At 35.9% G+C, this 66,116-nt stretch overlaps 2 protein-coding genes across 4 annotated transcripts; one reads left to right on the forward strand and one right to left on the reverse strand.

The window, feature by feature from the left end:
- Positions 1 to 2,377: 2,377 nt before the first annotated feature.
- LOC128212105 (condensin complex subunit 3-like) lies at positions 2,378 to 24,765 on the reverse strand. 3 transcript variants are annotated; one of them, XM_052917368.1, is made up of 26 exons: positions 24,699 to 24,765; positions 24,395 to 24,503; positions 23,206 to 23,427; positions 22,754 to 22,982; positions 21,361 to 21,591; positions 20,913 to 21,105; positions 18,697 to 18,846; positions 18,344 to 18,460; positions 16,141 to 16,354; positions 15,061 to 15,237; positions 14,551 to 14,778; positions 13,847 to 14,080; positions 13,330 to 13,511; positions 12,719 to 12,893; positions 12,563 to 12,577; positions 12,016 to 12,186; positions 10,866 to 11,007; positions 10,577 to 10,624; positions 9,249 to 9,461; positions 6,977 to 8,047; positions 6,551 to 6,690; positions 5,868 to 6,165; positions 4,820 to 4,936; positions 3,530 to 3,712; positions 3,104 to 3,275; positions 2,378 to 2,771 (listed from the first exon to the last, which is right to left on the reverse strand). In XM_052917368.1, exons 2-26 carry the CDS (start codon positions 24,494 to 24,496, stop codon positions 2,753 to 2,755), a joined length of 5,043 nt encoding a protein of 1,680 aa, XP_052773328.1. In that variant the 5' UTR covers positions 24,497 to 24,503; positions 24,699 to 24,765; the 3' UTR covers positions 2,378 to 2,752. The 3 variants fall into 3 exon arrangements, with proteins under 3 accessions (XP_052773328.1, XP_052773327.1, XP_052773329.1); XM_052917367.1 differs by having other exon boundaries at positions 24,695 to 24,765; XM_052917369.1 differs by lacking the exon at positions 12,563 to 12,577 and having other exon boundaries at positions 24,695 to 24,765.
- A 61-nt stretch (positions 24,766 to 24,826) lies between these two features.
- On the forward strand, positions 24,827 to 40,698 carry LOC128212114 (uncharacterized). The gene is made up of 6 exons (XM_052917397.1): positions 24,827 to 24,974; positions 26,828 to 26,999; positions 27,640 to 27,666; positions 28,575 to 28,769; positions 36,771 to 36,950; positions 40,239 to 40,698. Exons 2-6 carry the CDS (start codon positions 26,842 to 26,844, stop codon positions 40,318 to 40,320), a joined length of 642 nt encoding a protein of 213 aa, XP_052773357.1. The 5' UTR covers positions 24,827 to 24,974; positions 26,828 to 26,841; the 3' UTR covers positions 40,321 to 40,698.
- The last annotated feature ends 25,418 nt before the right edge of the window (positions 40,699 to 66,116 follow it).

Consider the following 66,116-nt stretch of genomic DNA (forward strand, 5'->3'; position numbering starts at 1 on the left):
TTCTGGGTCCATACCATTGTCAACTATAACTTGTACCCCCCTGTTCTTGGTCTATACCATTGTCAACTATAACTTGTACCCACTGTTCTGGGTCCATAACATTGTCAACTATAACTTGTACCTTCTGTTCTGGGTCCATACCATTGTCAACTATAACTTGTACCCCCCTGTTCTGGGTCCATACCATTGTCAACTATTACTTGTACCCCCCTGTTCTGGGTCTATACCATTGTCAACTATAACTTGTACCTTCTGTTCTGGGTCCATACCATTGTCAACTATAACTTGTACCCTCCTGTTCTTGGTCTATACCATTGTTAACTATAACTTGTATCTTCTGTTCTGGGTCCATACCATTGTCAACTATAACTTGTACCCCCCTGTTCTTGGTCTATACCATTGTCAACTATAACTTGTACCCACTGTTCTGGGTCCATAACATTGTCAACTATAACTTGTACCTTCTGTTCTGGGTCCATACCATTGTCAACTATAACTTGTACCCCCCTGTTCTGGGTCCATACCATTGTCAACTATTACTTGTACCCCCCTGTTCTGGGTCTATACCATTGTCAACTATAACTTGTATCTTCTGTTCTGGGTCCATACCATTGTCAACTATTACTTGTACCCCCCTGTTCTGGGTCTATACCATTGTTAACTATAACTTGTATCTTCTGTTCTGGGTCTATACCATTGTCAACTATAACTTGTATCTTCTATTCTGGGTCCATACCATTGTCAACTATAACTTGTACCTTCTGTTCTGGGTCCATACCATTGTCAACTATAACTTGTATCTTCTGTTCTGGGTCTATACCATTGTCAACTATAACTTGTACCCCCCTGTTCTGGGTCTATACCATTGTCAACTATAACTTGTACCCCCCTGTTCTTGGTCTTTACCATTGTCAACTATAACTTGTATCTTCTGTTCTGGGTCCATACCATTGTCAACTATAAATTGTACCCCCCTGTTCTGGGTCTATACCATTGTCAACTATAACTTGTTCCTTCTGTTCCGGGTCCATAACATTGTCAACTATAACTTGTATCTTCTGTTCTGGGTCCATACCATTGTCAACTATAACTTGTACCCCACTGTTCTGGGTCTATACCATTGTCAACTATAACTTGTACCTTCTGTTCTGGGTCCATAACATTGTCAACTATAACTTGTACCCCCCTGTTCTGGGCCTATACCATTGTCAACTATAACTTGTATCTTCTGTTCTGGGTCCATACCATTGTCAACTATAACTTGTACCCCCCTGTTCTGGGTCTATACCATTGTCAACTATAACTTGTACCTTCTGTTCTGGGTCCATACCATTGTCAACTATAACTTGTACCTTCTGTTCTGGGTCCATACCATTGTCAACTATAACTTGTACCTTCTGTTCTGGGTCCATAACATTGTCAACTATAACTTGTACCTTCTGTTCTGGGTCCATACCATTGTCAACTATAACTTGTATCTTCTGTTCTGGGTCCATAACATTGTCAACTATACCTTGTACCTTCTGTTCTGGGTCCATACCATTGTCAACTATAACTTGTATCTTCTGTTCTGGGTCCATACCATTGTCAACTATAACTTGTATCTTCTGTTCGGGTCTATAACATTGTCAGCTATAACTTGTACCCACTGTTCTGGGTCTTTATCATTATCAACTATAATTTGAACCTATAAGAGCAACAAATTTTATTTGATAGAAAATGGAAAAAAATAAAACATTTTGATGTCAGTCTGAAATTTGCTTTTCGTTTGTATTTATAATTTTATATATTTACAATTTCTTAGTTGGCGAATTATTAGTACAGTTCACCGTCATCTTTGTAGATTTTAGTATGTTTGGTACATAAACTCGTTCATTAGCATACTTGAATTAACCTTATCATACTGATGTTTGAAACAGGGGCCTTACTTTTTCCCTGTAATATTTGATTTGGAAATATTCAATATTTTTCGAGTTATTCAAGAAACACCTCCATTTCCGGGTGCAAAGGAGTCCCTAACAAGTACATAAACAAAATAACTTGTTTATAAGAAGCAATCATACAGTAGCAATCTGTTGTCATAATTATTGTATCCAATAGATCACTGAATTTTTTTATTCATGTATATGGTGATATTCTTTGCAAAAGTAAATTGCGCTGACGCAGGAATCATTATGTTGACCTTCAGTCTCTAGTATGACCTCGATCTAGACTCTGCAGACTGGATCATGCACAGTACACGTCATATAGATATGGTGTACATATGTGCCAAGTTATTTCAAAACCCACCAATGCATGTACATACTACAGCGCACCGAGGACAAGACGGAGGGAACAGAGGGGACTATCCTACTGGCAGCATAGTAACAGAATGGAATAGATATCATGAATGTTGTTTTTATTTCAGCAGGCTCCACAAATAGTATGGCTTTCTTAAAACGAATAATACAGCTTGTTAAATTCAAATTTATTAGAATGAATTATAGAATTAGAAAAAGGTAAATTACATCACATGACAATAAAACTAAACTAAGTTTATTGACCTGAATCACTTGCATAGAAGAGTTTTAATAATTTATCCCAGCACCAAAACACTTACAGAAACACATTTATACAGTAAGAAAACATCTGATAGAAACATACAATGTACATTATAGATGGTTCACAAAGTCTATATTAAGTAGATATCATAGATATCCCAGTCCGGGTGATTTCTCAGTGGCTGCTCACTTTGTTTTCTGTAGATGTTCTTCTACTTGGCACCAGATTTACTGCAGTATAGAAATAGAACAGGATAAATATTTCATGCATGTGTATGTTTAAATTATTATTTGATAAAGGCATCAATTAATTAAAAAATTATTTTAAGATATAATTCCTTTAACACAGAGATAAATTTGAAGGCTGCTGGAGACTGATCAGAAAATAATGTTCCTCTGACAAGATACACTAAAGATGATGAAACATTTGCTAAATGTGTTATCTTTGATATTTTTTTAACAATTCTTAGTAAATTGTACATCCATACTAAGGTAAGTCTTGCTGCTCTGTCTTATTAGGTTCTCTTTCATAAAGATATAAATTAGAGTGCACATTTTTGTACCTTGCATTTTTTGCCTTTCTCAGAGCTGAAGATCTTGTCTCAGACGGAGCGACCACCTTCTTGCCAACAGCTGACCTTGACCCTGCCCTTGCACTGACCTCTGACCTTGTGGATCGAGAACTGCCTGGGCTTGGGATTTTGGAACTAGCCTGGGAGCTTGCATCACCATCACCTAAAAAATTTGTAAACATTGAAGGGATTCTTTCAATAGTACTTTGGTCAATGTTTGTTCCAATTTGAATGTATAGTCTGTGTTCATTTGGAAAATATGCACACACACAAAAGAACAATAATAAAATAGGAAGAATGAAACAGCAATTCAATCACTCTACTCCTAAGTGTAAGATTTAATGTTGATACATGCATGTTCATGTAATTAAAGTCAAAGCAACACCTTTTATTTTCAATTCCATACTACGAACTCACCTCTAGTACTTCTGCGAGTGGCTGAACTATCCTGACCTCTGCTAGCAGACCTTGAACTATTCACTACATTTCCTGTGTCCTTGACCTTGCCTGAAGTGCCAGGAGATTCTACAGAACTCTGTGACAGCGAGGCCCGAGTTCTACGTGCAGAGGATGGTGGTGTCATTGTCATGGAGACTGAAACTGAAAGAGATCAATGAAGACATAACTTCTTTTAATTCAATAGTGAAGCCAGAAACTGATATAATTAAGATCATACCCAAATCATGAATGAAAGGATTTTATGTGTCTTTTTTGTGGCTCAAACCAGACCCCATGACGGTTGAAATCAAGTGAGCGGGAGTGATGGAGAAAGAGGTAGGGAAATGGGTCTTGCATGGGACAACAAGACCTTCTATACATGTGCATTAGGCATTCCATAATGATTTAACTCTTACTGCGGTAGTCTGACCTTGAAGTAGGCTCCAGGGCCATGCACACGCCACATTGTCTTTATGTACTTAACAAATGAGTCAATTTATTTCCTTCTGTGCATGATTAAATTACAGCGCGGACTTCATATATATACATATATGCAGCCTTCCATGATAGACCTGTAAGGGTGACCTTGACTTTTGTGGAAGAGATGTGGGTTTGGCACACACCATGTCATCTAAATGTCAACACATGTGCCAATTATATTTAAAATCTCACCCTGCATGACAAAGTAACATCCTTTCCACAGAAAAAAAATGATGGGACACGGTGCAATTTTAATATGCCCACCTTTTTGGGCATCAAAAATGATATTTATAAGGCTTTGTACCCTTAATTAAAGCAAACCTATATATTTTGTAATAGCAAAGGTCATACCAACCTTATAGAATTATTGGACATCTTTGTTCATGGCAAAGAACACAAAACAACAGTGTCACAAAAAAATTACTCACAGGGATTCCCCCACAGATATCATGTGGAATTGTTTTTGATTTTCAAAATCTCTTCCTATTTAATTATTTCATGAACAAAAACCAATTTGAACTTACTTGAACAGAAATTTGATACTTATACAGCGTCACTTATGATTTTTGAATAAATCAAGTATTTTCTAACATTTTTCCCCTAAGTATTTATGAACAGAAGATATACCAAGATTTTTTTTAAATGTCTTAACTTCTTAAAATGTGTTATTACTTTAAAATTGGTACACATTTCACCAACTTGTTAGTGGTTTGGTCCAACATAACATAATAGAGACCTTTTAAGTCCAACAAAAACGAACATCCCACACAGAAAATAATAAAAACATACTGTTTGCACTACGGCGAGAAGGTCTGGCCTTGCGCTTGATTTTATCTTCTTCATCATCAGTTGTCTGGGACGAGGCTTTATTGAAGAGACGCTCCACCGGGGCTTTTTGGTTTGGGGCTGCAGGAAAAATATATTCATCTAAGGTTGGAATGCATAGTTCTTATACATCTACCGTTATAGGCACCATCACAGTATTACCGTATAATTCTGATGGATAGCTCAAGTAAATGTGCTTTTTTTCACCATTAGCACCCTGTCCTTTTTTTGCAGCGCGCTTAATTTTTTAATACCTGGCTTAATCCCTATATTTGAAACTCCCATTTATTTTTCAGTATTCGAAGCTCAAGTCATGGTACAAACTCATCTTGATAGACATTAAATGATCCATTTTTAATGAAAATAAACTGCAGTTATTAGCCATTTTATATGATTAATAAATAACACAACAAAACAAAAAAGATTGAATTAATCTCCAGTTTAGACAATATTCCTAGAACTTCTCCAGAAAACTACAATTTTGCATACTAGCAGACATGTGTATATTTCAAGGTGCAAGGAGTATTATGTAATATTAAAATATTTTCTTCACAAATACAGGCTGTCAAGTGAACTTCTTTTAAAAAGTAGGAGAAAAGTAGGAATAAAATTTACCAAAAAGTAGGAGTTTTACATACATTTGGGCAGAACTTTGTATTACTAGTAGATATTAATTGCAAACTATAATACATCTTGACGAGACTGCATAGACTTGTCTTTTGTCAGATTTCACCTTGGTGTGATCATAAAGTAAGCAGCCATAGGCCCCCAGTCTGTACAGTCTCATCAAGATGATTTCAGTCTTCTATGCACTCCCAAATGAAAAGATCTTACAAATATACTACCATTTTCTAACTATTAATGTAAGGTAATTGTGTAATACACAACTTGAACCAAAAAAGTGGGAAATTTCAGGAGTTTTCAACCAAAAAGTAGGAAAAAGTAGGAAGGAATAAAAAAAAATAAGGACCGCTTGACGGCCTGCAAATAACATCTTACAAACAAATAGTACCTGATTTAGGCTTTGTAGTGACTTTGCTAGAATCTGACGAACTGGAATCCCCAGTGCTAGATGTTTTGCTTTTCGCCATACGGACTGACATTGACGCAGATTTATCAGATGAAGAGTCGGACTGCGAACCCTGAGAACTCTGGCTTGATAGTTGATTACGTCTTGTTGTACGCCTGCTTGAAGAAGCCTCAGGTGTTGAGGATGGCGTTGATGCTACGGCATTTGCTCTCTTTGCAGATCTTGTAGATGTCGGAGTTGGCGTTGGCACTGACCTCTGAGACGACCGTGTGCTAGATGCCTAAGAAAATGGTTACAAGTTGTTAGCAAAGTATATATATATATATGTAAAATTAACAAATAGTTATAACTTAAACCCTAACAATTTTTATTCTATACTTTAGAGAGCAATCCTTTTGTTGTTGAAGATTTGACCTAGCCTATGATAATACAAAACAGTGTAGAGTTTTGAAAGTGAACAGTTAATAAGATATACCAGTTATTATTAGTTTCGATATCCAGATAACTCGTACTTTCCAAGGAATCTTTTATTCAAGAAAGAAATGAATTTTCAATTCCCACAATCAAACGGTTCTGCAAAGTACCCGTTCTGGCATTGTTTTTTCATCGGGCACCTGCAAGTTCTTTTTTATGGAACAATACAGCTTCACAATATCAAGTCCTACCTGAGATGACCTAGGGGTGGACTTTTCTGCATTCTTGCTGCCTTCTGATGGACCATTTGAGGGGGCGGGGCTGTTAGCAACTCCCCTTGCGGACGCTCGCCGCACTGAGCTGGGCTTATCAGTAGCCTTAGTCTTTGTAGCTATAAGTTGTAATTTTATGTTATTTTACCAAAAATTGACATTCATAATGTAAATTACTAAGGGTCAAACAAGACTATACATCCTATTCATTCCAGTCAAGTATGCTCTGATTTCAATTTTTGTTTATCTATTAATCAAGCATAAAAAGGAACCCTAAATAAATTATTAAAAGTGGGAATAGGGTATGCAGCATTATACCCTAATCTACATTATAACAATGGCGTTTTTTCAATAGGACGTATGGTTGGTGGGATTGCATTAGAAAAACCTATGAAAATTTCTAACCTGTCTTGGCAGTCCGAGGTTCTGGCGTCTCTGCCACAGATTCCTCAATTCCCGCTCTGCGTGTTTTTCTCGGAGAAGGCATTTCAGGTGTATCAGCCACAATCCTAGCAGATGATCGTTTCCCTGTAGCTGATCCAGGAGTTCCAACCGCAGCTCGGGTAGCCACACTTCTTCCTTTAGCAACTTCTGGAGTTTCAGTACCAGAGGACTTTTTGCCAGTCGATCTTCCTGAAGTCCTAGGTGACTGTGTTGCATTCAAAGATCTGTCAGCAGCTTTTTTCTCATTGGCTTGTATCTGTACCGTCACTGTTTTAGCCCTAGCAGTGCTTGGTGTATCAATAGTAACTGGCTTCACAGCTGCCTTTCGGGTATTCTGTGTCTCCTTCTTTTTAGGTGACTTATCTTCCTTGTTTTCACCTTTATTCTTCTCTTCCTTATCACTTCTGGCTGATGTGGGTTTCTTCTTGCTTTCCCCAGCTTTTTTAGCTGGTGATTTGCTTGGAGATAAAGGCCTTTCCACACGAGGGGATTTACTCTTGCTGCCTTTTTCTGAAGTTTCCTTGATGGGAGATTTTGGCAGTTTCCTCTTTTCAGGACTCCTCGAATTGGTTTTCTTTGCCCCTTTGTTAACAGGAGACTTTGACATTCTTTTCCTCTCTCTGCCAGGTGACTGGGAGGCTTTCCTTTTCTGCTGTGTTTGTCTTGCAGGTGATGCAGACACAATACGTTTTCCTGGTGAAGTTTTGTCTGGCGACTTTGAAGCTTTACGTTTTTCCGGCTGCTTCTTTTGAGGGGATTTGCTTCTTCCCACTTTCTCTGGTGATTTGCTGGAACCAGATTTCACTGGTGACTTACTTTTGCTTTCTTTTCTGGGTGATCCTTGCTTCTTTGACAAGTTTCTTCCAGATTTTTCTGTAGCTCTCCCTCTTCTGCTTGGCGACTTGTCTTTAGTAGCAGGTTCAGCACCCTCATCTTCGCTGTCATCATCAGTGGATTTCCCAGCCTCTTCATTGACTTCAGGAATTCCATTGATGCCCTTTGCTGTTGATTTCTTTTTAGATGCTTCTGGAGCTGTAAAATGTAAAAAAAAAAATATATTGAACATTTTAATGTTTATGGAAGAAATTATCAAAATTCTTTTGATACATCATGTTAAAAACTTTTTTTCATGAATTTTAAGACTGGAGTCCTCAACTAATATCTTTTTAAAGGCCTTTATAAAACATTTTTTTAAAACAATCGATTAAAACAACAATTGCATACACCATCATTGTGTTTGCATTTTTATATGCTTTGATTTATTTTAAATACGCTTCCTGTGAGTTGAATTATGTACAGTCGAAACTTGTTGGCTCGATATCTCATGGCTCGATATCCTCGTTGGCTCGAACCAAATTAAAAGGACCGATTTTTATTTACTCTTTGTTCATATAAATTTCGATCGGATGGCTCAATATCTTGAGGGTCGATATTTCTCCACGCTCGAAGTAGTTTTCGCGGTCCCAAACAAGAATTTCACACTTTGATTTGTTTGCATGGGTCGATGTCATTTTCGTGGGTTCAGTTAAGAATCTCACACCTTGATTTGTTTGATTGGCTTCATTTAGCACAAGGCGCTAATCGATTAAAATTGCTTGACTGATATTATAATTATTATCGAATTTAAATGGTTTAACAGTTTGAATAAACATGCCATCACTTTAAGTTCTGTCTCTAATTGTTATCCATCCCTAAATTACTATGCATTTTAATATAACTTAAAAGCTATGTTTGTGTTTACAATTGCTTGTTTTTGCATAAATGTATTTTTATTAGAAATAAAAAAATAAAATTATATTTTCTAATAATCGAATAAGTCATATTACGAAATTTAGGGTGCGTAACTTTGCCCAATAAATACTCTTGCGGGGATAGTGTAGCCAATAACAAACGAGGTAAATAAGACTTTATGTAACAAATGAAAAAATAACATTCTGTAAGCAATCCCGCTTGGCTCGATATTCTCGAGGCTAGAAGTACTTTGGCCGGTCCCTAGAATATCGCGCCATCGAGTTTCGACTGTAATAACAAAAATATGGTGCACATATGGTCATCTACCTTGAGGAATTATTATAGTATTGATCATCATGACCAAACACCATTTTAACCATTTAAAATTATGAAGTCGACATCGTAGGTAATAAGCTAGTTCCTTTAAGTAAAAATTCCGTCTTGAGTGGTTAATAATTTTAGGTTCTTGATATTCTACGGACACTGTACTCCAAAAACTCACCTTCCGGCACAGTAAACACCTCTTCCTCCGCAAGTTCTGTGGTCGTGTTAGAGCGAGGCCGTGGCCTAGACGGGGTCAAACTTTCTGACACACTAGAGTTAGTTCTCATAAGACACGAGGCATCCACAGGCTCGGGGGATTCAGCTGTTGTGTCTAGTTCCGACTCCATCTCTAGGCCGAGTGTCATGTTCTGCGAGTACAGTCCTCTCACTCCTATAACAGATTTTATAATAAACAGATGATTGCTAAAAAAAATTGACACTAATATTTCATAAAGTTCTATCAGACTGGAAAATTCACTCATACACATACAAATCAGTTGTTAAACTAATGCCATCATCTAACTCCGCAAAATTGACCAAAAACTTAAGAGGGAGAGCAATAAGGGGATCCCATAAAACTGAAACTCTCTACAGTTCAGTTTACCAAGGCCAATAATAACCACACTATGGCTATCACAGGTCTTAATTGGTTTTCTTTAAACAACAAGAGACCAGCAGCTTACAACCGATTATCAATTCAACAACAACACCAGTGTTTTTTTTCACTTTTAGGGGAATGGGGCCAGGGCCCGTCAGGAGGGGAAAATCGCGTCGTAAAAGGGCAAAAAGGGGAAAATGTATAAATGCAAAAATCATTAAAGCTTTGCCTTCCTCTTTAATAAACTGATCATATGCATATACATAACAAGATCAAAGTGAAAGTGAAAGCAATCTACAAAGCAATATCTCTTTGTTTCATATTGTAAAGGTTGATTATGTTGTCAATGTCCCCTGCTGACAGTTCTTTTGGCACTCTCATACATATTCTTATAAGACTGTCAAGATTTATCATCACTGAAAGTTTCAGAGCTGGTATAAGAAGTGCTACAAACGCTGGTGCTGCTGCTAGCAGGCGCAATAGACATACAAGATTGTTTAAATAAAACATCTATCTTCTTCGAGCCGGCAGCAGCCTTTTTGTCAATCTTTTTGGTGTAAAATTTCGCGTTGTGCGACATTTTGATTTTGAAGATTGACGGGACGCTTGTTTTTTCGTATAATCGTAATATAATTAATTTTCCGAGCGCTTGAACGATACCGATCAATCAAGGGAGACTAGCACGTATGATCACTACGTGTAAAATGCGGCGCCAAACTGCATTTACCGTATTGAAAAGTGCCGTAATTACGATCGGCAAAGTTATTTTAGAGGACGATTTTGACATCGTCGGGAGGGGAATTTTTTACTGAAATAGGGGAAAAATATATACTTTTTGGAGAGGGGAATGGGGCCGAATTTCGGCCCCAAATCAGGCCTAAAAAAAACACTGAACACTTAGATCTTACTTTTTCTCTTTGGAGTCTGAGTGGTATCTGCAGTTTCATCCGCTACATCTGAAACAAAACACAACAGATTAGGAATTCCCATATAAGATCTCCATCAGCATAAAATTATGAAATAATAGAACTTGTTAATGACAAATAATTTATGACCTGAATGCAAAGTAAATGATATGATACAACATCCGTTACGGCTAATACAAGTGGATGAAAATTGTTATAGTGATGTAATGCCACTGTATTTGATTTCCCTGTGAGCTCAAATCCGTATCAACTAAACTCATGATTGAAGTACCTTGTGTCTGGTCAGTTGGTGCAACTGGCTCAATCTCAATATTTTCCAGGTCGTCATCGTTGCTAACAAATTTGCTGGCCAGGCTGTTAATGGTCGCTTGAAACTTCTCCAGTCCTCGTAGGGAGATGCGATCCTTCACAGTCTGTTTAAAACACAATAGTAATAAAGATACAAGACATATACAATTGCAGCAAGCTTTCATTTAGACGGGCAATGAATATAAGGGACTGAGGCCTATTTCAATGAAGACTTTTGTCGTCAATTGAAATGATCTAATTGTCACATTTTTGTTATTATACGACATTATTGAGTGAAATAAACTTCAACCAGGTAAGATGAACTGAAAAATGTCAAAATCGGCAGCCATTTTGTTTTAACAAATTTTGTTGAATCACGAAAATGGCAAAGGTTATTCAATAGTACAACAATTTTAGATAAATGATAAAATATATTGAAATTACAATGGTACATAGCATATGTCATTGCAACAGTTTGTACTATTGTTAGTAAGGCAGCGGCCATAAGGTAGATTTAGGAGATTTTTACACCATCACACATTGAAAATGCACAATGAAACCACTTTGTAAACAAACATATTTCGGCTTGAAATGGACTTAGGAAAAAAATAGTCTGAAGCCTTATACTGTATACAAGACACGGGCATTTTATTTATAACAGTGGTGGAAAAAAGTGTCCTTTACTCAATGATTTACAGTAATGACTTAAATTTAAACATACTTCTATGATATAAAAGCATAAAGGAGCAAATGATGCAAATGATAACAATTGTCTGATGTTGTTTTTTTCAACCTAAGAAGGAGCATAATTCTACAATTAATACAGCCGCACTTGTGGCCCTTGTTATACATGAACATCTTGTGTCTGGAAACATGTGTACCAATCTAACAGTTTTTTAATTAAGTCCACAGTTTTTGCGTGCACCATAACAATGGAGACAACGCATTTGAAGGATTTTTCCTTTATAAGTTAATTTGAGCGCCCTGCCCTTTCCACCAAATTGTTTTTATTAAGATAATCCAAATAAGAATATGAAAAAGGTTTTTTTCCAAACCTTACTATATGCCACCACTTCACCCTGTATTCCCTCGATTTGTTCAATATTAAGGGATGCATTTAGCTTTTTTCATACCTTCACCATCTTGTATGCCAAAATCCGCAGATCTTTCAACAGAACTTCATTATCCGGAGACACTTCCATCTGATTGAGAATGCGCAGCCACAGTCGAACGTTCGGGGAGTCAGGGGCGGACAGAATCTCATTACACACGGTCTCAGTCAGGTTATCATGCCCTGGGTTGTCCTGTAATGAAAAAGGATCAATGAACATGATCTAGAGAATGGAAATATAAGAATGAAAGAAGGAAGTCTGACATACTTTTTTCACTGAAAGTTCCAGAATATGATTCTGAAACATTTGGACGCAAATATGGACAAACAACAACAATCAACTTAAGAAAATGTCAGATGTAAATTAATAATAAGCAATTTTTGTTTTCAATGGCAAAATCAAACTTCAATGTCCTTTCATAATTTCAATCTTAAAAAGTTGAAAAAACAATGTTGTTTAGTTTCTATCATAAGGGTTACAGCATCTCTGCTGAGTAAACTTGTAACGTAACTGAATTTTTTAACAAAAGCAAACATAATAAAAAAACATGTTAAACACTTAAACTTACCTGCATAACAAATGACTGAAACAGAATGAAAAACACTGACTTACTGTTGAACAAAGGAATAATATCAATCTCCACTTGTAATTATTTGAAATTGACATAAATAACCTGAAGCATGATTATTTGACAGTAAATTTATGCAACACAAACTGGCATTACCTGACTAATATCCTGCTGGTTCTGATTCACAGTGATCAGTTTGGAGTTAGTCAACTGCACGAGAAGTTCAGCCACGTTATTCACGTTCACATCGGCAAGCGGACTCGTGCTGGGGGCTCGGAGAAGTGTCTTCAGGGTAGGCAGAAAGGCATCCTCCACTACCTCTTGGTTAGACCTGTACAAAAATGACCAATAAACATCCAAGATTTGAACAGTGCACAAAACTGACCCATCAACATCCAAGGTTTTAACAGTGCTACAGAAAGAAGTGATGCATCAAGGGCAAGCAGACTCAGGATTGAGCCTCTTAGGGTAGCATCATCTTAAAACACTTGTTGAGTAACTTCATTCAAACAGCAGAAGACACACACAATGTCAGTCATCAAAATATGTCTATTGGATTAACATCCCGAAATCTTACATAAGTAGTGCCATATAAAATACAGAAAGTGAGTAAGCCTTGAAATCCTAAAACCATTGCAGGGCTATCAATAGCCTCACTTTGATCATTGATGCAAATAAAACAGAGTTTCAAATACAAGTTAATAATTGTACGATATTTCCTGTCCGAGTTGCATACACACACAAACATTTTTAATAACTGCACCTACCTTGATGCCAGTGCATACAGTGGAAAGAACGTCCCAAGGCAGTCTCGTAGATGAGTGTCATCCTCTGATAGTGGGTTGTACCACAGTAGAATCAGGTGAGAAAGAATCTTGGAGGAGACCACTCGCCCAGACAGTAGAAGCTTGGACAAGCCTTCTGCTGCACATGTTCTTAGTTCTACTACCTGAAGGCATGAAAGTACAAAAGTTAAGTCATATCCAGGGCCTTATCTCTCTTTCCTTAAAGTTGTCATATCTTGGCAAGATAATTGTTCAATAAACTAATCACCAACTGGGTATAGGTAAAGGTTGAGATTAACTTAAGCAAATGAAGCCATGAAAAGCACAGATCCTTGCCAATATCTCTCGATACACATCAGAAACAATGCTTCCAATTCACTATACTCGATAAAAACTTCTGAATTTAATAGTACTTTTTATCAGATATGTTTACTAACTACTATTTTTAACGTTATCTTTTGTTTTAACTCAGAAGACAATTCCCCAGACTTGAAATTACCTCTCCATCAAGGAAGGAACATATGATAGCGACAAGTTTGCTAGCTGTGCCGTTCCTATCCTCTGATGTCCTCTCAGTCGACAATGATCCCTCCCCCACGGTGCCGTTTTCCCCTGTCGATTCAGTGGACGAGGATTCGCTGGCATCTACGATGTCGAGACCATACAGGAGGAGAAGGTCAAACAGAACCTGAAGGGCGGTCACTCGTACCCCTTCTACATCTATCTGGGAGGCCTGGGAAGTGATAGATGAAACGTTTTATAAATTGTGAGCAACACCTAAAGACTGTAACCCCCACACACCAAGTCTATTTGAAATTCCTGAAAGAAGGTTTTATAGAATACATATTCAGGTATTGAACAATGTTGGAAAGAATCAAAATCAATCATCAACATTGTTTGAATTTAAAAAATACATCTGTGTGAATATATTCTTGTCCAAAGACAGATCCTGAGGGAAATGGGATTCAAAAGACTTATTTTTGACAAATAGAAGCCTGGATCACTAACTTGTGAACAAATTCAATGTTCATGTTCAAATGAGCGAATGAAAGCATGAATCTGAAATCATGGCAAAACTAGACCAAACACCAAAATCAAATAAACTGCAAAGACCACAAACCATCTAGTATCAAATTTCATTTTTTTTGTCATGAACTTTTTCTCCCTGTAAATGAAACTGCTTTCAAACCACATGCACCGTACCTGCATGAAGAGTGGAATATAGGTGACGAGGAGGTCTTTACTCAGGTAGCAACACAGTCCGAGGGCCCGCATCGCCATGTTGCGAACCTCTGCATCCTCATTTTGAATCCCTGGCACAATCTGAGACTCGATCATCATCTGCAGGGTTGGGCTTACAGCATTCATTTTCAGCAGTTGTAGCATCTCTGATATTATGGTCTGGCACTTCAGGATGGTGAGAGGGTCATTCTGTAGAAAGATTCATTTATATTAATCAGTGTGCCACTGTGCAATAAAAAGATAAGGTACTGACCAAGTTTTCTTTTACACTTTCAATATTTCACACAAAAAATATATGAAAAAAAAACACACTTAATAAAAGCAAATTAATTTCATACAAGCTCATGCATATTAACATGTTGCAGCCTGTATTTGTTGATTTTCACATAATTCCAATATAAATGAATAAGGACATGACATTATCCCTTTCGAGTGTCATGTAGATTAATGTGCTTAAGTCTTAAGCCTTACCCTTTCAGCCCGTATCTCTTCTCTGACAGGCTCTGAGGTCTCAAGCAAGGCATTTTTCTCCAGGTCCAGCTGTGCTATTTTCCCCTTTATCTCTGCTGCTCGTGTAAAGTCCTGGCCCCTTACAGCCTCGCCCAAATCTTCTCGTAGCTGGTTCAGTTCTACCCGGATACCAGCAATCTGAAATGAACACAATGAAAGAAGTTACAGGGACATGGCTGGCTGTCAAAACTTGGAACAGAAACATTTCTTAACACTTTGATATAATGCAGGGTTTTCAACTTTCATATCAAACTTGGACTTAACAGGAGTTTAGTGCCACTTAGCTCCAAAATACAAGGTTTAAGCATAGTCTCCAAAGCTGGGAAATCCCTCTTTATTACATATTGTACTTCGATGATCTGTAGATGCTTTCACAAGCTTCAGTCAAACTGATTTCTTTACTGAGGCAGCTCTTGCTACTCATAAACATCAAGCTCTGTTTGATTTCAGCCAGTATTCACGCAGGGTATTTCCTATTAGTGATTTGTGAATTGGGCCTGGGATCTTTGAGTGTGAACATAGTGACACAAAATATATGAACTAATACTGAAAAATTCCAACCATGTTTTTTATGAAAACTTACATAGTCAATGTACATTGGTCTTGTTTTTGTTTGTTTTTATCATAAAATTATGTAGAACTTTACATAGAAAATTGTGTTTTTGTATTTGTATGTATTTGGATGAGAGTTTTCAATGAAACTTGCAGCCAGAAAAGGTTATGGACAACGTCTCTGACTATGGTGTTTAATATGCAACAAGTGTTTTTGGCTAATTCTATCAAAATAAAAAAAGTCTGGAAAGCTTGTCAACTGCTTTCTTGTATGTTTTAGAAACAGTCTGTATCTACACATATATAATAACATCAGTAAAAGCAATAAAACCTTTTATAAGTAAAATGAGCATGTTCCAACTTTCCCATTTTTGGACTTATCACGCTTATTTTCCAAATTGAAAAGGCACAGGCAGTAAAATTATTTTGAAAAAAATTCACTGCTGCATTGTGTGGCCTTCCAGTCACTGCAGTCCAACAGATTCGTACCTTCAGGTTAATCTGTCTCTTCTGTTCCTCAGCTATGTCCTTCTCTACCATGGTGATTGGCTCACGAATCTCCGACACCACCTCAGCAAAGTAGTCCACCATGTTTTCGGCCATCCCTCTCAGTTCACACACACGAGAGACAACAGCTTTAACCAGCCGGTGAGAAATGTGCTCTGCCATTAACATGTTGTGCAGCAGAGTCTCCAGGGCTTTCCTGAAGGTACATGTAGTGACGAATATGAAACTTAATTTTTACTAGAGATTTAAAACAGATCAATAAAAAATGAAACTATAAACATTCCCCCCTAACTTGTATTTTTAGTTATATTATTCTTTATTATTATTACTTCCTACATACCAAATTCTTCTATGGTCAGCATTATACATGTTTTGACAATGGTTACAACCAGATCATTGCTAAATACACACATGAAGCATGTTTATACACAATAGCTTTCAAATAATAGAATCATATTGTAGTCTGAAAGTAGCAATAATGCAGTGTATTTTGATGTTTTATGCTAACAGCAATTTTAAGGTACAGGTTCAGGGTTCGAATTTAGACTTGCGTACTCGCAAAATTCGAGCAACATTTGCAAATTGCGAGCAACATTTGCAAATTGCTAGTGACTTTTATTCAAGCTTGCAAAATTCTGCGAGTGGCTTTTTCTAGACCACAAAATGTTAAAAGGAAGTAAAATAAACATGAACTTAACTCCACTATGTAGTCGAGTGTAAACAGCCTGTAATTTGCATGATTACACTACCAGTATAAAGAAGACAGTACGGAGTTACGCTCTAGCAAGTTTTTAAAAATAGAACAAATACAGAAAAGGCCGAGTTTTATCTCGAATCTTTCTGGAATGCTCAGAGGCGTGCATAATGCAAAGTTGAATACAAATGACGTAATAACCTAGCTCAATCAATGGCTAAATTTATCGCTTTCGCGCACTCATGTAAACCCCATCAACCTTCAAATATATTTCAACCCAACTGTCGAAGTGAATAGACTTCGTCGATCGATATATTTCATGGTCCAAAGCATCCATGCTTAATTTACGGTTGCTTTTATTTATCTTAAATTTATAATGTTATTGTTTTTAATACTTATAGACTTAATGAAATCTGTAGCGTTCTTGCCGAATGGGTATAACCCGATGGCGAGGGTAAATATACAAAGTGAACAATGTCAAATTATTGGACAGCTTTGTTATCAAAAAGCAGCCAGCATCTGATGAGTCTTTCCGTACCCCCAAAAAAGAATAAGCCATCTTTAAGTTCTAGTATTCGAGTCACTCAAGATTGATACTTTTTAATATTTATAATATGTCTTGGGTGTATTTTTAATTAGACAATATTATATGGAAATAAAGCAAATAATAAAATTGCAAGTTGATTTTTCATTTTGCGAGTTGCCTCAAAAAGCACTCGCAAAATTTTGTGAGTGCTGCTCAAAGTTAAATTCGAACCCTGAGGTTGGAATGATCAAAATTAAAGTTCTATCGACTGTCCCTATCAGCTTTTTCATTTAAACATTCAAGCCCTCCCAGGAAGGTAACATAAATCAATTCTATAGTGGGAGAATTATGTTCGCTTCTTGCTTCAATAAGTTTAAAAATTATTACCCACTAATGGGGTAGCATCTGAATTGAAAAAGTCTTCCTAAACAGTGTGTGTATACCACGTGATAAATTACGTCATAAATGCTACGTCCTAAGGCAACATTTCGCTTTGAATTAAGACTTAAAACAAGGATAACTTCACTATTTCTTCACCATTTAAAATGAAACATAGCGCAGTCTACGCCGCTTACGGAGCCCCGCCTTCAGTCTTCTACCCGATTTTGATTGAGAGTTTAGTTTCTTAAAACACTTCGACAAACCTTTTCACAATACGGCCGTCTGACAGTGCACTGTCAAAACATTATTTTGGAAACAGGTTTGTCGAAGTGTTTGAGGAAACTAATCACATTATCAAACTCAGGTAATAAAACCAATGCGCGCATAGACTGCCCTTTGTATTATTAAAAATTGTGAAGTAAAACAAAAGTAATCATTGTTTTTAGTCGTCATTTTAAGTAAAATGATGCCTTCCGACATAGCATATATGACGCAATTTATCACGTGGTATACACACACTGCTAAAGAGGGTTCAATGTTTACAAAGAATAGCCCTTTGCTGTACAGCTCTAGGTACTTTATACCTTGATGAGGCATCAGCCATGTCCATGAGTCCAGTGATCAGTAACATCTGTTCTATGATGAACTCGCGGCCAAGTTGGATCTCGGGGTCATGGATGTTCTTCAACTCATCCATATACCTGCAATAAACATGCACTAATGACAATTTGTATGAACTAGTCTGAATTCTAACATAACTTTTTTGCTAAAAATCATTGTAACATACTTGGCAATTTAAATATTAGATTTTGAATAACCCCTGGAGGCGATTTACCAGTGCCAAATTTGCAAAAGAATTACACAAAATTTCTACCAACATCTAAATCTCAAGTAAAATACATGTTTAAATTTTCAAATAGTAAGCAAATAATCTCACCTCTGCAAGAATGCGCAAAAGTCGACAACGACAGGCATGACTTTCTCCAAGTACTCGTCCCCTTCACTGCCCATCGCATGGAAGTGTTTACACACTGCTCGCCAGTACAGGGCGCTCTCACTTGTCAGCTGGTCTTCTGGGATCAGGAGACTAAAAAAATAAAAAACTCACTGAATAAAGACAACACATGTGACTTTTTCTTGGTAAAAGTCTCCTTCTGTTCCTATATCTGAAAAGCTTAAGCAGAAGATCCTCTCATTCATCTGTGTTTCTTCCGTAATAATATATAAAGACTGTTGGTATGAAATAATGTCTGACTTATAGAATTAAAACAACAGGCACAATGTTTTGAGGTCCATGTTTGCTGTCTGTGCCTGTGTCATGGAAGTTTACGCATTGGTCACTCTCAGTCTCACTCCTCAATAAGTACACTACATGCCTGGGTGAAAGTTAATTTTTTTGAAAATGATGATAAAAATGCTGGGGACCAGGAAACCAAGGGCCCCCATTGGGTCTAGGGCAAAGCTATGACTAGGGATTCCTGAGAATAAAGGATTTTTAAGGGTTAGAAATGCCTTTCCGTTACCTGACAATAAGTTGACTTTCAACTAAGAATCAAACCTGTCTTTGGTCATTTTTCAAGAAACACTATTACTGCCAAATAAGATTTACCACAATTCAAACAATTGTTTAAATGTATATATACAAGAAAGGATGAATAAATGTCGAAAACAATGGTTCTTATGAAGGATTCAGAGTTTAATTTGAAAGAAATGTGCAGAAAACACGGTATTTCTACCTCATGAGACGATAGTAGATCATTCAGCATTCACCCACCATTTAATATTTTTGCGTTTTCATCTATTAAATACAAGATTGCAATCAAGTTATCAGTAATTAATAATTTCCATAAATGCATTACTTAGTAAGCAGTCATCGAAATAAGACATTTGGATGAACAAGCCCGAATTCTTATCATATTGCATGGAATCATATTTTTAAACAAGCCCTGCTGTATAAAATTCAGAATTTGAGTAAGCCCGAAAGAAATTTTACCAGTGCAGGGCTTGCAGGCTTGTGCTAATTTTGACCACTGAGTAAGTAGTAAAGCAGTTATCACTTAAAATTTATGTTTGTATATGTATTAATTTTGAATTTATAAGAGTGTAACTTTGAGTGTGACTTTATTTTATTTGTACCCCAGTTTGAAATAAATCATTACAAGAAAGAAGATAAACAAATAAATATTACTCATGTTCCTTTAAGTAATACTTAATTCAACTGATTTATTTGTTAAGATATGCCACCAAAAGCAAAAAGTCTTAAGTAATTTGTGTACCATGTATTAAGTATATATGGTACACAAATTACAATTCAAGCAACCTTGCATTATTTTTTTTAAAGCAAATTTCCCCATTTATCAAAGTTTTTGTCAACCTCAGACAACCATTTCAACATCCACTTGTTGTTAGCTTCTTGTTCATGTGAGGCCTGCAGGTAAAAGCTTCATTTTCACATTTTTTTTGTGTTCTCATCTCATGATGATTTCAATTGTCAATTATAGTATTGGACATCTTTTAAAGCATTTAAATAAAAAGCATCGCATTTTCATTCCGCAGCAGAATCAAGCAAGCCAATCAAGTTTCATTTCAGAAGATTGAAAATGACGTGTACAGCTCATGACCTTATTTTATTTAACAGAATCAAACGATCAGCTTTCTGCATAAACAAAATAAAACATGCACATGCTAAAATGAGCATCTGCAAGATCTGAGAACATCTCACTAAAAATAGGTAGTAGAATCAATTTTTTGTTGGCTGCCATGAGTTGGTTCATACCCTCCCTCCCCCCTCTGAACATCTCAACAGATTTACACGTATTTGAAAAAACAACCCCTCGTGACCAGGAGAAAATGGACACTCCTGCATATGCCAAAACACTTTCATCCATGATACTCTAGGACTTTAAATCGTTTTAAAGGGCACTGTAATTCTTAAAAAGTCTGAACAAATTTACAGCACATTTAGTTAATGATCAAACATTCAGACAAACTTAAGGTTTGTCCTCTAACAAATACACTTATATTGGAAAAAAATACAAAAGTCAATTAACTAACAAGGCATTTGTTGTTGTTATTTAAAAACAAATAAAATACAGATTTTCTTTACAGAATACAACTTATTGGTCAAGGTGGAAGTTTTGCATTCTATAGTACCTCTCATTCAGAATATCGAATCTCTCCAGAAGGTCGTGGGTTGTCGTAGCCTTGAACAGCGTGTCCAGTACCTGTAGGCAGATGTCTGTCGAATCTTCCACATCCAGACTTCGCAGTAGATCGAGGAAATTCCCCTGGAATGTCCGCATCCAAGCCTGCAGCAGCTTACCTGAACAGGCTCCACGCACAAGATCTTGAAAAACAAAAATAGAATTGATGAATATTTATTCATTTATTTTACACAAGAATAATTGGAAGTAAATAATATACAAGATGAGTTAACTTAATTATTTATATAAAATATCTGTGAAATTTAACATGTAAAGGTTAGTATTAATTTAACTTTCAAGGCATCAAACAAATTGACTTGTCCTGATCAGTCATATTTGATGACAGAAATCACACAGAAGAATATACATTAACCTAAAACACATGGCAAAGCACCAACCTGATCTGTCTTTGAGTCCCTCACTAACTATCTGCAGCCTCAGGGCAATGGAAAGAGCCTTTATGTGGATTTTCTCAGAGATAACCTCGTACGCAGTTTTCCTGACCATTTCCTTCACATCGCGTGTTCTACCCACCACACTAGAGAGGGTTTTAGTGGATGGAGCTATTGATGTCAACACAGCCCTGCGTACATCGTGGCTTGGGTCACAGTTGAGTAGAAACAGGTATGCTGAGAAAGAGAAAAACAATATACTTGAATCGAAACGGAGTCAGGCTAAATACCAACTAAAAACAAAAGCTGTCACTATTTCACTTTTAATGAATTCATATAATGACGGGTCATAATTTGCAGAACATGCAAGATTATTATTATTTAACTTGATTAATGAAGGTTACATGGTCTAGAACACTTTCCTGAAGTTTCATCATAGCAATACATGATGTCTTTGCTGAGATATTTACTTAAATGTACTGACATGCAAATCCTTAACCAAGAAGTCCAAGATGTGACGCCAAAAACCAGGGTGAGTAGTATAGCTCAATATTCTTTGAATATTCCACACAAAAGGATATATGATAGACAAAAGAATAAGTAATGAATAATACTTTAAACATTTTTGTTATAAAACTTATTCATTACTTATTCTTTTGTATATCACATTCTTGTGTGTGGAATATTCTAAGAATATGAGAGCTATATAGAATAATAGCGACGTTAGTTCAATTTAATTAACTAATTAAATCTAAATATACAGTGCTATCAAGCATGCCTCATATTGACAGTGTCTTTTATAGGACGGGTGACTGATGGATTCACAAGATTTTTTTCAAGATCGCACATTTTGGTAGCGTGTGAGTGAAAACCCCACATATTAATGATTACCTCAATTGTTAAATTTTCATTTCAAAATATTTGTGTACATAAAACCAGATGCTATCTTGAGTATACGACATAAATTAAAAGATAAAAAGTACTTGTTCAGAATTGGGATTTGCAAGAATAGCAACGGAATGCAACTTCTATAACAGCAATAATTTCATTGAAGAATTTCGACTAGTATGGTGTACATGTGAACAAAGCAGACAACAAAATCCTGTTATGTCATAGAAAAGAATAACATATTTTATTTTTTTGAAAAAGCCATGCTAATAAAGCACAGTCTGTAGGGCTCTCATGGAATTCAAAACAAAGAAGCAGAGATGAATATTGCAAAAAACTGTCCATTGACAAATGCATGTAAAGGGTCTGTTACAATTAAAACATAAAATAATTGAAAAGGTGATTGATATTAGCCCCCAAATTTATGAAATCCCTCCCTGGTCTTGAGATTTGAGATACCCTTTTTTTAATTTCTAGAACCAACACAAGATGATGCTTGTAAGAACCCAACCTCTTATGACGGGACAGTTCTCATCAGTTGGATCCTGCAGACGAGCCATTGCGAGCACAGCATGATAACGAACAACAGGGCACTTGTCCTTCAGCCTGTCTAGCATGCACTCGTACAGTCGATCGTAAAGCTCATCATCTATTTGGGCGTCCTCTCCCAGGTTCGTCAGCAGCTTGTTTATCAGCTGGCAGCATCGGAATCTGACACCCCTGTCACGTGCACTGTGGAACTGAAAGAATGCAGGTTATTAAAGTTGAAATAATTCTAAAACATGCAATTTTATCATTTCTAATACTTATAAAACATAATTTATTTGATAAATAAATGATACATTTTATCTAATTACTCAATAGTTACGCTATTCATAGCTACTACTTTATCTATTTCTGTAACTGCTATCTACCAACTGTAACTAAAACTGTTGAACTTTGAGAAGTGATTAAGTTACTCACAGAGAGCAGAAAATCAAACATTTCTTGAAGCAGGCGGTTGTCGCCGACACTGTCTGTTTCATCATCCTCTTCATCACCGTCTATTGGACCACCTTTGCTGAGACTTGGGGCAAACTTTGCAACAAAGTCAATCACCCTCTCCACCGCTGGTTCTCTCTTGAAAATTACCATGGCATACTTCAAGCAGTGGGAAAATTCAGACCAAAATTCCCCAAAATCAGTCTGAAAAAAGACAAGAATGAACCTTTGAACACATGCATTCATTATGTCACGTGAAAAATATTCTGACAGTGTTTGAAGATATTCTCTGATTTCAAAAAAGTACATATAATTACCATTACTACAAATAATTTTTTATAGTTAATTCATATATCCAAATTTTTTATCCGTTAGATTTCTTATTATTCAAAATAGATAAATAACAGTAAAATAAACACTACATTTGTGAGGTCAAATGTCGGTCACATGGGTATTTTCTGAAAATCTTATTATCACATGATTAAATTTGACCACAACTATGACCTAGTTAAGTGTGTATAATGAGTTTTGTTATATAAATAAAACAACTATCTATTCAGTGTTTTGGGGTTTTGAACATGTGTTTATGAACTACATTTGACTTTATTTACCTGAGAATATAGTTATTTTGTCAGTACAATGCATTAATTTATGCACAAAAGTGAAATAACAGTGTGACATAAAATGTCACAAATTCTGGTTGAGTTTAGATTCAATGTTTTCTTCAGTGAACATGTCCTAAAGGGTTATATATAACATATTCGCTGAAGGTCTTTAGCCACTGTCAACACAAACAGCAGCCTGTGAGATTTACAATACAGTATACAGGGTTCTCAATAAGTTTCGGTTGAACTCTCTCAAATAGTAAAGTAACTGAGCAGCTTCTACTTATTCTACTGAAAATTCATTTCGTTTTCCAAATTTGAACCAGCCCTATTGCCATTTGAACCGTCCATTTTGGCCGGCAGCCGGTTTTTATGGAGAACACTTGAGTATACTTGTGTCAGAAGCAAAGGTATGAACTTGGGTCATCATGGGAGGTGTAAAGTTTGTTTGTTAGTGCCTGCTGCTGCAGCTCAAATGAGTTAAGTTGGTTAGATGCAGTGCTTGTGTTATGGATTCATCACACCCGTCAAAACATTCGTTGAAAAATTGATCAAACGTAATATACCTTCTCATAAACTTTGCTTAAAGTCTTCATGAGCTTTCCATGGCCCTGAAGACCTGTTTGGCATTGAGTAAAAACCTCTTTTATCCTGGTCCGGTCGCCCATTGTGGCCCTAAAACGGCAAAAAAACAATCAATTTTAAAATAAGACATATATTTTCGCGATACAAAATGTATTTTGCTTTCTATCATCCAAAGAGTTCAGTCATATCGAATTTAACACTTGTGAAAAAATATACTGTTTATATTATTTCGTTTATTGTTAATTTTCAAATTTAAATTCTTGAAATCAAATCGTTCTCACCTACTTTTCTGAACGGCCTCCCCTGTTTTGAAGTTTCCGCTCCTGGTACGTCACGTGACTTTACATTTCGGATTTTTCGGAAGACATCCACAGTACTTTCGTTTTATGACCGGAATTTAACGATTAGTTTTACCGTTCTTTGATTGGCTTCACAAACGAGAATATCTTCTCGGATTATTCCGGCTTATCACGACATTTCACGATTTTGACCGAAAATGGGATGCTGAAGCTGAAAGTTAGCCAAGTTTTTTTGAAATTGGATCAAGTTTATAATTACGTGGTAAGCTTCCAATTGAGCTCATTATCACTTGGTAACTTTTATTATGTGAATTTATCTCATTATATGAATGGAATTTTTATTGTTGTTTATAAGTTTTGGAAGAAAGACATTTAAGCGAATTAACTAAATTGTACAATAACAGCTGAAAAATGACACCTTCTCATTCTCAACCTCTGTGTTAAACTTTCAGTGTAACATCGCAATATGTAGCGAGTACATAAAAAGCTGTATTTACAAGTAGCCACAAGTGTTATAACTACTTTTCATACCCATCACTGGATGGGGTGAAATTCCTTGCCATTTTAACTGGAAACAACCAATTTGTCTTTTTATTTTGTGCTTTAAAAGGATATAAAATGAAAGTTGTCATGTATTTAAACGCCACAGATACATGATTTTTTTTGAGAACTTTGTGTGCCATTTAAGGAATGAATTGCGGGGTTGATGTCATTATCGGGGATATGAACGCAATTGGGTTGGTCAATGTGTGTACTTTGACCAACCCAATTGCGTTCATATCCCCGATAATGACATCAACCCCGCAATTCATTCCTTATATTTACACCAATAGTTCATTATTTCATTCAAGATTTGTTTAAAAAATACTTCATTTCATTTAAGAAAACCTTTCAGTAATCCGTTCTTACCCATTCTGTAAATAGAACGACCTGACTATAACCGGAAACATTTTTTTTCAAATGACATCACAATAACGCGGGAAAAGATCAACCACTTGAAATCACATTAAAACGTAAAATTGAAACACTTCTGGTACCAATATATTTAATATATAATAAACTAACACTTTTAAAAATGTTGATCTATATTTTACGGGACCTGCAGACACAATACAACCAATAACAAGATCAATAGCTTTCATGTATATTGTTATGCAATGAATTACGATCCGAATATAACCGAAGATGAACGCAATTACTGAAAGGCAGTTCATTTAAGGAATGAAAGTTGAGGTGTAAATATAGTGTAATGTGCCCACCTTATGTTTAATTTGCAAAATTGAACTTATATGGATAGCTTTTATACCTAATTTTCCTCAGGCTTTATTGCCTTATATTTGGAACCAGTGATAAGAAAATTATTTAATAGCCAATTACTGGTTATCATGTTCATTAAGGCCTCATTGTAGATTGAAGCTTAAAGAAACTCTGGGTTTCTATCACACACATGTACCACACTCCTTGACTCAGTCTCCTTGACTTGTCAGAGCATAGGCCAACTTAAGTACAAAGATTCAAACATTTGTTGTCTTAAGGCCTACTGTAATACTCTTATACAAACTCAAAAAAAATATTAAGTTATGCAGGATTCAGGTATTCAGTACACAAGGGGCAGGGTGTTTACACTCATGTTGATGGGAGTCAGAATTCGCCTTATTTGGTTAGTAGTACATGTAAGTCGAGAGCTTTTATGGAGTACTCTGGACACCCTCAGGATTTTGTATGCAAAAGATTTGAAGTATGATATTGGGACTTAACTGTTATAGCTTAAAGCTGCACTCTCACAGATTGAACGTTTTGACAACATTTTTATTTTTTGTCTTGGAACTAGCCAATTTTTGCGAAAATCCATGGAAACCATTTAAGTAAGACTGCTGACAAAAATAGACTGAAGATTTTTATATTTTTCTTAAACTGTAAGTAAAGGCTTAGGCCAATTAAATCAACCATTTTCGTACGGAAATATTAAAATCTACGATCTGATTTTTTGTCAGCAATCTTATATCATTGGTTTGCAGATATATACATAAAAATTGCTCTTTCCAAGACAAAAAATTAAAAAGTTATAAAAATGGTAAATCTGTGAGAGTGCATGCTACAAATGATTTTTTCCAGTAACACAGAAAGAAATGGAGTACAGTACATATTCTGAGATGGATTGTGATCTGGATGGGCGATGTCGAGACATGTTCTGGGAGTTTGTCTACATCGTGGTCATCCCTGGGGCCGTCCTCTTCACTATTGTATTCATTACAAGCATTCTCATGTGCTGTAATACATGTAAAAGGTACTGAGTACTTAGAAATGTCTGCTCAATAGATACGACAATAAAAAATATTAGTTTCTTCAGCACATCATCATTCACATCCATAATCTTTGCTCCACTTCTTTGATAGGCTTAAATAGAAAGTTTTGAGAAGAAATGTTTTTAAGAAAATGTTTGCATTGTAATATTAAAATCTGTTAGTATTATTTTGTTCAAAAACTTATTTCATGTTTCACACATTTTAAGTGCATAAATGGCTTCAGTGTTGAAAGAAAAAAATACAACTGATTCTTTTAAGTGGGCCATAGAAACTGATGATTAGTTTTTCTTGGCCTAAGACTGATTAGTTTTTCTTGGCCTAAGACTGAGCGTTCAATATATTGAACCATGGTCTGTAAGTCAGATTGAGATACTGTATGGTGGTACTGGTATGAATCAATTAATGATAGTGTGTTACAATTTTTACATTGATTCCAATAACCCTGGTATCAATCCCTAATCAAGGTGATTATAGAAAAGTCATGTTTGATGAAATATATGAAATATTATTGGAAAATCTATTTGCTACATCCTCTTTATAGAGGTTTTCGACACGAATAATATACATGTACAAAGTAATGGCAGAGATCATGTTCACATACATATTTATATTTATTTCCAGGAAGAAAAGTGATATTCTGACAGATGAGTAAGTATCTATAATTTTTGTGAAAATTTAAAGAAATACAAATAAGAGCCATAATCTGGACATTTTAGGCCAAGTTCCTGCCCTATTTAGCCCCACTCCCCTCCAGTAAAAGTTTTGTTTTTTTCCCTACCCAGGTAAAAAAATCACCTTTAATTTTTTATAATTTTTATATATATTTCTCATTTTTTAAAGGGCCATAGATCTTTAAAAAATTAGCATATGTAGTAATATAGAGCCATATTATATATTATGTATAATATTTCTATAATTTATTGAATAAAAGGTTGGAAACAAGTTGAACATTATATGAACCATGTAAGTGTTTTCCCCTTTTTGCCAAAACAACGCTATTTTCCCATAAAAAAGGGCCCCGCCACCCTTACCGTGAAAATTCTTCCTCTAGGACAAAGGCACCTATAAGATTGATCAATGCAATGATAGATCCCGAAATGGTCATGTTATACCCATGGCACATGTAGACAGCACATCATCAACCAAAGAAAAAGCCTTCTCACTTTGTTTCTGGCTTGTAAATGAGTTTTGTAGTGCCCTCAATGAGCATAATTAATACATTATCTAGTCTTTTTTCTAGGCTACCATTGTACCCACAGGTCAGATATTCTGACAGGTTCCCAAAGAGAAAATTCATTAAAAATATGCAGAAACGAAATATGATCTCTTAATTGGTCATTTGAAAAGTTGAGTGACAACTAGCATTGTGTTTACTCCCATCATTAAGTTAACTCTGGAAATTTCATTCCTAAATTAAATAATTAATCATAAATTTCCCCCAATTTAGGTGCATAAATAGCGGTACTTGTTTAAAAAATGCCTAGGAAAGGGCCAGATACTACAGCAATGTATCATTTATGTATACAAATTCATTTAGCAATTACCTGTGTTACCAGGACCCAGTTGCTTCAGTACAACTCGATACGTCGTGCCTCTCTGAATCTCCGCCACCTGTCCAGGAATCGGGACACACCCCTGTTGTCAGCTCGTGCAGATCGAGAGTACAGGACGGCCTCATTAAACATGGACGGGGAACAGAGGTACAGACGGACGGGACATGCAACCTCCAGCGCTCCAGGCACTTTGCAAAGGTTTCAAAGATTTTCAAGCCAAAAAATAAATGTCATTTATCATCAAGTGATTTCATAAAGCAGAAATGGGGCACGCATTGGCCAATGCAATATCACTAGGAAAAAGTGGGTCTACTTTTTTTAGTTTTGAATAAAAACAACCGGTAGTTCACTGATGTTTATGTTACGGTTGTGTTTTTGTCATATTTATCTCTGGTCTATATGACCTTGGCCCTTGTGTCTATACGACCTTGGCCCAGGCTCAAACTAGTTCACTGATGTGCAGGTAAGGGTCGTGTCCTTGTCATATTTGTTTTGTGTCTATACGACCTTGGTCAAGGCTCATTAAACTAGACTAAAACTAGACTAAAATTAAATAGGAAACATACTTTCATTTACAAACATGCAGTTGATTTGATGCATTTCTTTAATTGTAAATATTTTAAATTGATTTCATATATTACTTATGAACAAGCAGGCAATTGACCAGTTACCAATTAGCAATCAACGGGTTAACCAATTACAGTATTATATTTTATAAATAAATAAAAGCACCTGACTGCATTGCTTAATGGATTAACTAAAAAACCTCCCCTTATGGCCTAAAGTTGCAGTCAATTGCTTTTGCGACTGGTCAATATTTTTATCATATATTTTCATATAGCCATGGCTTATGACTGCCTATCTGAGGCAGAGGAGATGAGCTCGTTCACCACTTGCCTGTGGTTTAGGACTGTTCAACGAGTATGTTTCAATGTATGAGATCATTGTGCAGCATTCAATATTAAAACTTTTTTTATCAGGTGACAAGCATCTACCACCAAAACAGGGTGTTCTGCATTTTTTTTTTTTACAATAATTTAGAAGCAATGTATTGTCCATTTGAAGCCATACATTGTCAAGCTTTACTATTTCTATTGGGGAAATGACTTTGAAGCACCGCCTACAAATTTTACATCACAAAAATGTGTGGCAGAATTCTTGGTCATAATAAAATCAGTTTTACGGAAAAGGTTGATTTTATTTAAAATCATGTTGTTATTCATTAATCGTTCATAAAGTTAAGTGCTGACAATATTCTTACACATCAGATAATCAAACTGTCAATGGAGACTGGCTTTTCTGTATGTACAATGTACTTAATTAACCAATTACAGTAGAGAGGTCGGAGACTAGATTCTAAAACATCCAATGATGTCACACTTAGCAGTATTGACTGCTATATACATGAAGAGATTGTTTTATTTATCGGTAAAGCAGTTTTGTATTTATTTTTGGTTTGTACTTGGTCAAAAAAATATGAAATTACTGTGAAGGCCGAGTGGGTTTTTTTTGTGAGCTGGCAGATTCCCTAGCCAATTGGCTGTGCTAATCCTGTCAGAAAATTGGTTGTCTTGGGTCAATTTTTACTCTCTGATCAAGATTTGAAGTATTGAGTTATATTGTATTAAATAACAGTGAATGATGGTAAAGAACGGTGAAAATGTGATCTTATGACAATATGACATGTAACATCACTTCCATGTGTAAATATGCTTTACAGCTAAACGTAAGTTTAAAATTGGCTTGTCTCCCTTTTGTCCATTTGGAGTTGAATTATACTACCATTTTTCTCAGGGGTTAAATTTTAGGGATGGAAAATCGGTCTTAAATCATTATCAATCATCTGACATTAACAAAATTAAAATTTCATTGAAATGTTATGAAAACAATTAGAATTAACGTAAGTTAACCAGCTTGGTTTAAATGTTTATACCGGTAAATGTACAGTGCGATGAACGCAATTCTTCTGCTGTATTTTGGTTTTTTAGAAGTTGCTTTTCAATGTTATGCCCGAGTGTTTTAGCTACCTTTTTAATAAAATAATTTGTACTACTGTTCTACCTCATTGTTCAGTTTTAGAGAATACAGCCAAAAAGTGATTAATAATTCCAAGGTTATGCAATTGGGACCTCTTTCGTAAATATCGATTTTCTACAATAAGCAGCATTTTATCCTTATAATAGAGTAAGAAAAATCAATGTAATTAATATAAAGAATAGATGTTGAGGGAACATAGCATTTTTCTAAACTTAATTCATTAATGCTCTTAAAATATGAAAAAAAGAGCATAAAGGTATTGAACAAAATATTGCAAATGTTTTTTATTGAATCATTTCAAAATCTACTGGAATGCAATTTAGGGACACTTTTTACAAAACTATGGGCATACATGCGATATTTCTGGAGACCATTCCAGGGGATTTGTTCGGAAAAGCTGAAATTAAGGGGGACTTTGGTAGTATTCAGGGGGATTTTTATAGCAGAATAATTTTGTACGAAAAAATGTATTTACCTATATTTATTGCTATGAAAATCTTTATCTTTTTGTATATACAGAACTTAAACAAAAAGAAGTATTATATAAGTCAATATATTTTTAAGAGACACTGTTATATGATTGTATAATATATATATATATATATAATAATATTCATTTTAATTCATGAAGTCATTTTCTCTCATGTTTAGGTGTTTATTTACATTAGGTTGGTACCTTTTTCTCACTACTGCCTGTTGTAAAATTTCCTTAAAAAAAAATTCCTGTTTTTTTATCCTCCGAGACCAGAAGGATCAGAATTCCGAGGAATCTTTCACCCCAGCGGAGGATATAACCTTGGTTAGAGCTACCCTAGTTCTTTAAGAGCACCAGTGTAAGCACTATAACGCAGGACTTCCATTTAACATCCGTCCTCAATGAAGTCGATAAGTAGTTCTTTATTGTGCACCAGTGTTAAAGATGCACTCTCACAGATTGAACGTTTTGACAACTTTTTTATTTTTTGTCTTGGAACGAGACAATTTGTGAGAATCCATGGAAACCAGTTATATAAGACTGCTGACAAAAAAAAAGATCGCAGATTTGAATATTTAAGTTAAAAAATGATCTTTTATGCATTTTTCTTAAACCGTTAGTAACGGTTTTAGCCATAAAACATACATTTTCGATCGTAAATATGAACATCTACGATCTGATTTTTTGTCGGCAAACTTGTATCATTGGTTTGCAGATATTTATGCAAAAATTTGCTCTTTCCAAGACAAAAAATAAAAAAAAGTTGTAAAAATGGTATATCTGTGAGAGTGCAGCTTTAAAGCACTATAACACGGGACTTCCTTTAACATCCCTCTTCCTTGAAGACGATAAGTAGTTCATTAATGTGCACCAGTGTTAAAGCACTATAACGCGGGACTTCCATTTAACATCCCTTTTCCTTGAAGACGATAAGTAGTTCATTAATGTGCACCAGTGTTAAAGCACTATAACACGGGACTTCCATTTAACATCCCTTTTCCTTGAAGACGATAAGTAGTTCTTTTATGTTGTGCAGCAGGGAATCACACACTTGACCCCTGGATTGACAGTGTGTAACGACTAGACCTGGGATCCACAACTAATTTATACAGATTGTGTAAATCAGTGATTATATACAAACTACACCACCCAAAATTGAATCACTCATTATCTGACATCTATGTTTGTTACTAACGCTTGCTCAATGATCTTTAACAAGTGCTTAATTGCTTCATTATCACCTCAAAGTGATGCCTGTGTTCTATGGTGTGAAAACTACGAGATGACCGAGTTTGAAACAAAGACTGCTAAATAGTTGTGAAATACCAAATCATGACATAATTTTAATTTTGAAATAGCCATTTCGGATAATTGATGAAAGTTTTAATTAAACAAAAAAATAATAATGTCGGGACCTAAAAATAAATTTGAAACAGTGATAAAGGGTGTTTGAATTAAAGGTTTTAAATGGAGTAAGTTTTGACACTTTTTTTGTCTCAGAATCGGCTTATTTTGGCATGAATGCTTTTCATTCAGTCATATTAGATAACCCACAACAATACAGATCTCATTCATTTGGTAAACTGCTGAACATATTTCTTAAAGTGTTAGTTACGCTTTTAGCCATAAAACATCTATTTTTGGACATAAATTGGATAAACTGTTATTTGATATTGTTTCAGCAGTCTTATATCACTGGTTTCCAGACATTTAATATGCAAAAATTAGCTCATTCAAAGACAAAAAAGTTGTCAAAACTATCAATCTGTGAGAGAGCAGCATTAAGTTAGAAATGCAATATTGTTAAGAAGTCCCAGTTTCATTTAGAGTTCAATTTCAAGCGTGTGAGCCATGGCCTATATCTAGATGGTACAGAAATCGGACAAGAAATGCGTAGAAAAGGGTGATGGTCGGTCCATTCAAGCAGTCATCAAGAACAATAGACACTCAACAAGATTGCTTTTCTGTCTCATGATGCCGCTAGATTGCTTCATTTCCATAATAGTAAATCAAGATGTGCAAGGCTATTGCTGTTACTGCATAAGGGAGATACTGGCGGTGCACATAATAGGATTTGTATACATTAATCACAAATTGCGTTGCTATCACTAATGTCTTATTGTTGCTTTTAGTAGCTCACCTGGTCACAAAATGCTCACTTAGTGAAAAGATATGGTTATTCGCACTCTAGCATCCACATTTGGCACCATATATTTATGAATTTTTTTTAGAAATGGAGGTATTGTTGATAATAGGTTTTGACAGAACAAAAAAAACACTGGCCAGTCTAGATGGAAATTAATGTTAAAAACACATTGCTATCAAAGACATTACCCAGAGTATCCCTGATGTGTTTCAGTAGCCCATTGAAGTGAAATCAGTCCTCAAATCCAATTAGCTCATTATTTTTGTATGGAGTTAGGTTTGTAAGCCAGTGAAAATGTGGAATACAGGTTCCCCTTGCTATATCTGTCAAGACGTAGCCAGGCCAGTTTTTTTAACTCGCCAGCTAAGAATTCAAAGGGCCTCTGCCAGACCATTTCTCATCAGTTTTGTAAAGGCAATGCATTTTAAAACTGATATTAAGGGTGTGTCTGTATCTCTAGCCACCTTCCTGTCTGTAGCTGTGTATATTATTTTGGCCTTATATTTTTCCCACTTTTTACCCAATTTTCTTGGAATTTGGTCAGATTGTTTGTATTTATGAATTTGGGGTCAAGTGAATATGGGGTATGCTTCTCAGGTGAGCGATACAGGTCCTTTGGCGTTCTTGTTTAAATTGGTTTGATATATGAATGAGATCAGCTTCTAAATTGTCTGCAGATATTGCCACAGGTCAGGTGTCTGCAGAATCTCTCTTGGACGTTGAAGAATTGCAATGATGAAAAACTCCAGAGCCTTATAGGTAACATAAGAAATAGGCTGATACTGTCGAAACCCTTTGGCTCGAAATCGCTTGGCTTGAAATCGTTGTTGGTTAAAACTAGATGTACAGGACCAATTTCTTTAAACTGAAGGTAAACATTCCCGCTTGGCTCGAATTTTCCGAGGCTCGAGGTATTTTCGCCGGTCCCTTGGAGTTCAAGCGAACAAGTTTGACGTTACTGTTATCTACATGTAGTCACCTTCAATCTCCAGGTAAAATATGGTCTGCAGTTGTTATCTTTTAGGTCTAGGATTTTGCTGGTTCTAATGGCTAGAATGTTTTGTGCTCCTGAATTCTTTCACAGCCTGTCTAAACAGGGACTTGCATGTACTTTACAAGGAATTAACATGTTCCTTACAGGGAACTACATGTAATAAATAAGAACACAAACTTGGAAGGATTTTCATGAAACTTCAAATGCTTACCACATCAAGACATTGTATAGAAACAACATGACGGATGCACTGGGTCAGGGTCAAGGTCAATGTTCAAGGAGAAAGGTTTGAGTCGTATATTTCGTGTCTGCTCTGTTTTCCGAAACCCTTTGAAGCATTTTCATGAGACTCATGGTCAAATGCTCACACATTGAGACAACGTGCAGAACCCAGATTACAGGAGTGATAGCTCAAGGTCAAGGATACAGTTCAAGGTTCAAAGGTTCAAGTCATTGAGTTCACACCAACTCTGTATCTCCGAAACCCCCAGAAGGATTTTCATCAAACTTGAGTAAAATGTCTACCTCATTGACAAAAACACCCACAAACCACACCATATCTCCCAATGTCAAATGGCGTGGAACAGAATGAGACAAGCATGATGGTGGGAGACATCCGCTTTTGTTTCCAATGACAACTGTGTGTTTTTCTTTTATTATTTAATTTATTTAAGGTATTTCATTTCATATTCAGTTTTTGCATGTTCTATTCTGAGAAATTCAAATTGCAATTTAGATATTAACTGTTTCCTCATTTTTATTATTATCACCTCAATTTACTAAGATCTTGATCTGATTGCTTAAACTTTACTTTTGGACTATTTTTCTATTAATTTAATACTTTCATTTGAATTTCATTGGTTGATTATTATCACTTACTTCTCATTGGTAGCTTCTACTCTTCCCTTTTGTTTAAATATGTGTGTGGATCCATGGTCTAGATCTAGTGGTAAGACAGTCTTGCCTATCAATCAAATGGTCGCAGTATTGATCCCCCACCTCAGCACCAACAAAAATAACCATCTTCTGTGAGCAACATTAAACGGGCTCCCAGTTGACTAAGGCTGCCATGTTCCAGATTGTTGTAAACATGTACATGGGACATAAAAAACCAAATGATGCCATTTATTACACATTCTAGTAAATGAACTATGCATGTACGTGCACGTATACAGAAGATATATACATGTTTCATTGAACAAGATGTAAGAATTAATGAACGTCCGCTAGTTTTCTAGTCTGCATATATTAAAAGTCAGTATCCAAATTGAACTCTCTGTTTTCCTGTATATCATAAATCTTTGGTCAAATTTATCTAAAAAAAAAAGCCTGTTCATTCATATTAACGCCATATACACACTTGTTGTGATGTCATGAAATTAAATTTATATCAGGGGGTCGTCTCAAGGGGATTAATGTTAAACATTAGTAAACATATTTATTTAGAAATTTCTTGTTTACTATTTCACTTCATCAAAAAGTAATATATTGTAAATCAGCAAGATGAAATTGCTAGTGACTGTTTATATAAACAATACTTCAAGTTGTTTTATCGAGATACTTAAGTGATTTTAACGAGATAAAAATCCAGGTAAGTCACATCTATGCCACCTTATTTCATATTTGGAAGTCTTTAGTTGGTCTGATTAGAATGGACAAATATTTTGCTGATTTAGATCTGATATGGGTCCAAGGTATAGTGGACATAATATTGGAGGGCGAAGAAGTATAGGTGCGATATCCCTTTCTATATCTGTCATGATATTGGAGGGCAAAGAAGTATAGGTCCGATATCCCTTTCTATATCTGTCATGATATTGGAGGGCAAAGAAGTATAGGTGCGATATCCCTTTCTATATCTGTCATGATATTGGAGGGCAAAGAAGTATAGGTGCGATATCCCTTTCTATATCTGTCATGATATTGGAGGGCAAAGAAGTATAGGTGCGATATCCCTTTCTATATCTGTCATGATATTGGAGGGCAAAGAAGTATAGGTGCGATATCCCTTTCTATATCTGTCATGATATTGGAGGGCAAAGAAGTATAGGTGCGATATCCCTTTCTATATCTGTCATGATATTGGAGGGCAAAGAAGTATAGGTGCGATATCCCTTTCTATATCTGTCATGATATTGGAGGGCAAAGAAGTATAGGTGCGATATCCCTTTCTATATCTGTCATGATATTGGAGGGCAAAAAAGTATAGGTCCAATATCCCTTTCCATATCTGTCAGATGCAAGATTATTATTTATCTGATATCAGCTATTTAAATGAGTTTCCTGACTTGAGATTGGTAACAAACAAGTTAAAAACATCAACATCTGCATAACCATGGGAATCAGAGATTTGATAAAAACCTCATTTTCACTTCCAGAAGCGTTGATCGAAAATACATCACCAATTGTCATGGTGTTCATTGACATATTCTCCACAAGCAGCTGCAGTTGGCTTACAAACAAGCTCGGAACATCAACAGCTAACATTGTTGCCATGAAAGGTTCCCAAGTTATTTAAGAAATAAATCAATTGGATGTTTATTGCAGAGATCGGGATAGGCGTCAGCGTCATCAGATGACAAGGCGTTCCCTTACAGATGTTCTACAAGCGGCTGCAGATGGCCTACAAACAAGCACAGAGTATAAAGAATCTGTTCCAACATCTGAGCAACAACAGGAATCAGGAAGGAAACAAAGTCAGTCAAGCATGCAAGCGCAGGGATCTGGGTAAGACAAAAATGTTTTGTTTGTATACCTGACTGAACCTTTATGTCCATCCTCCACCAGTCAAGCCTCCACCAGCTGACAATCACATTCTAACTGTGCAATAAATACAGACAATCACATTCTAACTGTGCAATAAGAACAGACAATTACATTCTAACTGTGCAATAAGAACAGACAATCACACTCTAACTGTGCAATAAGAACAGACAATCACATTCTAACTGTGCAATAAGAACAGACAATCACATTCTAACTGTGCAATAAGAACAGACAATCACACTCTAACTGTGCAATAAGAACAGACAATCACACTCTAACTGTGCAATAAGACAACAGACAATCACATTCTTACTGCGCAAAAAGAACAGAGCTTTCTGATATACATTTCATATTAGTGTGTGTAAAAAGTATATTCCACTCAGAACAAAATGTTTGTATGTAGAGTGTGTGTCTGGTAAAATTGGTCTAAAATTTAATAAATCATCGGTATAATTGTTCAAGCCATTTCCATCAATTTTTATTAATGTAACTGCAATAAAAGGTTAATGGAAATGTAAAGATTTCAATGGTATACAAGAGCGACAAACTGAAATAAAATGTTTACAAGTTAACTTAACAATGAAAGAACATTTATAAAGCGAAAAAGAATTTTTATTTCAATGATAATCTTGAGGTTTTTAAGTGAATACAAAACTAATTTATACTGTTGTTGTGCTATATCTTCCTGATTTTAAAAGAATACATAGCGATATATCAATTTCCGGATAATGCAACTGATAATAGTCCACCACATTCGTAAACAATCAATTTTGGACAATACTCAAAGATCTTTGTATCCCTAGTGTCTCAGGAATAGTAATGTAACGAACAATAAAAAGTTTTGAATAAATAATAAAGAGAACTGTGAACTAAGAAAGGCTCAGGGACTGGCCAACCCTGTCTTTCTGCAAAAAGTATAAAAATAGGTGCTTTATTTGTCTTAAGTGCTAAATAAAATGATTTTAACAAATACCAATCATTTAATAACTGTCTATAGAATGTATCAGTTATTAAGGCCATTTAAGGCAGTCTTCACTATTTCCGATAAATTCTTATACTGTGTAATAATTAATGTTCGTGGGACATTAATGTTCATGGTTTTCGGGGTCGGGGTGATCCACGAATTCAAGATCCCATGAAATATAGACCCTTTATTCACTATTTCAATTGCCTTGTTATGTACATACTCTAGTTTATTCTTTACAGAGGTCGCAGTATACAGCGTAAATACAGAACTCGCAGTATCTCTTACTATTATTGTTTTGTTAATATATTATATCTTCCTTTAACAAGCAAAATGAATTCATTGATTTTTTTATGAAACAAATGACAGAAACTCGTGCTGTAACGTGTGCTGTTCATAAAAATCTGCTGATTTACAGGATGTGTGTGTTGTGTGTCGGTACTCGATTTTTTCCTTTAATGAAATATTTAATTGATTACATTGATTGTTCACTCAAATATATGCACCTTCTCGGTGTTTTCACAGTTTGCAAAATTCTTAATCAGTATTCAATGTCTTTGCCTATCTATATCTTTGATCAGGGTACATCTTCTTTTATGACCTTAATTTCTGATTAAATCAATAATTGACATGGATATTTGCACTAATTGGCATGTCGTACCTCTATTGTGAGTGTCATAAACCGTGTGACGTAGAAGACGGAAATCGTGTACCCAGCGCGTGGAGATTATGCAGTCAATTTAGGACAATCACAGTTTCAGATTTTTTTTCAAAAATGAAAAACCACAAATTCAAGTTCCCACGAAAATGTAAAATTTTGGAAAACCACGAAAATTCATGCCAACGAATATAAATGCTTTCACAGTATCTGTTAAATCTGTTAATTTTTCTGTTTACAAGTGCTCTAAAATTACATTATAGATGCAGCTATCATATTTGTCAAATGTCACAGTTTGAAGTTATCATACCATTTCCAACTTTTTATATACATCAACAAAACAACAACCGCCAAGTGCTAATTGAAAAACCTGAAAAAGGACGTCGTCTCCGCATGCTGTGCTTAATATGCAAACAAACTACATACAACAGGGACTGCATGGTGGATGTAACTTTGCAATGGTTATATTGTTAACACTGCTGTAATTCTGTTGTCAAAGTCTTATTTAGAATTTAAATACCAATACATATTTAGCTAAATTTATTTTGAAGCTGAATAATGGTATTTTGCACAAATGAAAACAACGTTGTCAGGTTACGCTGTCCTTCTCTACCTCAACATTTTTAAAATATAGTTAAACCAAGCATAATTAATGTACCTGAAAGATTCTAATGATTTCTGTGATATTTATAAATACTACTTATTTTAATTATGTTAGATTTAGTGAAGATATATACATATAATATTAGTGTTTGAAATCGGATAGAAAAGTTACTATTGATAATTGGTTTATGAAACGGATCAATGAACGATTATTCATTGATTTAATCATTATTTAATTATCTTTGGTCATCATATTTAATGCATGCAGATACAGTACATGCATCAGTTTTAAGCACCAATGTTCCCTTACAAAATTGTTTGTACATTTCTTTGTATGAGTTACATTATTTATTCAGAACACAACTATCCTTTAGTGTTTACAAGTTTCTTTTACAGAAGATGAGTCCACAGGCTCTAATTTTGTACATTTAGTATTGTATACATGTGTAAAATAAACACAAAGAAAGATATCAACTTCTTTTTAATAATCAGTCAGTAACAAGTACAACAAGCAGTTGAATATGCTATACGTTTTACAAGAACACCTCAGAAAACTGAGAAAACTAAATTCTTACATGGTAAAAAGTAAATGGTAACATTTTTAAAAAAATCACTTTTAAACCATAAACATGAGAAGTTTAGAGCCAATCCTTTAACAGTTGAATTACAAATAAAACTTGTTATAAGGTACTGTAGTGACTTACTGACTTGATAGGAATACGATTAGATAACTTAACATAGTAACACCTTGACATTTCAACATTTACTAGCATTAACCAGAAACAAAACATATTTTCATGTCAGAATTGTTACTGGTAGTCGTAAGTGGTTACATCCCTTGTTTCTATTATCGATTGTTCAAATTTCACTATTGATTGTTGCCAACGTAGGCCTTTCTGATCAATTGTCGATTATCATCGGCACAACACTAATATATATATATAACAAATGGCCCTCTTACATCACCTTAAACTTGTATGCACTGTGTTATAACTACTATGTACACATATATTCTCATTTCCAGGGTGGAGTATGCAGAGTTGAACCACGAGGCAATGACGGCCAGCACATCTGCTGGTTCACCCAGTGAGAGACTCATACAATAGAGCACATGAGCAATAGCTTGTTAAGCATTGTTTAACATGAACTAATCATGCTTTGATACAATAGAACACATACAACATGAGCAATGACATGATGAACATTGTTTAACATGAACTTTTTGTGTTATTTTACGTTACAAAACATTTACATGAACAATGGCATTTATTCTTTTTAACATAGACTAATTGTGCTTTTATACAATAGAACACATAATAGATAATCAATGGTGTGTTAAGTGTAAAAATAGCTCACACAACTGAACTACTTGACATGAACATACCCAGTGAATAACTGGTACAATAGATTTATCAGACATTCAGAATGTTTTGTGGTACCTTGTGAAAAACTCGTACAATAAAAATAGGTAACATGAACATACATCCATACAACTTGTTATGTGGTACCCTGTGAGGAACTCGGACAATAGATCTATGACATAAACAAGAGTGTGCAATATAATTTGTAGTTTAACATGATTATTGTATGAAGTAGGCAAGTTAAACATTAACATGATATACAGTCAGTGGCGTAGCTGCCGTTACGCACAATACGCCCGTGCGTACAATTCGTCGCACAAGTCAGAAAATATTTGTGACCAAAAATGCAATAAAAACTGAAAGGTAAGGGGGGTAAACCGTTTAGTTGAAGGGACACCTTTTTTATCCATGCACTATACAGGGCCAGTTATACAAGTTATACAGGCCTGGTGAGTAGTTTCCCTTATTGCTCAGTCATAAATGAATCGTCGATAAATACTGAATATAAATATACCGAACGATGCCTACAAAACGGCATCTTGACATGTTCAAAGATAATCTTCAAACCGTTGACAATGCTGATAAACTAAACATCTTAGCTGCAAATTGGGAACATTTCTATGAGTTTTCCTCCCAAAGGTGGTACATTTTGTTTAGGTTATTTGTAAAGCATAATTAAATGTGTACTGCCCCGTAGCATTTGACATAAGAGGACGATAAAGCACACATTTAAGATAGAGGTGTCTTTTTTAATTGTTAATATTATTGATATATTTTGATTTTAAATATCAGATAAACAAATATTCTCTACAGATATCGACAAGATCCATTTCTCAGAATTGTTGAATATACTGCGGGTGAAAAATATGCTTCATGAATGTTCACGACTCGATAAAATGTTAATGGCTCACTGCAGCTTGTGTTTATACTTATGAATACGACAGAAATTGACCTTGGCTTTTTCTCGAGTATACCTTCTGTAACATTACATTACAATGTGAAGGATCTTTTTGTATATCCCCCACTTTCCCAAATTAAATTTGTCATCACTTGTCCGGTCTTGGACTGCTTAAATTTACCGTGAACGGGAAATCGAAACACAACAGGTAATAGACATCTTCGCCCAGAAGAAGGGTCGACTTTTTGCATAACTCTTTCGGGTGTAATTTTGTGGAGTGATCGTTGACAATTTCCTTCAGTGCATACTTTAAATGACTTTTTTCTATGAAATAAAAGTTTGTTTCCTGTTGAAAATGTTAAATGAGCTAAGGAAAACCATTTAACAAATGTTCATAAGCATTTTTATTATTTAAGACAATAACCATTTTTGAATTTCCTACGAAGCCGTTTTAAACATAGCATTTTTTAATTGAATATGCAAGAGTAAGATGACATTTTTGAATTGAATATGTAAGAGTTAGATGACATGGAGTGAATTCTTAATGATTAAGAATGGGCGGAGTGAGCTCAGCGAACGAGTCCTACTTAATTATTAAGAATTCACTTCATATTATCTAACTGCCGACTTAGAATACTACCACATTGGCTGATACATTGTCAACGCAGAATCTGAGGCAGTATCAGACGATTGTCAGTAGGCGGATCTTTAAACATGCGCGGAAGTTGAAATTCTTAATGATAGAGTCTACTACTTAATGACTGCCTATCTGCAAATTCGTTGGCTGAAAATGTAGGTTGTGTTCAAATCGTTTATTAAATGCTGATGTTCCTGTACTAATAAATTAATTTTGTTATACAGTATCATTCTGACCTATGACAAAACCGAGAGCTCCAGGGGGGCATAGCCCTCCTGACCCCCCAAAAGGGCATTCCACCCATTTCAACTACAATTGTGCGTATACTTCGAAACGGCCTAGCTACGCCCCTGACAGTAGGCAGTTGTAAAGTGAACATGATATGCAGTAGGCAGATTTAACATTAACATGCTTTACAGAAGGCAGGTTTCACAATGATATACAGCAGGTTTCACATGAAAATGATGTTCAGTAGGCAGATTTAACATGAGCATGATATACAGTAGGCAGATTTAACATGAACATGATATACAATAGGCATATTTGATATGAACATGAGATACAGTAAGGAAGTTAAACATGAACATGAGATACAGTAAGTAGGTTTAACATGAACATGAGATACAGTAGGGCATGTTAAACATGAACCTGATATACATTAGTCATGTTTAGCATGAATGTGATATACAGTAGGGCAAGTTTAACATGAATATGATATAAAGTAGGCAGATTAAACATTAACATGATATGCAGTAGGCAGATTTAACATTGAAATGGTATACAGTAGGCAGGTTTTACATGAACATGACACACAGTAAGTAGGATTAACATGAACCTGATATACAGTAGGCAGTTTTATCATGAACATGATATACAGTAGGCAGTTTAAACCTGAACATTACATGCAGTAGGCAGATTTAACATGAACATGATATACAGTAGGCAGGTTTAACATGAACATGATATACAGTAGGCAGTTTAAACCTGAACATTATATACAGTAGGCAGATTTAACATTAACATGATATACAGTAGGCAGATTTAACATGAACATGATATGCAGTAAGCAGATTTTACATTGACATGATATGCAGTAAGCAGGTTTAACATGAACATGATATTCAGTAGGCAGATTTAAACCTTAACATGATATGCAGTAGGCAGATTTAACATGAACCTGATATACAGTAGGCAGGTTTAACATGAACATGATATACAGTAGGCATATCTTACATGAACATGATCAACTGTTGACAGGTTTTACATAAACATGATATACTGTTGGCAGGTTTTACATAAACATGATATACTGTTGGCAGGTTTTACATAAACATGATATACTGTTGGCAGGTTTTACATAAACATGATATACTGCTGGCAGGTTTAACATTAACATGATATACAGTAGACAGTTGTACCACGATTATGATATACAGTTAGCAGGTTTATTAAGATCATGTATTGATATACAGTAGGCAGGATTAACATAACATGAACATGATATACAGTAGGCAGATTGAACATGATATACAGTAGGCAGTTGAACATGATATACAGTAGGCAGTTGAACATGATATACAGTAGGCAGATTGAACATGATATACAGTAGGCAGTTGAACATGATATACAGTAGGCAGATTGAACATGATATACAGTAGGCAGATTGAACATGATATACAGTAGACAGATTGAACATGATATACAGTAGGCAGATTGAACATGATATACAGTAGGCAGATTGAACATGATATACAGTAGGCAGATTGAACATGATATACAGTAGGCAGATTGAACATGATATACAGTAGACAGATTGAACATGATATACAGTAGACAGATTGAACATGATATACAGTAGGCAGATTGAACATGATATACAGTAGACAGATTGAACATGATATACAGTAGACAGATTGAACATGATATACAGTAGGCAGATTGAACATGATATACAGTAGACAGATTGAACATGATATACAGTAGACAGATTGAACATGATATACAGTAGACAGATTGAACATGATATACAGTAGACAGATTGAACATGATATACAGTAGACAGATTGAACATGATATACAGTAGGCAGATTGAACATGATATACAGTAGACAGATTGAACATGATATACAGTAGACAGATTGAACATGATATACAGTAGGCAGATTGAACATGATATACAGTAGACAGATTGAACATGATATACAGTAGACAGATTGAACATGATATACAGTAGGCAGATTGAACATGATATACAGTAGACAGATTGAACATGATATACAGTAGGCAGATTGAACATGATATACAGTAGGCAGATTGAACATGATATACAGTAGGCAGATTGAACATGATATACAGTAGGCAGATTGAACATGATATACAGTAGGCAGATTGAACATGATATACAGTAGACAGATTGAACATGATATACAGTAGACAGATTGAACATGATATACAGTAGACAGATTGAACATGATATACAGTAGGCAGATTGAACATGATATACAGTAGGCAGATTGAACATGATATACAGTAGGCAGATTGAACATGATATACAGTAGGCAGATTGAACATGATATACAGTAGACAGATTGAACATGATATACAGTAGGCAGATTGAACATGATATACAGTAGACAGATTGAACATGATATACAGTAGACAGATTGAACATGATATACAGTAGACAGATTGAACATGATATACAGTAGGCAGATTGAACATGATATACAGTAGACAGATTGAACATGATATACAGTAGACAGATTGAACATGATATACAGTAGACAGATTGAACATGATATACAGTAGACAGATTGAACATGATATACAGTAGGCAGATTGAACATGATATACAGTAGACAGATTGAACATGATATACAGTAGACAGATTGAACATGATATACAGTAGACAGATTGAACATGATATACAGTAGGCAGATTGAACATGATATACAGTAGACAGATTGAACATGATATACAGTAGACAGATTGAACATGATATACAGTAGACAGATTGAACATGATATACAGTAGACAGATTGAACATGATATACAGTAGGCAGATTGAACATGATATACAGTAGACAGATTGAACATGATATACAGTAGGCAGATTGAACATGATATACAGTAGACAGATTGAACATGATATACAGTAGACAGATTGAACATGATATACAGTAGACAGATTGAACATGATATACAGTAGACAGATTGAACATGATATACAGTAGGCAGATTGAACATGATATACAGTAGGCAGATTGAACATGATATACAGTAGGCAGTTGTAACATGAACATTTTTACTTCCAAGAAATAAGTGCAATTGTCTATGCAACGAACTTGAACATAAACCGTATGTTCAATGGTTCTTTTTATCATGAAAAAATATCTGAGCACCTGGCTAAGTCAAATTACAATTTATGAGGACATGTATACGCCACAGAAAGCCTAAATGAGCCATATCAAGATCAACAAGCCACAACAAGCAACACATTGAAGCTGATAGTTTAAGCATTATGTCAAATACTCATTGAATAACATGAATGGCAAATAACCTTGAAAGTATCTTTGACCTTCTTTAAGTGTTACCCCATAGGCACCACAATTTCTGATCACAATTTCTTATTGCAGCAAAATATGCTTTTACATATCCGGCTTTAGTCCTATTTACAATAAGACCCACATGTACCCTGGTTTGTTTGCTGTTCATTTCTAATGGGCTAGTGAAACATAATCATATGGGGTGCAACAAGATTTGCAACATAGCTTTATTCAAAATGACCAGCAAACACTATCGTGAAATTTTAACTTGAAAATAAATATTTGTAATAGACAATGTAGAAGTGGTGGTAGTGCTAGTTGAAGTGGTAGTGGTGTTGGTAGTAAAAGTAATTTAGGTAGTAGTGGGGTAGTTATTTGAGTAGTAGTGGTGGTGATAGCAGTAATTGTGGTGGTGGTTGCGGTCAGAGTAGTAGTTATAGCAGTGATGATTGTGGTGGCTGTGGTAGTAGTTATAGTATTAAATGGTGGTTCACTGGTTGTTGTGGTGGTGGTAGTAGTTATTGTAGTAGTTGTGGTTGTGGCAGTAGTTTTAGTAGTTGTAACTGTGGTGTTATTAGTTGTGGTAGTGGTGGTGGTTGTGGTAGTAGTTTTAGTAGTTGTAACTGTGGTGTTATTAGTTGTGGTAGTGGTGGTGGTTGTGGCAGTAGTTTTAGTAGTTGTAACTGTGGTGTTATTAGTTGTGGTTGTGGCAGTAGTTTTAGTAGTTGTAACTGTGGTGTTATTAGTTGTGGTAGTGGTGGTGGTTGTGGTAGTAGTTTTAGTAGTAGTTGTGGTGGTGGTGGCATTTTTGATTGTGGTAGTGGTAGTAGTAGTTGTGGTGGTGGTGGCATTTTTGGTTGTGGTAGTGGTAGTAGTAGTTGTGGTGGTGGTGGCATTTTTGGTTGTGGTAGTGGTAGTAGTAGTTGTGGTGGTGGTGGCATTTTTGGTTGTGGTAGTGGTAGTAGTAGTTGTGGTGGTGGTGGCATTTTTGGTTGTGGTAGTGGTAGTAGTAGTTGTGGTGGTGGTGGCATTTTTGGTTGTGGTAGTGGTAGTAGTAGTTGTGGTGGTGGTGGTGGCATTTTTGGTTGTGATAGTGGTAGTAGTAGTTGTGGTGGTGGTGGCATTTTTGGTTGTGGTAGTGGTAGTAGTAGTTGTGGTGGTGGTGGCATTTTTGGTTGTGGTAGTGGTAGTAGTAGTTGTGTTGGTGGTGGCATTTTTGGTTGTGGTAGTGGTAGTAGTAGTTGTGTTGGTGGTGGCATTTTTGGTTGTGGTAGTGGTAGTAGTAGTTGTGGTGGTGGTGGCATTTTTGGTTGTTGTAGTGGTAGTAGTAGTTGTGGTGGTGGTGGCATTTTTGGTTGTGGTAGTGGTAGTAGTAGTTGTGGTGGTGGTGGCATTTTTGGTTGTGGTAGTGGTAGTAGTAGTTGTGGTGGTGGTGGCATTTTTGGTTGTGGTAGTGGTAGTAGTAGTTGTGGTGGTGGTGGCATTTTTGGTTGTGGTAGTGGTAGTAGTAGTTGTGGTGGTGGTGGCATTTTTGGTTGTGGTAGTGGTAGTAGTAGTTGTGGTGGTGGTGGCATTTTTGGTTGTGGTAGTGGTAGTAGTAGTTGTGTTGGTGGTGGCATTTTTGGTTGTGGTAGTGGTAGTAGTAGTTGTTGTTGTTGTTGTGTTGAAATCAAAGTGGTATTTTTTTACAATATTTATGGAAATTAAATGTACAAAATAAAAAATAATTTACTTTAAGGCAGTTAAGGTTATTGTGGTTATTAACTACTGGTTAATATATAAACAACATGTGCAGCAGATGGACTTTCTAAATAATTCAAATTAATGTTTCGTGTTGTTGTCAGCTTGTACCCAAGGCAGAAATGCTAATGTAACAGATGGTATTTACAGTCAAAAGGGGACTAATGTGAACTTCAATATAAAATGTTACTAACAATTTAAAAGGTTACACAAAATATGTTATCATAGCCGCATGCATGCAGATGGCTTTTTCCCAAGTGCACTTGCGAATAAAGCTTAGGTGAAAAAACAACAAGCATAGAAAAACTGCATTTACAATGCAAATAAGTTAAAAATGATATTATGAACCATAATGATGAAGATTTACTTATAGTTATTTATGATGCTGCAGGTGTATAGTTTTGTCTTTTAACTTCACATTGTGGGATTGCTTTTCTGAGCACCTGCTGTTTATAATTCAAAGAAGTTCAAATTATTTATGTTATTTAGTTGATTTAAGGAAAATGTGGATAGTTTTTTCATGCTTTTTAGGGAGCTTTTGAAATTGCAACCTGATGCTAATTATGGAATCAATTTATTTGTGATACTAGGCAGTGTTTACCCCAGGCCAGTTTGGGTCTGAAATTCGTCCCATTCCCCTTCTGAAAAAGGATATATTTTTCCCCTACGGAGGTAAAAAAAAAATCCCTTTAATTTTTTAAATATTTTTTAGAGGAGCAGGGACCTCATAACATTTAGCAAATCTAGCTATTAAGATTCATTCATTGAAATGTTGAAAGATTTGTTGAATAAAAGGTTTGAAAACAAGTTAAACATTATATGAAGTATGTTAGTATTTTCCCCTTTTTCCAAAGCAACACTTTTTTCCGCTTTCAAAGGGCCCTTGCCACCATTCCCATAAAAGTGGTTAAAAAACACTGCAAGGCCACAGGTTTTTGCTTCGAAACGATACCGCTTTATTCACATGGAGGAAACGGAGACTGCCGTCGTAGTTAGTATAATTGAAAATGGCTACTACAGTCTGTGATACAGGTTGTGCAATAAAGACAATAAGCACCGCTGTATTAGCAACCTCACACAATATGAACCACCGTATGAGCATAACTTCACTTCATATGCACCACTGTATGAACAACATTAAACAATATGCACCACTGTATGAGCAACCTCACACAATATGAACAACTGTATGCACATAAATTATTTTAATATGCAGCACTGTATGAACAACCTAACACAATATGCTACACTGTATGAGCAACCTCACACAATATGCACCACGGTATGAACAACCTCACACAATATGCACCACGGTATGAACAACTTCACACAATATGCACCACGGTATGAAACACCTCACACAATGTGCACCACTGTATGAACAACCTCACACAATATGCACCACTGTATGAACAACCTCACACAATATGCATCACAGTATGAACCACCACACACAATATGCACCACGGTATGAACAACCTCACACAATATGCACCACGGTATGAACAACCTCACACAATATGCACCACGGTATAAACAACCTCATACAATATGCACCACGGTATGAACAACCTCACACAATATGCACCACGGTATAAACAACCTCATACAATATGCACCACGGTATGAACAACCTCACACAATATGCACCACTGTATGAACAACCTCACAATATGCACCACGGTATGAACAACCTCACACAATATGCACCACGGTATGAACATCCTCACACAATATGCACCACTGTATGAACAACCTCACACAATATGCACCATGGTATGAACAACCTCAAACAATATGCACCACTGTATGAACAACTTCACACAATATGCACATATGCACCACTGTATGAACAACCTCACACAATATGCACCACGGTATGAACAACCTCACACAATATGCACCACGGTATGAACAACCTCACACAATATGCACCACGGTATGAACAACCTCACACAATATGCACCACGGTATAAACAACCTCATACAATATGCACCACGGTATGAACAACCTCACACAATATGCACCACTGTATGAACAACCTCACAATATGCACCACGGTATGAACAACCTCACACAATATGCACCACGGTATGAACATCCTCACACAATATGCACCACGGTATGAACAACCTCACACAATATGCACCATGGTATGAACAACCTCACACAATATGCACCACTGTATGAAGAACTTCACACAATATGCACCACTGTATGAACAACCTCACACAATATGCACCACGGTATGAACAACCTCATATAATATTCACCACTGTATGCTCATAACTTCCTTTAATATGTACCACTGTATGAACAACCTCATACAATATGCACCACTGTATGAACAACCTCATATAATATTCACCACTGTATGCTCATAACTTCCTTTAATATGCACCGCTGTATGAACAACTTCATACAATATGCACTTCTGTATGAACAACTTCACTCAATATGCACCACTGTATGCGCATCACTTCACTCAATATGCACCATTGTATTAGCAACCTCACACAATATGAACCACTGTATGCGCATCACTTCACTCAATATGCACCATTGTATGAGCATAACTTCACTTCATATGCACCACTGTATGAACAACCTAACACAATATGCACCATTGTATTAGCAACCTCACACAATATGAACAACTGTATACTCATAACCTCACTCAATATGCACCATTGTATGAGCATAACTTCACTTCATATGCACCACTGTATGAACAACCTCACACAATATGCTACACTGCATTAGCATTACTTAACCTAAAGTGCACCACTGTATGAACAACCTAACACAATATGCACCACGGTATGAACAACCCCATATAATATGTACCACTGTATGAGCATCTCTTCACTTATTATGCACCACTGTATGAACAACCTCATACAATATGCACCACTGTATAAACAACCTCACACAATATGCACCACTGAATGAACAACCTCATATAATATGCACCACTGTATGAGCATCTCTTCTCTTAATATGCACCACTGAATGAACAACCCCATATAATATGCACGACTGTATGAGTATCTCTTCACTTAATATGCACCACTGTATGAACAACCTCACACAATATGCACCACTGTATGAACAACCTAACACAATATACACAACTGTATGAGCAACCTCATATAATATGCACCACTGAATGAACAACCCCACATAATATGCACCACTGTATGAACAACCTCATACAATATGCACCACTGTTTGAACAACCTCACACAATATGCACCACTGTATGAACAACCTCACACAATATGCACCACTGTATGAACAACCTCACACAATATACACCACTGTATGAGCATAACTTCACTCAATATGCACCACTGTATGAACAACCTCACACAATATGCACCACCGTATGCAACCTCATATTATATGAACCGCTCTATGAGCATCACTTCACTTAATATGCACAACCGTATGAACAACCTCATACAATGTGCACTTCTGTATGAACAACCTTACACAATATGCACCACTGTATGAGCATAACCTCACTCAATATGCAACAATGTATAAGCATAACTTCACTCAATATGCACCTCTGTATGAACAACCTCTCACAATCTGCACCACTGTATGAACAACCTCACACAATATGCACTACTGTATGAACAACCTCACACAATCTGCACCACTGTATGAACAACCTCACTCAATATGCACCTCTGTATGAAAAACCTTATACAATATTAACAACTGTATGCATAACCTCACACAATATGCACCACTGTATGAACAACCTCACATAATATGCACCTCTGTATGAAAAACCTCACACAATATACACCACTGTATGAACTTAACCTCACACAATATGCTGCTGCGTATGCACCACTGTATGAACATAACCTCACACAATATACACCACTGTATGAACTTAACCTCACACAATATGCTACTGCGTATGCACCACTGTATGAACATAACCTCACACAATATGCACCACTGAATGAACAACCTCACACAATATGCACCACTGTATGAACAAAACTCACACAATATGCACCAATGTATGGAACACCTCAAATAATATGCACCATTGTATGGAAAAGCGCACACGATATACACCAGTGTATGAACTTAACCTCACACAATATGCACCACTGTATAGACAACTTCACACCATATGCACCACTGTATGAACAACCTCACACAATATGCACCTCTGTATGAACAACCTCACACAATATGCACCACTGTATAGACAACCTCACACAATATGCACCTCTGTATGAACAACCTCACACAATATGCACCTCTGTATAAAAACCTCAGTCAATATGCATCCCTCTATGAACATAACCTCATAAATTATGCACCACTGTATGAACATAACCTCACACAATATGCACCACTCTATGAACATAACCTAACACAATATGCATCACTATATGAACATAACCTTACACAATATGCACCACTGTATGGACAATACCTCACACAATATGCACCACTATATGAACAATACCTCACACAATATGCACCACTGTATGGACAATATCTCACACAATATGCACCACTGTATGGACATTACCTCACACAATATGCACCACTGTATGGACAATACCTCACACAATATGTACCACTGTATGAACATTACCTCTTACAATATGCACCACTGCATTGACAATACCTCACACAATAAGCACCATTGTATGGACAATACCTCACACAATATGCACCACTGTATGGACATAGCCTCACACAGTATGCACCACTGCATGGACATAGCCTCACACAATATGCACCACTGCATTGACATAGCCTCACACAATATGCACCACTGTATGGACATAATCTCACACAATATGCACCACTGTATGGATATAACCTCACACAATATGCACCACTGTATGGACATAACCTCACACAATATGCACCACTGTATTGACATAACCTCACACAACATGCATCACAGAATGGACATTACATCACACAATATGTTGCTGGGTCTGCACCACTGAATGAACATAAACTCGCACAATGTGCTACTGTATTAACATGTAGATAATGACCGCACATTGTGCAATGAATATGTATCTGGAGATTCAAGCTTAACATAAACCATATTGTAACATGCTTGTTTATCATGTGAATTGGGGGACAATATATTATCACATCAACTGCATAGAAGGAAGATGGTAACATAAATAGACGTCTGTGCAGTATGGTATGCAATATGTTGTTTAAGGAATGAATTGTGGGATTGATGACATTATCGGGGTATGAACGCAGTTTGGGGGATTAAAGTTTGTGGAGTCTGAAGGACAAGAGCATGTCATTAAATGAAGGTTGTGAGGCAGATTTCCTTTTGTTTTTAAAGACAAAATCAATATAAAAATACGAGACAAAATAACAACTATTTTTTGCGTAATGATAAATTTGCTTTGATGTGCAGTGGTTAAAAAGGAGCCGTACTTCGCTGTCCCATTCATTGTTACAGTGACTTTTAGTTCCCTTTCGTATTAAAATAAAATAAGCATTGAAATGATTTTGAGATAAAATAGTACAATAAGTGTACAGAAAAAATGTATACATATTCCAACATGAACCACAGGGTATTATGGGTACATTGTCTTCAATAGGCAATACATTATGACAAGAACCACATTGTATCATGGGTTCGGTTACTACTATATATTATAAGATGAACCATATTGCATCATGGGTACATTGTCGGCAATATGTTGTAGCATGAACCACATTGTAGCAAGGGTACATTGTCGGCAATATGTTGTATCATGAACCACATTGTATCAAGGGTACATTGTCGGCAATATGTTGTATCATGAACCACGTTGTAGCATGGGTACATTGTCGGCAATATGTTGTATCATGAACCACATTGTATCATGGGTACATTGTCGGCAATATGTTGTATCATGAACCACATTGTAGCAAGGGTACATTGTCGGCAATATGTTGTATCATGAACCACATTGTATCATGGGTACATTGTCGGCAATATGTTGTATCATGAACCACATTGTAGCAAGGGTACATTGTCGGCAATATGTTGTATCATGAACCACATTGTATCAAGGGTACATTGTCGGCAATATGTTGTATCATGAACCACATTGTAGCAAGGGTACATTGTCGGCAATATGTTGTATCATGAACCACATTGTATCATGGGTACATTGTCGGCAATATGTTGTATCATGAACCACATTGTAGCAAGGGTACATTGTCGGCAATATGTTGTATCATGAACCACATTGTATCATGGGTACATTGTCGGCAATATGTTGTATCATGAACCACATTGTAGCAAGGGTACATTGTCGGCAATATGTTGTATCATGAACCACATTGTAGCAAGGGTACATTGTCGGCAATATGTTGTATCATGAACCACATTGTAGCAAGGGTACATTGTCGGCAATATGTTGTATCATGAACCACATTGTAGCAAGGGTACATTGTCGGCAATATGTTGTATCATGAACCACATTGCATCATGGGTACATTGTCGGCAATATGTTGTATCATGAACCACATTGTAGCAAGGGTACATTGTCGGCAATATGTTGTATCATGAACCACATTGTAGCAAGGGTACATTGTCGGCAATATGTTGTATCATGAACCACATTGTAGCAAGGGTACATTGTCGGCAATATGTTGTATCATGAACCACATTGTAGCAAGGGTACATTGTCGGCAATATGTTGTATCATGAACCACATTGTAGCAAGGGTACATTGTCGGCAATATGTTGTATCATGAACCACATTGTAGCAAGGGTACATTGTCGGCAATATGTTGTATCATGAACCACATTGTAGCATGGGTACATTGTCGGCAATATGTTGTATCATGAACCACATTGTAGCATGGGTACATTGTCGGCAATATGTTGTATCATGAACCACATTGTATCAAGGGTACATTGTCGGCAATATGTTGTATCATGAACCACATTGTAGCAAGGGTACATTGTCGGCAATATGTTGTATCATGAACCACATTGTAGCATGGGTACATTGTCGGCAATATGTTGTATCATGAACCACATTGTAGCATGGGTACATTGTCGGCAATATGTTGTATCATGAACCACATTGTAGCAAGGGTACATTGTCGGCAATATGTTGTATCATGAACCACATTGTAGCAAGGGTACATTGTCGGCAATATGTTGTATCATGAACCACATTGTAGCAAGGGTACATTGTCGGCAATATGTTGTATCATGAACCACATTGTATCATGGGTACATTGTCGGCAATATGTTGTATCATGAACCACATTGTATCATGGGTACATTGTCGGCAATATGTTGTATCATGAACCACATTGTAGCATGGGTACATTGTCGGCAATATGTTGTATCATGAACCACATTGTAGCAAGGGTACATTGTCGGCAATATGTTGTATCATGAACCACATTGTAGCAAGGGTACATTGTCGGCAATATGTTGTATCATGAACCACATTGTAGCAAGGGTACATTGTCGGCAATATGTTGTATCATGAACCACGTTGTATCAAGGGTACATTGTCGGCAATATGTTGTATCATGAACCACGTTGTAGCATGGGTACATTGTCGGCAATATGTTGTATCATGAACCACATTGTATCATGGGTACATTGTCGGCAATATGTTGTATCATGAACCACATTGTAGCAAGGGTACATTGTCGGCAATATGTTGTATCATAAACCACATTGTAGCAAGGGTACATTGTCGGCAATATGTTGTATCATGAACCACATTGTAGCAAGGGTACATTGTCGGCAATATGTTGTATCATGAACCACATTGTATCATGGGTACATTGTCGGCAATATGTTGTATCATGAACCACATTGTAGCAAGGGTACATTGTCGGCAATATGTTGTATCATGAACCACATTGTAGCAAGGGTACATTGTCGGCAATATGTTGTATCATGAACCACATTGTAGCAAGGGTACATTGTCGGCAATATGTTGTATCATGAACCACATTGTAGCAAGGGTACATTGTCGGCAATATGTTGTATCATGAACCACATTGTAGCAAGGGTACATTGTCGGCAATATGTTGTATCATGAACCACATTGTATCATGGGTACATTGTCGGCAATATGTTGTATCATGAACCACATTGCAGCAAGGGTACATTGTCGGCAATATGTTGTATCATGAACCACATTGCATCATGGGTACATTGTCGGCAATATGTTGTATCATGAACCACATTGTATCATGGGTACATTGTCGGCAATATGTTGTATCATGAACCACATTGTATCATGGGTACATTGTCGGCAATATGTTGTATCATGAACCACATTGTAGCAAGGGTACATTGTCGGCAATATGTTGTATCATGAACCACATTGTAGCAAGGGTACATTGTCGGCAATATGTTGTATCATGAACCACATTGTAGCAAGGGTACATTGTCGGCAATATGTTGTATCATGAACCACATTGCAGCAAGGGTACATTGTCGGCAATATGTTGTATCATGAACCACATTGTATCATGGGTACATTGTCGGCAATATGTTGTATCATGAACCACATTGTAGCAAGGGTACATTGTCGGCAATATGTTGTATCATGAACCACATTGTATCATGGGTACATTGTCGGCAATATGTTGTATCATGAACCACATTGTAGCAAGGGTACATTGTCGGCAATATGTTGTATCATGAACCACATTGTATCATGGGTACATTGTCGGCAATATGTTGTATCATGAACCACATTGTATCATGGGTACATTGTCGGCAATATGTTGTATCATGAACCACATTGTATCATGGGTACATTGTCGGCAATATGTTGTATCATGAACCACATTGTATCATGGGTACATTGTCGGCAATATGTTGTATCATGAACCACATTGTATCATGGGTACATTGTCGGCAATATGTTGTATCATGAACCACATTGCATCATGGGTACATTGTCGGCAATATGTTGTATCATGAACCACATTGTATCATGGGTACATTGTCGGCAATATGTTGTATCATGAACCACATTGTAGCAAGGGTACATTGTCGGCAATATGTTGTATCATGAACCACATTGTAGCAAGGGTACATTGTCGGCAATATGTTGTATCATTAACCACATTGTATCATGGGTACATTGTCGGCAATATGTTGTATCATTAACCACATTGTATCATGGGTACATTGTCGGCAATATGTTGTATCATTAACCACATTGTATCATGGGTACATTGTCGGCAATATGTTGTATCATTAACCACATTGTATCATGGGTACATTATCAGCAATATGTTGTATCATGAACCACATTGCAGCATGGGTACATTGTCGGCAATATGTTGTATCATGAACCACATTGCATCATGGGTACATTGTCGGCAATATGTTGTATCATGAACCACATTGCAGCATGGGTACATTGTCGGCAATATGTTGTATCATGAACCACATTGCAGCATGGGTACATTGTCGGCAATATGTTGTATCATGAACCACATTGTATCATGGGTACATTATCAGCAATATGTTGTATCATGAACCACATTGCAGCATGGGTACATTGTCGGCAATATGTTGTATCATGAACCACATTGTATCATGGGTACATTGTCAGCAATATGTTGTATCATGAACCACATTGTATCATAAATACATTGTCGGCAATATGTTGTATCATGAACCACATTGAGACATAAATACTTTGTCAACAATATCATGACATCTGAGCAAAAAGGCAATATTATAAACAAGGTATAAAATAATACCGTGATTACATGATCAGACATCTGTGTATTATGGCCTTTGTGGCTTGCAATATATTGTATATATTTATACATGAACATTGAATGTTATTGAGTATCCCATATAAAAGCTGAACCAGGCATAGTCTATGCCTATCATCATGATCATGTAATACTCTACCTTGAGCTGGTGTTGCATATTGCCATGTTTTTTACATAGCAACATTATTGGCTTATTTTATTGTGCGGCAAATGGAGTAATTTACATATGTGCCAAATAGTTTGATTCATTCTTAGGTTGTTGTCAATGTGACTAATAAAACTAGGTATGTTGCCATCTTTTTTTAACGTCACCTGCGTAGCATGACATACATATCGGGACCATGTTGTCTGGTGAAGCCGTCGTCTGCAGCATCATGATTTTGTGTCCGCTATCTTACTTCAGCATTTTTATCTATTTTTTACCAAACTTGTTTACAATGTTTATTGGCATGATAGTATGAATGATTTCAATCAACAGCTTTATCAGACTATTAACTCTTGAGTTATGACATTGTTAAAATGTCCAAACGGACGGCCTCTATAACCGTAGGAACTGCCCAAATGCTTGCTCAGGACTCCAGAATCCAGACTGTTACACCTACCTTTAAACTCTTAAAAGTCTAAGTTACAGAACACTGCAGCTTTCTAAAACCCAACGCCAAATGCAAATGACTGTGACACAAACCCCCTCTGCCTATAAAGAACTGAGTATAATTATGAATAATTATGTAAAGTGTTCAGGGACTGCCTTCCGACGTCAACACTATAGAGGCCAGAAACCCACTAACAATTATCACTTTTCTCCCATCTCTGTGAATCTACTGATGTATCCTTCCAAGCCAGACTTTAATCTTCTAACACCAACGCAGATGAGAGAACATAAAGCCACTGTGTGAGAACTAAGAATTTAGCTAGTGAGTGTTACTATCCCCGCAATGTGAACTCGCTACTGTCTCATTCTGTCTACTGTCCCATTTCAGACTACTGCTTATAAAACCAATGAGTTCGCTCTGGAGTAATGGCCGTCAAATAATCAATATTTGACCAAATTCACATTGAATTTCTCTGCAGTGGTACTGGAGCAGTTCTTATCAAATCCTAATCAAATGGGGTGACAATGGTAATGGGATAATATCTCACTTAGTTGGGGTGTGTTTTTTTTTATAAAAAGAGCAGATCACATTTTTTTACCAGAGTTATAGCTCATAAAATTGTCAAAACCTTGCCAAATTTACTTCAGTTTCAGTAGGCAACATGATACAGTCAGGAACACAATTCAATTAACAAATAACAACTAAATTTCAATGGTTATCATTTTCCACTTGTTCATGCTTTACTCAAAATATGCGAGGAATAAAGACAAATGATTTGAAGTGATGTGTTTCTATATTTAGCCGATGTTTTTAAAATGTTGTGAATTTAAATATAAAATATCTCTGCACATAACTTAAATTGGTTTTGCAATTGTTGGTGATATAATTCAAGTTTGATAATGCATTCACAAACTATTGGAAAGGGTCAAGCATTGTGGATAGGATTTTGTTTAATTGTACAATGCTCAAAAGTCAACTTATGATATACAAAAAAGACGCACTGATATGCATGCACGCACACAGCCGCGCACAGCCGCGCACACAAACATTGCAAAAGAGAGTATATGATTTCAGTATATGATTCAGGCTATGCCACTTTCCCAAGTTTGCGCATACTATAATTTTAAAGTGTTTTTCCACTATTGAAGCCAGTTTAGAGTTTAGACTTTGAGGCAAGAAAAAGTAATTGACCCTTGGGACATCTGGTTAGAGCATCACTAGATGATGCTAATAAATTTCTAAGCCCTAGCTTGTATTAAATGTAAAAACCACAATGGATTCATGTTGGTATATGTGGATACCAGTGAAAGGACAACAAACTGTGGAGCATTATTCAAGCAGAGGACAGATAAAAACTTTCTGTGGTTCAGAGTGTACCTTAATTTTTCTCCCGAGGATGTGCTGTTTGCCTTCTTAGAGATGCGATTTATGTGTGTGTTCCACGATATATCTGATGACAGGTCAACATCCAGATATTTTGCTGTTGATACAAATTCTAGCAAGCAATGGCGAGTCTATTGTGTTGGAATGGGGTGTTTTGCCCTTGTTATGTGAACGACATGACACTTGTGTCATGGAAAATAACCCAATGATATTTAGATGGGTTATTTTCCATGACACATTCAGAATTTTGATAATTAGCATACTGTTGATTTTTTCTGTTTTAAAATGATTAAACTTGACATAATTTTGATTCTGATTATTGATAATTGTAATTCTATTTGTAATTTGAAACTCAATGTATCAGTCCTTTCGGACAACATTAATCTCATGGTATACATCATTGTTTTTGACTGAAAAATAAAGAAATTAGAAATTCTACCGCTTTTGAACCCAAAATACCGCTTTTGAGACCTAAATCTACCTCTCTGTCATTGCAAAAGGTCCCGATAGGAGCAGACAGCATACCATGTTTTTAATGTTCCCATAATTTAGATCACAGTGTTGCATTCAGTCAAGAACATGTAGTATTTTCTAATTTTCGAAGAAAAATATATAAAAATAGATGTTTGGGTTACCGACCACCTTGGTACGACCAACGTTAATCTTGGTTTATACTGTGTTTTTTGTGTGATCACGTGCTTTTAGTATAACACTTATCACATATTCAGTATTACTCTTATCCCTAATTAGTTTTCCTAATATCCTAGATATATTTTATTAAGAAGAATTAAACACTTCAAATGAATATAAAAAATCATCTTAGTGCGGTTGCTTGAAAAAGTGGTCTGTTGTTGAATACCGGCGGACAAACAGCATATGTTTCTTGTCTAAACTGAACCCTGAAGGTGGAAGTTGATCTTGCCTTAAATCCCTGAGCAGGAAATGTGGAAGGCATCACGACTTTCAGAATGTCATATCAACATGGTCTAGGTGCAGTATCAAAATGTAAAATGTAAGTCTTAGTTTGATATCCACAAGTAAAGTGTAGGTCTGAATGTGATATATATATATATATATATATATATATATATATATATATATATATATATATATATATATATATATGTGTTTGTGTGTGGAAAGTATAGATCTCAGTCGGATATATACATGCAAATTGTACGTCTGCGAGTGATATCTACATAAATATATGAGTGTGGTATCTACATGTAAGCGTAGGTCTGAGTGTGATGTATCTAAATTGTAGTTCTGAATGTGATATACACGTATAAAGTGTAGGTCTGGGTGTGATATTCACATGTAACGTTTAGATCTGAATGTGATATACACCTGTAAAGTGTAGGTATGAGGGTGATATCCACATGTAACTTGTAGATCTGAATATGATAACCATTGGTAAAGTGTAGGTCAGAGTGTGATATCCACATGTAAATTGTAGATCTGAATGTGATATCCGCGTGTAAAGTGTAGGTCTGAGTGTGATATCCATATGTTAATTGTAGATCTGAATGTGATGTATAAGTGTGATATCCATGTGTTAATTGTATATCTGAATGTGATATACACGTGTAAAGTGTAGGTCTGAGTGTGATATCCACATGTAACTTGTAGATCTGAATGTGATACCCACTTGTGAAATGTTGGTCAGTGTGTGATATCCACATGTTAATTGTAGATCTAAATGTGATATCCATGTGTAAAATATAGGTCTGAATGTGATATCCACATGTAACTTGTAGATTTGAGTGTGATATCCACAGGTTAATTGTAGATCTGAATGTGATATATACATGTAAAAATCAATCTTAGTGTGATATCAAGAGGTTAAGTGTAGGCCTGGGTGTGATTTGTATATGGAAATTGTACGTCTGAGTTTGATATATTCGTGTAAATTGTAGGTCTGAGTGTGATAACGTCACAACAGTAGGTATGAGTGTGATATCTATATGTAAAATGTAGAAATGAGGGCAATATCCACGTGTAAAGTGAAGGTCTGAGTATGGTAAATACATGTAAAGTGTAAATTTTAGTGTGATAATTATTGATATGTAAAGTTTAGCTCTGAGTTTGATATCTACATTTAAAGTGTAGATTTGAGTTTGATTTCTACATGTAAATTGTTGGTCTAAGTGTGATATCTATACGTAAAGTGAAGTTCTGAGTGTAAAAACCACATGTGAAATATAGGTCTAGGTTTGATATATACATACCAAATACAGGTCCAACTGTAGCATACATATGTCAAATGTAGGTCTGAGTGTAATATCCTTCTATAAAATATAAGTCTAAAATGCACATATCATTTTTTTACCATACCAGGGGAAAATGGGGGTCAAAACAGTGGATTTAGACAAACAACAATTTATGTTGTCAGGATCCCTGAGGTGGGGAATGCAGCTCTTAATTTCAGAATGTTATGGGGCATGAAAACTAATATTAGCCTACTTCTGGATTGGTGATCTCACCGGGCCTGTCAGGAATAATCTTCCATCTAAAGTAACGTATATATCCCCGCCAAATCGAAAGCTATCATAAATTTATTACGGAAACTTGCTTTAACGCAGTGACTGACCTCCCCTACTCCAAAAACATTTTGAAATTAAGCACTTCATTTTCTGGAGCAAATACTGAGGGATTGGTGAGTGCTTAAATATTTACTGTGATCTATTATCGTCTCATAAGGTAGAAATACGGTGTTTTCTGCACCTTTCTTTCAAATTGAACTTGGTATCCTTCATAAGAGCCATTGCTTTCGATATTTATTCAGCCTTTTGGTATATTAAAACAATTGTAATGATTGTGGACAATCTTGTTTGTGAGTAAGAGTTTGATATATTAATGTGAATTGTAGGTCTGAGTGTGATAACTTCACAACAGTAGGTATGAGTATGATATCTTTATGTTAAATGTAGAAATGAGGGTAATATCCACGTATAAAGTGTAGGTCTGAGTATGAAAAATACATGTTAAGTGTGGATTTTAGTGTGATAATTATTGACATGTAAAGTTAGGTCTGAGTGTGTTATCTACATTTAAAGTTTAGGTCTGCGTGTGATATCTACATTTAAAGTGTAGATATCACACGCAGACCTACTTTACACGTGGTTATCACATTCAGATCTACACTTTACAACTGATTATCACATTCAGATCTACTTTTTACAGGTGTATATCACACTCAGACCTACACTGAGAGTGCATCTTTTAACATAAGGGTCTGCTTGTCAAATAACGAGAGTCTAACGTTGGATACAACATACTGCCATGCATTCGTGATTATCTGAACATTTGCAAGCAGCACGTAGTTCTCTGACTCTTAGTCGATCTAGTTTGGGCCTGGCTTGAGGCTGAAGTTCCTCAAAAATCAAGTTTAAGTCCGTAACAGTTTTAGATTTCCCTAAACGACTTTGTAGTTAACATCGGAAATAATATTAGACTATTTGCAGATGATACAAGTATCAATTTTATTATTTGAGAACGCTTAAGGGTCACTGAATACATCGATAACATACACACTAGGGCAGCATACACTATATATATATATGTCTTTTTGTTATCTAGATAAACGCCAACCTCGTAAATATCCTAAGTTGTCTATGCTTCTGACATTAGAATGGTACTTTCACGGTTCAGCTCTTTTTACTCGTTATTCTTGCCATCCTCTGCACGAGCATGGAATGAACTTCAATTTTAGTGATTAACGGTTTCTCATAGTTAATATTTACATTTCCCTTCCTATCCACAGAGTGACATCTGCAGGTCACCATTGCTCGACAACGTATTTAGTGCAGAGCCCTTAATTACCACCTCTTCTGTATATAAATTGTGGATTTGTCTTGAAGTTGAATGTGGCGCTCATTATTTCCTACTATGTCCTTTGTCGCTTTTTAGTGACATGTTTGTAATAACGGAAACAACCGTTCATTGTTAATTAAAATCCCACCCTCGACCACGATAACAAATGAACTCTCTTTAGCATGTTAAGGAATTCATCCAAGATTCGAAACAAGTTTGTTATCTAATCTGTCCCCTGTACCCAACAATGTCTCTTGTTTATCTCCCTTGATAACCATCTAACTCTTTCCATACCTTGCTTCTATCAAAATCTACAGTCTAAATGTTTTGCCTTGCATTAGTGCGTTTATTTTTGATAACATAGAACATATGAAAAATTGGAAAGTGTGCATTCTACCGCTTATTAGTATGATTTTAGTTACTCGGAGAGAAACACTGTATCTTCTGCTTCCGTTTTAATCCGTTTAAATATACACTATCATGCATATAAGGACATGTATACTATATTATGCTGCAATCGGATGCACGATGTATATGTTGAATACATATGTTTAAACTAGACTTTCCCTACTGCCAGCTCATTCGTTTTCCCAACTTCACACCATTGTTGGTGTGTTAGTTAAAACCATATCGATTTCTAGCTCTCTCATCACTGATATTTGATATTTCTAGCTAGATCTAATTTTGATACAGACAAATCCCAGAAATTCATACTTTTGTTTACAATTTTTAACATTTTACCCCCCAAATCACATTTTGCACCGTTAAATTTTTCAATACTTTACAATAATTTTTCCACACACAATATATTTCAAACAACACAAATATGCAAAATTCATTTCTGTGCATTTTTGTTTTACTTGCATTTTCAGCCACAGGGTCACTGGACTACATCTGATGGTTCAAACAATATTCTTTTTTTCCCAATCTCTCACCGGTTTTGGTATACTCATGTTTTCTGTCATAACAGTATCACAAAATTGTCGAATAATTAATTAAGAATGTCACTCTCAAACTGCAGTAGAGCTAGTACAAACGTAAGTGTAGATCCCCCGGGATTTTTTAATATGACTAACTAGTATTTAACATAGAATACCTTTCACAACAGTATTCGGGCAACAGTTCAGAATGTTATCCCCTCCACCTCGGGACAACAGTATTGAATGTAACCCAAATAACCATGAAATAACTGTATACTAGTATTTTAACATAGAATACCTTTTAGACCGGTGATATGTGGCGTTGACATCGTTGCAATTGGCATTACTGTCACTGGCTACATTAATCACTAAATTACTCGTATTCAATCTAGCGGGACACACAGATGCTTACGAGGCAGCTGTGACCAGTAGATGTTAAGATATCAAGATAATGAAGTGATAAGTAATGGCACTCCAGTACATTTAAAATAGCAATGCTTGTAACAGTTGGAATCGTAAAGATATTTATCTTTATGCAATATTTAAGGAAAAAGACCATAGTGACTACACGATTCAGTCATAGGCGAGGACAGGTGAGAATGGCGATGAAAGTTAAACATTATACATTTTGCAATGACAACCCAAGGAGCATTTATGTCTTATGCCATGGTTTTCTCTTTCGAATTACACAAAAGATGAATATTTTTATATGGCCTTAGATTTTAAAGCTTCTGTTCCAACGGAGTTATTACTGTTATGACCTGGGTGGTATGGCCCTGGGGGAAATGGGAATGATATGGTGTGGTTGTTGTGTCGATTTATGTGTGTGAACAGAGCATATCGTTTGTTAGTATGTGTGCCATGATGCACTTAAATGAATAAAATTTGCAAAACTTGAATACTCAAATTTCATTCCATTATCTAACATATGAAATGATAAGGGTTAAAGATTGAAATTTCTGGGAGTTTTTTAAGAGAGTTGGATTTTGGAACAATTTAGTTTTGTAAAAGATTCAAAGTCATTCACCTCATTTCTTCATGTACCAAATTTGACCCGGTATTCACTATATATATTATACCGCACGCAATTTGACATAACTGTCATTCAAGAACATTTTTCATTTGTGTTGTCAACCAAAATGAAGTAAATAGCGGGAACAAGTGGCTTAACAGACCTGGATTGTGTAAAACTTCTTTTAAGATTGAATAACCTTTCTCTCCAGTGTGATTTGGGGCGTTTTTGTTAATACAAACTCGTTTTGGTTTCAATGGTTTCGGCTTTGAAAAGTTTTACTTGAAGTTACAAATGTAAAAGACGTTGTGTACAGTTTCAACAACACGGGGAGCTTCTGCATGTAGCCATTATTTCTAAAAATCTTAAAAAAACAATGATACAACAGATGGTTGTTTGCCAGCAATAACTAAATGGTGTTTCAACACACGTGTTGGATCACTATCAGCCATGTTGTTTTTCAACGTGAACTAGTTTTCGGATGGAGCGAACCGACAAAACCGCCTGCGGAGAAGGTTTCGATAGTTCTAAAAACCAGTTTCGGTTTTTGTAAAACAAATGAAAGAACCAGTTTTCATTAAAACTGGTTTTCATTTTATTTGAAATTGTTACAACAAATACACCGTTAGTAAAACTGATATAAAACCAGAACTAGTTTATTACAAACAAGAACGCCTTTAGAAAAATATGAGATACGGTCCTATTGTTTATATATAGTCTGTACATCTGTGAAATTCAGATTTATTTTCAGAAGGACAACTTTCGATAAATAATAAGCTGATACAAAATACCATTCTGTCCCCTTAGACCAAATTTAAGTCAAAACGGGCTACCCTGGACATGCTATACTGTATCATTAACAGCTTAGGTGGCCATGATTGTTTAGTCAATGCAAACAATATACTCAAAGTCTGGTATATGTTATCAAAAACATAAGCTCATTAATAACAAATATGCATAACGTATCAAAACATAACAATGAGCTTGTGACCTGGGTATAAATGCATACAGTTACAATATTGTAAAAAGCATTTACAAAAGTCGTTCCGTTATATATTCATGCATAAAATTACAAAATGTAAGATGGATTAGAGCCCTATATACAGTGATAACATCAACTAGTTTTCCCGGATTGCGTTCAATCCACACGTTCATGGTTCCTCTATTCGACATAGCACTGTTAAATGGTTAGTTCTTTCAAAAATATAAATTAAGG

Source organism: Mya arenaria, chromosome 12, assembly GCF_026914265.1.
Source record: "Mya arenaria isolate MELC-2E11 chromosome 12, ASM2691426v1".
NCBI lineage: Eukaryota > Metazoa > Mollusca > Bivalvia > Myida > Myidae > Mya > Mya arenaria.

Bases quoted from the DNA above. Each gene is read 5' to 3' on its own strand.
- LOC128212105 (XM_052917368.1), bottom strand. From the start codon at position 24,496: ATGGGCGACCGGACCAGGATAAAAGAGGTTTTTACTCAATGCCAAACA. The intron at 16,355-18,343 runs GTATAAAGTACC...ATGTACCTTCAG, and splicing joins ATGGCTGATGCCTCATCAAG to GAAAGCCCTGGAGACTCTGC. The intron at 3,713-4,819 runs GTATGTTTTTAT...GATCTCTTTCAG, and splicing joins TTCTCGCCGTAGTGCAAACA to TTTCAGTCTCCATGACAATG.
- LOC128212114 (XM_052917397.1), top strand. From the start codon at position 26,842: ATGGAGTACAGTACATATTCTGAGATGGATTGTGATCTGGATGGGCGA. The intron at 27,667-28,574 runs GTAAGTATCTAT...CTGTGTTACCAG, and splicing joins AGTGATATTCTGACAGATGA to GACCCAGTTGCTTCAGTACA. The intron at 28,770-36,770 runs GTTTCAAAGATT...TGTTTATTGCAG, and splicing joins GCTCCAGGCACTTTGCAAAG to AGATCGGGATAGGCGTCAGC.